The sequence below is a fragment of the Numenius arquata genome, chromosome 8 (genome assembly GCF_964106895.1).
Source record: "Numenius arquata chromosome 8, bNumArq3.hap1.1, whole genome shotgun sequence".
In the NCBI taxonomy this organism is placed as follows: domain Eukaryota; kingdom Metazoa; phylum Chordata; class Aves; order Charadriiformes; family Scolopacidae; genus Numenius; species Numenius arquata.
Window position 1 is genome coordinate 11,846,954 of NC_133583.1, and position 68,260 is coordinate 11,915,213.

General features: G+C 45.8%; 1 protein-coding gene across 3 annotated transcripts; it reads left to right on the top strand.

The window, feature by feature from the left end:
• The first annotated feature begins 34,692 nt into the window (after window positions 1-34,692).
• SLC41A3 (solute carrier family 41 member 3) lies at window positions 34,693-59,560 on the top strand. Of its 3 annotated transcripts, XM_074151662.1 has the most exons (11): window positions 38,977-39,980; window positions 45,534-45,641; window positions 46,480-46,551; window positions 47,355-47,499; window positions 49,612-49,758; window positions 51,160-51,168; window positions 52,393-52,537; window positions 53,265-53,344; window positions 55,157-55,291; window positions 56,094-56,242; window positions 58,643-59,560. In XM_074151662.1, the coding sequence occupies exons 1-11, from the start codon at window positions 39,786-39,788 to the stop codon at window positions 58,826-58,828; spliced, it is 1,371 nt and encodes a 456-aa protein (XP_074007763.1). In that variant the 5' UTR covers window positions 38,977-39,785; the 3' UTR covers window positions 58,829-59,560. The 3 variants fall into 3 exon arrangements, with proteins under 3 accessions (XP_074007761.1, XP_074007764.1, XP_074007763.1); XM_074151660.1 differs by lacking the exons at window positions 38,977-39,980; window positions 51,160-51,168 and adding an exon at window positions 34,693-34,983; XM_074151663.1 differs by lacking the exon at window positions 51,160-51,168 and having other exon boundaries at window positions 38,955-39,980.
• Window positions 59,561-68,260: the final 8,700 nt, after the last annotated feature.

Genomic DNA, 68,260 nt, shown 5'->3' on the forward strand with positions numbered 1-68,260 from the left:
AAATGGGTCTTGAGTAATAAACAATTTTGTGATATTTATTGTTATGGTGTCTCTAGAACACATAGGGACACAGAAAGGGATAGGGAGCTAAATCCAGTAAAAGATGCAAACACCTTTGCATTGTGTAACTGTCCTTGTAGCTATTTAAATCCAGTATTAACAGCTCCCTAAGGAGCAAAAGTTATGTAGTTATGATTTCTTATGAGCTAATGTAGGCAATTCTGCACTGAGCATGGTGGCTTTTATGAATCTCACTCTTGTACATGCATCTATCTAACATGTACCCATCAGGTCCCCAAAGGTAGGAACTACAGTGCTTGACCTTTGATGTTGGTAAACAAAAGGTAAAATCTTCATGTTTAGCAAATGTAAAAATAAGGAGGATAGTAGAACTGCATTCTGGCACTGTGTGTTCTGAAAGGAATCACAAATTGATTAGGGAAGCTGGTTTTTTTTATTGCTCTTCTGGGGATCTGCCTTTAGCAGTACTATGCATTTATTCTTGGAAAGGTTGACCTGTTATGATGTTTCAGGTTAGATGCACCAATATTAAGTCACATTTTCCTCTGCCATATCTTCTGATTTTCAAATGAAATCACAATGTATTTATAGTTGGGGGGAAAAACCCAAACCCAGCAGCAACAAATTGTTCCCTTCGTGATACAACGAAGGATAAACTTTTATTGGTTTATGGGTTTGCTTCCCCCTTGTCACTTGGCTGCATCTGAGTCATAATCAGTACCTTTTAACAGCAGAATGAAGCAGATTTGCTCCATATGTTTCATACTGTATATTGCTACACTATCTGCACTAGCTGTGCCCATAGCCCAGTGACTCCCATGTCAATGCTACAAGAGCCAGTAAATTGCAAGCTTTTGGCAACAGCAGCAACTATTCCCCCTGAAAATATTGCATTATATTCCCTGGCAAAAGAGAACATCTAATGGAGTACAGATGATGTGAATTAATCTTTGAATAAGCTTTTAATTTGTTGGCCAAGATCTGATTGCCCTTTTTTTTTGTAGTATTCTCATAATGAACATAAAAAGATTACAAGATTTGTGAATGTAGTCAGTTCTCTGGAAGCTCTGGCAGCTGGCTCAGCTTTGACTTCATTTTTTTTCCCTTAGTAATTAAAAACACTTCTACAAACTCAGAACACAACCATCATTAAGGGCACTTCCAGAGCAAGATGTAAGATTTAGAACTCCATCACCTCACTTAGCCCCTTCTAGCCAGAGATGCTGAAGAAAAGTATCCTGCTGAGAATTTGTTTGAAAAATGTATTTCTTGCACAGGTCATTAGAATTAAACAGGTTGGCTTGTCTACAAACATATGGATTAAAAGTATTTCTATAGCTAAGATACAGGACACTTAAATTAATCCCTTCTCTTGGATAAACCCTGCTTTCATTAGGCTCAACAAAGAGCACACTGCAATGGGCTATAATAAATCTTACCCCCAAACCATTTCCAGAATGATGTACAGGATGGGAGAGAATAGATGCTGGTAATTACATAAAGCTTTGGTTAAAAATACATGGAATATATTTGAATATTCATAAACTCATTAGCAGAAGATGAGAGGGAAGACCCTGTGGCTTTCCGGACAATGGAAAGGTCTTGCACCAGCAGTGCATTTGCGTCATGACAGAGAGGAACTGGGAATAGAGGGAGTGATGAGAGAGAGGAGTAGAAAATCCAAAAGGATTATTTTGAACTGGATCCCAGAAACAATGGGGTGTAGATAAGATATTGCAGGCAAGGCTTGCCTTGGATCAAAGGTTTAGTGGTGAAATCAGGGGGCTGTGGGTCCTGACCTGGGTCCCACTAGCACTGCATTAGATACCATCCTATGACATGTGGGATCTCACATTCCTGATGCAGGTGAATCGATAAGGCAATGTGTCTGCTCTGATTGGGATGCATCAAGCCCTCATCTCACCCTTCTGCACAGGGTGAGTAGGTGGGAAATTGCACGCTGCACCTGGTTGGTGACATGGGCAACTGGGGAGGGTCCATGAGAGGAGGGGAGTTTGCTGTTCTCCGTGGCCAGCGGTGATTGTGGCCTGAAGAAACGGGGATGCAGTCCAAGCCTTGGTATTTAAAAACGGAGGTGGTGACAGGAAGATTTGCAGGCAACAGATGTGGAAGGAGAAGGAGATTTCAGGGACAAGGAGAATGGTGCAGTGGGTTCAGGTGCAAAAAGGTGGCTGGAGACAGGGTGGCCAGCACTGTGCCATATTTGAAAGTGTGTTTCTCTAATGGTTGTGGCTTTCCCCCCCACACCATTGTTAGCACACGTGGCAGGTTGGCGCAGTTCAGAGCTGTGTTTCCAGCCAGGGGCTCTGGATTGCAGGGGAAGATTCTCTTCTTGAGCATGTTTCTGCAGGGCTTGTGTAAGGAGGTGGAAAAATATGGTCTTGGGCTAAAGCCAAGGAGTGGAGCAAAGATAGCTGGGGTTTTATTTCTGATCCCAACACAGGTGTAGGGTTTGCAGGAGTCGTTTAACCTTCCATTTCCCTTAATGTAAAACAGAATAATAACCTTTTCTTATCTAAAAGGATATTTTAAGGCTTAATTCTTTAGTAAAACACCTTTGAGGTAAAAGCTGCTGGTGAAAGGTAGAAAACGTTAGAAGCAATGTTTACACATCCGGGAGTTCTGTCTTTGACTTTTAACTCTACTCCAAAGGACATCCACGTTTTGACATCTGTACTTCTGTTTTACAATGTTTGTGCAAGTGTTGTGTTTGCTGTTTTCCTGGTCAAACTCGTGTGACAAGGTCAGATGGCTTCTTCTCTGGTCCAGAAATGTCAGACTGAGTTTGACAGCAAACTGCAGTGGGGCTCAACCACAGACATCAGGTGCCTTGTTACAGATTTCCCTGCTTTGTAGCAGAGTGCTCACGGATGACACGGCCAGGTCTGGATTTGGGGCATTTCAGCTGACAGGTAACTGAAAACTTTGAGGAAAACAGCAACATGTTTACCGCAATTAGGGTAACAATTTACCACTTTCCCCTGTGAATCTCTTATGTCAGAAAAATTACCTGAGCAAACACAACGTGATTTTCAAGGACGCTGCGCACTTGTGTTTCCTTTTGTTTCCAATGGAGAATCAAGCCATTAATTTGTTTACTGAGAGAGACTGACTTCTAGAAATTACAAGGAAGAGAAATGTAATGGGACCATGACTTTCACAGATTTACATGATGCATGGCAATCTTAAACCTTTTGAAGACCTCTTTTTCTGTTAAAATTAGCATTTTTTGTGTTCATAAGGGTCCTCTTTATTTTGCAGTATTGAGGGGAGGAAAAAGTAAGGTCAATCCAGTTTACATTATGTACTTTGTGTACCGTGCAATGTCAAGTTCACCCTATACAAGGGCTCTTACCGATGACTATTCTCTCCCAAATATGGTAACAGCTTCAAGTACCAACTAGGCAGTGTTGCGTGTTCAGGAGCGGTCAATGTCCTCCTGGGCTGATAACTTCAATAAATAAGAGAAGCAAACTGAGCCAGAAGGAAGCACTTTTATTCCCATTGTATAAACGGGAGAGAGGCCCCAAAATGGTGTGACTTGCTTGGGATTGTGCTGGATGTATGAGGCAGAGCTGCGCTATAACCTAGACCACTGGGACCTAGCATTTTAACTCAGCCACTGAACTGCACTTGTTCTCCTCTGAGGCTTCAGTAGTGACTGATAGTTTAAAATTATGGCTCAAACAGGTTGATTAAATTCCAGCTATAAGGATCTATTTTTCTACTACTAAAGCTGGTGAGCGTGTCTCTGGGATTCCTCTCCTTTCTCTGCCCCCAGGGGTTTGCTATGTGCAGTTATGTATCCCTTAAGTTTTCCTTGAAAACTCAGATTCATTCAGTTCCATGAATGCACGATTCACAGTGGAGCTGACACATTTCATTAAGCTCAGCACATTGCGTAGAGACTTGGCAAAGGGTCCCTGGGCTTTATTCAACCCAGACACACCGTGTGACCAGCTGTCACAGACTGTGTTGTAAAATTAGAATAAAACCATAAAACACAGTTGAGGGAAGGGAAAAAAATTTCCGTCTCTGGGGACAGCACTTTGAGCTGTGAAAAAAGATTCACAGGGTGCATCAGACACAGACACACACAAAGGCTTTGTGCAAAACTCAGCTGGTTTCATTTTTCATGCTTGAACATTATACCATGGGTAGGTGGCACTGTATAAAGGATTCACCTTGTTCTAGCTTCAGCGTGAAGTTCTGCTTTTAACTTTGCTGTCCAGAGCACATACAGTTTTTGGTGGACCAGTCTATCCTTTTAACCAGGCTATAGGATTAAAAACAGCCTGTAAAAATATTGCATCTTGCTGTTCTACATCAGAGAACAGCATAAGAATGAAGAGCTGTGTATCCCTTTTCCATAAAGGAAATAAAATCTGTTTCTGTTCGTTAGATCTGCCAGAGTCTGTGTGAGGTAGAGACACGTGCTGGTTGTTCCTGTTTTGCAGAGCTCTTCCCCGCCCCCGCATCGCGTGAGGCAGCATGTTGTGGGATTCTTCACCATACAGATGCATCTGGGTATGGTTTTGGGGAGCTCTTTTGGCCTTTAGGGCTCTTACTTGGCCTAACCCCAAGCAATGTAAAACTATGACCTCTGCTCTTGACTCTACGTAAGAAATGTGCCTGGGTGGCTATCTCAGAGCATTTAATGCATGGGAAGCTGGATGTACCTGTTGAATTCTAGGACTGTCTACTGCATTTGAGGGCTCACTTGGAGGCACTGAGGAATTGATTTGTTGGGTATCTGTATTTTCTCTTGATATCAAATGGAGATCTCGACTGTCTGAAACAGGACTCCATTAGTAGATATGAGGAAACCGTGGCCTAAATGAATTGGCCACAAACAGCAAGTGAGTAACAGAGCTGGGACAAAACTCCTATTTCCCAACTTTCACCATTTCAGTTTAACTACCAGGTGTCTTTTTTTTTTTTTTTTTTTGTCACTGTTAGGTAATTGGATGATGTATAAGTAGGTCATAACTTTAGTAGAGAAATAATTGGAGACATCAAGGCTCTGATTGATGACTACTGTAGATGCTAACAAAATTATTTAATCAGCAGTGATGAAATTATATCATCATCCAGTAAGTGAAGCATGCAACACTACAACTGGAATCTGTTCAATGCCTGCTGTTTACCTTGATTCATGCCAGTTTATAAAATGGGTTAAGCTATTTCCATCTCAGCATCATGTTCTCCACATGGGAGAAAGCCTGCCTAATGAAATACTTCCAAGTGAAAAATTCTGTTCTGAAGCTCATTAATCTCTTTCCTCTGTGATAAGGAAGTGCAATTCTATGTCCATGCTGGATCCTCACCCCTTTGGATCAGAGATGGTAGCAAAAGTTTATACAATGTGGAAATTAAATATGTGTTAAGTTCTCCTTTGCTTATGTTTAAGAGCCACACATAACCTCGGATAGGAGAGCAGCTCCTTTACAGTTAATAGGCATCTGTAAGGATTTTTCCATGCGATACTATCATTTGCATTCATCTCTTAAAATCAGGTCAGTATGTTGAAAAGGCAGAAAGATGAGGCTGCTGAGGTGTGTTAGCCCACTTAACTGAGGTTTGGGTTCAGGTCTGTTCTCTGTTGGACTCAAGAGTCACATCAGGTCCCTGTTCTAGACACTGGCACAGCCCTAATACTGGAGATGGAAACCCCCCACATGCTTCACAATAGCACTGGTTCTACTCTGGGGTGGGTGGGTGGGTGGATGGATGGATGATGGATGGATGGGTGGATTTGGGCCTGGAAAAGGCGAGGCAGCTTGGTTTCTGAAGATATCCTGCATTTTACTCTTCCTAAGCAGAGTACAGATGCTTTGAGTCTGATTTACAGCAGATCTTATTAGGCTAATCCTGCATGATTCGCTGCATGGGAACAGATGTGACTTTTTGCAATATATAGACAGAGATCCCACTTGCAGCACTGGTTTGTTCATAAATGCGTTTAAAAAAACTCCACCTCCAATATTGGGAAGCAGTAGGCTGGTAGCTGGATCCAAAGAGAGCATCTTGAATGCAAGTGTGGGGCTGACAATATGAGGAAAACTAAATTATGACCTTGAGGTTTTATCTGCCTTATTCATAAGGAGGTGGCAATGTTCAGCATCTCATAGGATTTAACCCAGAAAGGGATATCTGGCATTTCCCCTTACTTCTACTGTGCTTCTATAAATCCTCCCCAATCCTTTTTTTAGAAAGGCTTTTTTTTAATGACTTTAATAAGAATAAATGTCAGGTACAGCCCGTCTGCAAGTCATGAGGCACATTGAAACGCACACATACAGACACTTTTCCCTGAGGGATTTCACAGCCCTTTTCCCCCCACCCCAACCCCCCTGCCTTATTCCAGCTGGGAATCTGAGGATCAAGACTGTTTGTCAGGCAGCGTTTTTGTCCAACGTGGAATGTGACCGGCCTTCCCAATGAAAGGCTTTCAAATGGGCTGCCTGGGGGATCTTACAGCAAACTCGTCCTCACTGCACTAGTAAAAGTGCGGCTCTGATACAGCCAGCCTGGCAGGGCAGATATGCAGGAGCGAAGGCCTCTCAAGGGAGCGAAGCCAGCTGGAGTGTCCTCTTGACTGAGCAAATCGTAAAGGGAGTCCTTATTCTTCTGGGAAGAAGTTGTGGGATTGGCTTTACTCCCAGCCTCTGGCAAGAGGGAAGTGTCTGTGGCAGGGAGAGGGTTTTGTCCCTAAACACTGTGATATGGCTACGCTCTGTCCTTAGGATAGGGCTTTCTTGGCCCTGAAAGGGAACTGGGGGAGACACAGTTGAAGCGAGAACAGCCCTAAACTTGCTTCAGTGGCAACAGGAGCTCAACCAGGCCCAAATCTGACGAGGATGGATGTACTACTTTCAACTACCTGTATATGTAGTACATACACATAACGTAGTACTTTATACTACTTTTCCTTCTGTCCTTTGCTTGTTCTTTGCTCTCCCAGCATTTGCAGGAAAGCTTTCAGGTTTTGCATCTTACTGTCTATTTGCTGCCCTTTGTTTTTCCAGGCAGGTGTCTGTATTGATTCTGATACAATCAAGTGGTTATTGTTATCCTCAGACCTACTATTAAGCATTTTTAAGTGCATAAAACTGCCTGCCTGATGTGTGCAGTATTGCATCATATGTAGATCCAGGCATTTTGTTTGCAGCTTCCGAAGCACCTTCCCCAAATAGGTAATAGATGCGTTTTACAAATAAAACAATCCCTTTAAACAATTAATAAGGAAAAAAAAGAAAATGCTAGTGCTGCTGTTCCCTTCCGTTTTTATATACTGAAGGGTCCCTCATCAAATAAACTACTATCAGGCTGGGCAGGAGGGTTGGATCTTCAGAAATGCCATGGCTTAGGCCTTTTTAATGCAAATCTGCATTTCTGGGAGCTCATTTAACAGAAGGAGCTTGTGTGAAAGCAGTATCTTTACGTGCATACAGTTTTTAGAATCCGCGAAGTTGAAGGGTAGTCTAACTTTGCCAATTGGCTGTTGATATGACAATTAGTACATTTTCCATGGTAATGGCTATTTTCTACAGACTGAAAAAAAAATAAAAAATCATACTTCTGTTAAGGAGAGATACCACAGACTCTAGTCTAATCTAGTATATGTGAACTTACTGATTTTTAATGGCCTTTAGAAATGGACTGCTTTCTGAGGTGAGAGTTACCACTAGCATTGAAAAATGCTTAAGATGAAATTCTGCTCTCATCAAATTCAAGGTTTGAATATAGAGAATGGCAGATAGCATTTGATTTATCCATTGCTGTCTAGGTAATAATCCCACTGGGCAAAAATCATAGGCACAAAAACATTTGCCCAGTCCTGCTGTGGGAGTAAGGTATCCCTAGATGTGCAAATACCCCTCCAGCCCCCTAAGGCAAGAACACAAATCAAGGTAGGGCAAATGCATGGGAAGCCATGAGCTACATCCGTCATTCAGTTTACTGTTTCTGGACTTCAGTCTTCCCATCTGCAATCTGGGAACAAGTAGCTCTGCACTTCACAAAACTGTTGTGAAACTTCATGGATAAGAATTTATAGAATGATTTGAGGTCCTCTGGCAGTAGGGCAGCATATTTTTTAGTCAGAACTGGGCCAGATATTGAGTTCATGCAGGGACCCTGGGGACCATAGCTTGACTCAGATGCTGTAGGTAAATTTAAATCCATGCCACAGTCACTGTGTCTGTAGAGAATGGCTGTTTTCCTTTTAATCTGCTGTTCTTCAATGGGTTTCCAGCCTTTGCTAGCCTGTCTTTGTGAAATGAATTTTCCCCATTCAAAAGCAGCAGTGTTTTATTTTTGTTTTAGCTGTGCTTGGGAATGCAGAGCAATTCAATCAAGAGGAAAATACACCATGAAAAGCTCTGAAAGCCCTGAGGTCAAGGATCTGAAGTTACCCACAATATTAATGACAAACCAGTGGCTGCACCATGGCAACGGACAGAAGAATATGTGGCGTGGAAACCATAAGTAGTTTGGGGCTTTGAAAGAGCACAACCGGGAGAAAAATGGAAATTACATGATGTTCTCTCTGTTCTGTGCTAGGACAGCCATGTACAGTCTAATCCCTAATGTTGGCAAGTCCAAGACTTTCAAGAGGGCCCCGTAAGAGATGGAGAAAGGAGTTGGAGCTGGAATTAGACTGCTGAAAAGTTTTATTTAAAGGGCGAAAGGTTTGAGTGGGAGTGGGAGCAAGTTAGATGAAGTTACTTTTAAAAAAAAAAGGATGGTGATGCTATGGGATCTCCATGCCATAGCCTGGGGTTCCCTGCTGGGTCCAAGTGAATCACTCAAAAACCAGACGGTGTTGGTGGACTTGATTAGAAATATGAACCTCAGCTCCTTTGCCAGAGCTGGGAATTAGTGGCAATAGGTTGTGCTGTTGACTTCAGAGGGTGTTGAGTTTCCTAATTAAGAAGCGAAGGCATTGTTTCCAAAAACGCCTCTAGATAGCATAGCATGTTATTATTTACTTTTAGTAAAAGGTTATGTTTCTGTGACTATCTCTGCTGGCTTGCGGTACATGAGACAATAAACAGCTGAAGATATGGATGGTTGATCTGTCCAGCTCTTGCGTCACGTGGCAGTGTTGGGGAGCAGGGAATGAGGCAGGGAGAGATGCAGCTTTCTTTTCCTGTGGGGCCCAATGAAAACTGCAGTTCCTATGCTTGTAAGTGTGGGAAATACATGAGAAAAAAAAGAAAAGCCAAATAAGCCCTCTAATGGTGGTCCTGCAGTAGTCCTGGTCCTACTGTTACCTTCTTTCTTACTAGCAAATGAGGCAGTGATGGGAGAGCGCTCTCTCCAACATGGGATGTGTTTTACCTTGCAGAATCCTGCTTCTGCTGATTGAGCAGTGTGCACCTTGGTTAGTTCACACCAATTTGTACAGGTTTAGTTCAGGCTTCATCAAACATTTTTCATTTGGCAGCAATGACCACAGAAAGTAGTTGGCAGTGGTGGAACTGAGCTCTACAAACCAGTGATGATCCATATTACCACGACTTGGCTACCCCAATCTAGAGTAAGTGTGTTTTTGTCATATTGCAATGTGTGCTGAATCTCTGCCTAATCCTCAGGTGGCATACATTAGCTTTATGGCTTGAAATCAGTGCTGGCAGTTGTAACTTTGCATATCATTTTGCACAAATGCCTTTTTTTCTCTTTTGTTTGGCTGTATGAGCACTTCAGCCATGTAATTATGCACAGAGCTTTGTATACACTTGGGCTTTTTCTTTTTTTAAATCAAGCCCCTACTTTTCAGAACACCAATGATATAGATAGCGACTCAAAACCGGGTCATGGTAAACTGGATCACTGAACAGCCCGCCATTCTGTGTTGCTGTAACATCTGTTGCTGTAGCATTTGTTGTGTACACTTGCAACCAGATGACCTAATTCTCTTTGTGTGAACAGGGAGCGCACTTGAGCAGGGAGAGGGCTGAGATTTGAGGAGAGCCCTGTGCGGGAATCTGTCCATTGAATCTAGTTGGCTACAGGAATTTGATTGCAACAACTGAATGGGAAGAGAGAAAAGAAGCGTATAAGGCTAGGGGCAAGAAAGGAGGGTAACTTTCCTTGGAAAAGGAAATGAGCAATAGAGGAGGGCAGCAGGGGACTTTGTGAGACGTTAAACATGAATTGAGGGAGTGGGCAGGGGAAGGAAAACCATCTGACATCACAGTAGAAGGTTTTTAAAATAAAAACCAAACTTCCCTGTGTGAAGGTGAGGACTGGAGAAGCAGTGAACTTGTTGCAGTGAATGCTGCAAAGGATTGCTTAGCACCTGGAAATATGCCTGTAAGACCCTTTCAATGGTATGAAAGGCAGTAGCTCGGAGGTGTTGAATTTGGAACAGGAGGGCTGTGCAGCTTCTGGGCACTCTGGTGAGCAGTATCCTCTGAAGCACTCTGATCACTTGGGAAAAGCTGGGATTAAATGACAGAAGAGAACAGAAAGTTCAGATGGGACATGTGGCTAAGAAATGTGACTGTGTTTTCTTCAGTCAGTTGGCACTTCTTGGATAGCTTTTAATTTCTTGGTCAGCATATTGTTCAGTGGCTACCCAGCTGACCTTGAGTGTTTTACTTCTGAACACGTGAAAGCGGCATCTTTCCACACCTCCTAATGCTTGTGACGCTGTAGCTCCGACCATACAGCAAACAGAAATGAGATTAAACTGGCTATTCGTTAAGACTGTTATTTCCTGAGGGCATTCTGCTTTCCAAAACAATCTTAATTGTACCAATTTATTTAATTTTTAATTGCCTCCTTTGCACGTATCCTTTTCTCATAGCTAGTTTAAATGTCTAACGTGGTTGTGAATAGATAGAAATGGTGATGAAGAGCAAGTGGAAGAGTGACGGTGAAATGTGCATGCATGCAGTGAGGGTGATCCAGACTTCAGTTTCTGTGGAATTGTTTTGTTGACTAGTGCCTCCAGGGCAGCGATGTGCGCTGGGTTCCTTCTCCCTTTCTATGTCTGGCAGTAGAGGGTAGTGCCACGGAAGGTCTGCAGGAATTTGGCATCTGCCTTAGAGCGAATGAGAAGGACAAGACTGATGGCCAGGTTTGAAGCAGAAAAGCATTGTCTCTACTGTCTTCTGACAGAGGAACCTGTGTGGGTTTTGGGCTTTTGTTGCTTCCAAAAACTTTGGTGTCCCTATGCTTTGGACAGCCTTAAGTCTTAAACTCTTTGAGAGGTATTTGGACATTCTTGCAAAGCTGGGAGTTGTACAAGTAGCCAGCTGCATTGAGGGCTAAATGCAATGCTGATGTGATGGAGGGAGGAAGGTTGCAATAGTGGGTGCCTCATTTTGTGTGACTCTGTGGACAACGGTAGCAGACAAAGTGTGGAGTAGGTTTGTGTAGCATCCTTGTCCTCTTGTGCTAGTGCCTTCTTCGAGGGCTATTTTGCTTGTAAAACCAGATGTTGAAAACTCTCAGCTACTCTTCCCTCAAAAATGGCCCAGATGCTGCTTTCGGACTAAGGAACTACAAATCTGCCTCTCTGGCTTTTTTGACTCCCCTCATTAATACCTTGATATTTCTCAAGGAGGTTGTGTGGCTCTGGAGCCACAGCTGCCTCATAAGTACAAGTCCTCACACAGTGACTATGTCACATAACCAGCAGTGGTGGCCTGTGGGACTCTGGAGGCTTCTCTGTGACTACAGATTTATCTGGAACTAAACCAGGAGGGGGCTAAGCCTGCTGTCACTGCAAGCACAGCCTGGTGCCAACACACAGCAGACCAGTAAGACCCCAACGGGGCTGCTGTCCTTGCCTGTGTGACGTATTCCCAGGCTTGCAGAATGATACGGTGTGTCTTGTGGATTTTGGCTGCACAAAACTTTCGGTATGCAAAGGAAGGTTGGCCACTGCTCCTCCAGCTGTTCATAAAGTGATACGTGTCAGTGGTAACCCTGCGTGTAATATCAGAAACAGCAGCTACAGATGGAAAATCACCAAAGTGCAAGTCGTACTGACATGCTCAACGTCTGACATCAGATTCCTCGGAAAAGATCCTCAGGAATCTGGGAACCATGGCACATGATGGATTATTTCTGGTTTGGCCTGTCTCCTCCGTGCAGCTTATTTCTGTCAGTCTCTGCTCCTCTTGACAGCTGGAGGGTTGTGGAAATGCAGCTCATCTCTTGTTGCCTTTACTATTCCTGCTCTGCTAACAGGCTGGCGTAAGTCTGAGTGTGACACACGCGAATGTTGATCATATGTCCTAAGGTGACGAAGTCCTGGAGTACAGTCTGCTCTGTTCTTTCCAGCAAGGATGCAAAAAATAATCGCACATGTTCGCTGGAAGCAAAAGACATGCTAAAACTCCAGCCGTTATGTTCCTTCAGAGTTTGTAAGCAATTGTGCACCAAGAAAAACAGCTTACTGGGGGTTATAGAGAAGAGGGTTTCTCCTGACCCCTGCCAATAAAACCTGCAAAGGCTACTTCTAGCACTTGCTAGCTCATTGAGGGACATATTCCAAGTTCTTCCATCACAGTTTATCCACTGACCCTGTTGTTTCAGAATCAGATGTTAACAGTCTGCCCAGGAAACGTTGGGCAGCACTCGCAAATCATGGAGCACAGTGTCCCCCGGACGCCAAGCCCTTTGCGAGGCTCTCAGTGCTGTGGGAGTGTGGGGTGAGACACAGAGAGAGATGATGTTCTGTGCAATCAAGAACTTAGGGCCCAGCCTGTCAAATGCTCGGTGCTCCTGGCTCCTCGGTGCTGCCAGTGGGATTCAGGATATTCAGTACCCGCTGCACAGAGTGGCTTGCTCAGATCTTTTAAGTGAGGTTTTTACTCCAGGCTTGGGTGATCCTGCTTTAGTGTGGGAGGGATGGATTTAAGCATCTTTTCTTTTAGCCCGTTTCCAAAAGCTCAAAGAACAATACTACCAACTCCATGAAGTTCTTGATGTTTCAGCTTTCTCCCTTTAATGATGTCTAAGAGTGGGAAATAACCTGTCCAAACCTCAACCTGAAGCACAGATTGAAAAAAAAAAAAAAGCAGAGCCCAAGCAAAGCTGCTGGATGATTCCACATCTGTAATGGGTTAAAAACCACGGCTGAAGCCAAGTTTGTAGTGGCATTTCCACTCCAGATCCAAGTTTTCTTTTAGAGTCTTATGTTTATATAACCTGAGCATGCTGATGGATATACTCATAGGCTGTGCAGCAATATGTTACTGAGTAGCTATTTTGTATAGTTAATGCTGGTGTCGATATTAACTGGTCAGTCCTCTTAGTAACATTGAACTCTCATTTTACTCTGCCTAGTAATTTATTTCAGGCTCTGTGGAGTCGTCAATCGCTCTTTAGGCTCATCCTCTACAGGATGGGGCTTTTCTAGTAGAGATCCCAGGGAAATAATGGAAATAATGGCACTTGTGGGACAGGTGATTTCACCCTGAGGATTGTTTGAATCTCACTCTTACAGCTAGAAGGAGCAGAGCAAAAGCTTTGGTGGCTTCCTGCTGCGGAAAAGGAGGAGAACTCACTGCAGAGACTGCTATTTTCTGGGCACCAGGGCCAAATTTGTTCTGTTAGTGAATCTGCTCTCGTAACACGAGACCTTCTAGGTATGCAAAGGGGGCAAGATGAGCCATTATCTCTTGTAACAGTTCCAAAAAAAGAGCAAAAGTCCTGTACTGCTTGTTCACGGCCTTCCTGGTGCTTGCACAGGGGAAGTCTAATGCCATTCCCCTGCCATATTGTTTCTCATGAATATCTGCCAAAGAATGCCTGATGCAAAAAATAAACCGCGGCAAGTGCCGTCTGTTTCCATTACTGTATGGGGAATGACTGGCTTATGTAACGTGCAGCGTGAAACCACTGCAGAGATCAAATATAAATATTACTCTATTGTGGAATGTGCTGGAAGCATAGTTGACATTTTTGTGGCTGATGAAAAATCAAAGCTCATTATCACTCCTGAGGTTTACCCTCTCTGTGCGTGTTTGTGTGTGTGTCTTTCTATTTCTGTATATTAAAGGTTCTGGGTCGAATCCTGATATTCTGAGGCTATTTTTACTCAGTTGCTACTCAGGCAAAACTTTCATTGACACTAATTGGAAAGCTGCCTAAGTAAAGGGTGCTGAGGGAATTGAGGAGCTGGCTGTAACTCAGCTTGATTTTTATTTCTGAAATACCCTTTTTTAAGATTTTTCTTTATATTATATATACTGGCTAATGCAAATCTAAAGCTGGTGCAAATTTACATTGCACCACTGAAGCTGAACATTGATTTTATGCGGCCGAGATCTTTTTTTCTTTGCATTTGGAATAGGTGTCCTGTGGGTCTCTGCTTTGTAGGACTTTTCCCATGGAAGGGAGAGAGGTCTGTGGGTGAAGCCAGCCAGATGGCAGTGGCGTGATGCTGACTTGCACTGGCTATAGATTTGGCATGCAGAATACTTACCTTTTTTTCTTTTCCCTTCTCATCATGGAAGCATTTGGAGTTTCAAGGCATGGATTCAAATGAGTTCCCTCCAATCTCAAAGCTCTCCCTGCTTTTTTCCTTCTAAACTGCTGCTTCCAAGCTTGTTCTCTCTGAACTGCCGCCACTATCTCGCACAAAGGCAGCAGGTTGTCATTTGGCATGGAAGGCCCTGCCTTCCATGGGCACCTGGGGAAGGACTGGCTTGTGGAGGGAAATATGCATCCAGCAGAGGAAACAATCCTCTGGCAGTGTGTTGAAAATGTCTGCCAGGTGGGAACTCTGATCCGGGGGCAGTCAAAAAGGAAGATACATTTCCTTTATCATTAGCTTGTTTTTTTATTTTAGACTCGCTGAAATTTTGCACTTGCTTCTCAGGAAGGATTTGGTTTGAGTCAAAACACAAAGTCCAACCTGGACAGATGGTGCTGCAAAAAAGGGTGGCAGAAGGGTGTCATGAAAGGAAATGGAGGAGTGGGTATGAAGTGAGGATGGGGAGAGGGAGTACAGCTGATACAGGCTGAAGCAAGTCTGGGAGGAATGATGTAAAACAGCCCCTGAAGTGAGCAGGGGAGCTTGTGGTACATGGAAATCGTGTCAACAAAAAGAAACTTGTGTGGGTGCACAGGGACTTTGTTTCCTTCAGCGGCACTGACAGTTGTCAAGTTGCAGTTACCAACACAGTCAAAGGCTTCGTTCTCGTCTTTCTCTCTGCATCCTGAGCTCTGCTTTCCTGGTGCTACCACTCAAACTAATTTGGAGTTTGGGAACTTGGGACCAACCCAACCAATTCCTTTCTTACCACCCTATGATCCAGCCTGTGTTTTAACTAATTTGGCCATTTTCTAGCTGTTCCTGGAGAGTGTGGGTGAGACCATGCTTTGGGCCACAATGCTGGTCATGGAAAATAAACTGTGTTCTGATTAATACTATGTTTTGCTATTAGGAAAACAGTGGTGGGAGAGTTGCCAAGGGCTTATTGCTCTCTCTGCAGAGAAGGGCATTCCCAGATTGCACTGTGACACTTAATGGAACCCACAGTCCTATTTGCTGCCTCTGAATCTCTTCAGAAAAGGAGTATATCCACATTATGCTCCCAGACTCATTAATCATGGGTACAGAGAGATGACATCCTGCCAGTACAACCTTTGAGAGGAAATGGTGAATACGTTATGAAGTAAACAGGTTGGTTGTTCTTAGTGGTATATGAAGCTCTGTGGGGATAGCAGAAGGAGGACTGCTATGCTGAGAGATGCTCCTGATGAACATTAATTAGCACTAACTTAATGTTCTGCAAACTTAATAAATTTTCAATGCGTTTCATATAGTGCTCATTATCTAGCGAGACGGTTTACGCCAAGAAATATGTTGTGTCAACTGTTGTTCATTTTGATCATAATCAAGTTTAATATAAGTTTAAAATACACACCCTGTTTAAACCTCAGCTTATGTTGACAATGTGAATAGAACAAGAAATTTCCTTTTTGTCAGTGAGACTTAAGGTCAGACTTCAGGTTTCCTACCCTCTGATATGATAAGTTATCCCAACTATTTGCCCAGGCAGCTAATTTAACTGAAAAAGATGAACTGTGCTTCAAATGCACCCCTGAACTTCTGGGCAAAACATGCTGCCTTTCTTGGGATATCTGCAGAAGCAGTAAAATGCAGAAATCCCTTGTATTACAAGCCTTTTTCATGAGGTTGCTGATTGATTATTTAGCAGACCAAGAAGACTGAGTAATTTGGTTAGTTTTGGATAAGATAGCTCTCATGTTTCTCAGCTTCATTCATTACTATACTTAATATGTAATTACAGTTAGGTAAAACACCATTAGCCATTAATTCCCTGTTACTGATGAAGATGGAATTCAGTTACCACTTATAAGTGCCTTATTTCATGCTTCTTAGTGCCTGAGCCTCTAGAGGAGTATCTTGGAAATATCTCTGTAGAGCAGCAAGGCAAGACTTTCCTAGAGCTGGGCTGGAGTTGTGACCCAATCTGAACAATCACTGTTTAGGATTTTGGTTCAGTTTCTCATATTTTGCGGCAGTTGAAAATGTTTAGGAGACCTCCAGAAGGCTACCAGGATTTAATGAACTCCCCAGCCAGGTGGTTTTCCTGCTATAGGGATGATCAGCATGACTTTATGTGTAGCTGAGAAGCTCTAGAGACTTTCAGTGGTAAGCGTTTTTGCTCCCTAGTTCGGGGAGGGAAAAATGGGATGATGTGCACAGCTCAAGATCTCTGTTTTAATCCTTGGCCTCCTCCCTTATCTTTCAAGGGCATATCTGTGCAGATGGGAACAGGCAGAGCTAAGCTCTGCTTCCCGATCTCCCAGCCAGACAGACACAAGCTGGTCCTGGTCCAGGTGCCATGTTAGGTACATTAGCAGAGTACAGTGCCAGAACTAATACTCCCTGGCCAGTGGCACAAGGATGGGCAAAGAAAGAGAGTGCGCTTATCTCTGTCCATAGACATGTCCATTCCGGATCATTATGATCTACCTTACAGTAATATCGTGAAGCTCCATTTCTTAATATTTGCTGGTTGGGGCAAGATCCCAAAAGGAAGATGTTAGGAACATCTGTGTGTGACTTCAGCTTCAAATCTGGATTTTCATGTCCCTGAGGAAATCTAAGAGAAGACGTGCTTTGCATTGTGGGGCAATGACCAGATTAATCACCCCTAAGGAGTGATTTTACCTTCTTAAATTACCCTGTTAAATGAGTTTCCTGATAAACTGCCAGGGAGAATCTTACTGACTGGTGCTACAGTAAGAGACTCAATCTATGTGCATACATCCATGATGTACTTTACACATGCAGGTGTAAGAAGCCCCATAGAGCTTCAGTATCCAGCAAGTCTGAGTGCCTCTGAGCTCCTATTCCTTGTGATTTGTCAACAGAACTCATGACTGTGTCCACAGAGAGTTAATTATGATATATTTGACATGCCCTTTTATAAACCACAGCTGCAGGCCTCGATTTATACAGCAGGCTTCCTCCAAGTCTATCATTTAGACAGATCAACCCAGCATTGCTGCAAGGTCACAGCTATTCAGGAAGTTACATTAACTACAAACTGACACTTGAGTTGAATAAATTCACTTCATCCAGTCCCGGAAAAAAAAAAAATCACCGGTTGTCTTTGGATAATGAGGTGTACTTGATAACAGCCTTGTGACTGCCTCTATTTCATGGTCGTCTTGTCTTGATTTTCTGTTCCTTCCATTCTGCAAGAGATAGGGCCCTTGCTTTGTTTTGCAAACAGCGAGTGACATAATGGAGGCCAGATCACAAGGCTAAATGAAATGATTCATAGATTATCAGATGTTAAAGCCAGAAGTGACCTTAACAAAAATATGACCAAATCCTCTGACCTGCATAACATAGGCCAGAGAATCACATCCAGAAATTCCTGGAGCAAGTCCTCTATTTGTAAAGGAGCTATGAGGATATCTTTTAGAAGAAAGGTCTTAATTTAAATTGCCACAAGTGATGGGAAGTCTCCCTGATTATAGTAACTGCCATGAAGCCCTGACATCCCTCTGCCCCCAGCCAAAAAGTGCTCAGGGCTCAATTATAACATGACCATTTTACACTGCATACCCTTTCAGGAGAAGTTCAAACCAGAAAACAACAGCAGTTTCTTAGCTATGAATTGACGATAGCTCAAGAAATCAATGGAAACTGCCTGTTGAAAGGAAGGAAAGGAGATGGATTAAGCTACATTTTACTGAGATTCAGGAGGCTATTGCAAGTCACCTAAACCAGGCTCTGATGTAAGTAGAGTAGTCCTCTGTTGGTCTCGAGCTGCAGATGGTGTGAGGGGCACTTTGAGATTGCCCCAGCCCAGCCCACAGTCTAGTAGGTGATCCACAGGGACGCACTGAAGAAATGCAAAGCATAGCTCTCTGCACTGTGCAGAAAAAGGCCTGGGTGAGCTCGATCCTTTTTCAAACAGATGTGTGACATGTTTAAAAGCAAAGGGAGGACTGGACATCAAATGCTTCAGCACCTGACCCTGCCAGGGGATCTGTTCCTGCAATATACTGGATGTCCTCAAGTCACTGATGAGTGTGAAAGCTGAAGCTTTCCAGCACATAGCAAGATCAGCTCCTTAGTAAGAGTAGTGGTGTGTGTCACACAAATTTCCCCTGCCTGAGCCAAGAAGCAGAGCAAGCATCTTCTCTAGGCATCTCTTGTACTCTGAGACTCATTCTGTATCTCTCTATGCACCTAATTCAGTTCTCTGGACAAGAAGCCTCAGACTTAAAAGAACCAGAGCACAAGCTCCCACAGTGCCTCTTTTCACAGCCTGGTTGGTCTGCAAAGTGCTCATTCCTCTTGCAGGCTGCTCAGAAGCGTGGCTTTTCTGATAGCTCATTTACTGGGAGCGTGCCTGACCTTTAAAGGGTTCACGTTCAATTACCCCTCTGTGCCAGTTTCTGGTCACCAAGCAAATATCGCAAACAGCCAAGAAGGCAGTGCAGTTGATGAGGATGTTTCCAGCCAAATCCCTAAGCACGAAGGAAACAAGAGACGTGGGAGTTGCTCAGAAAGCCATATGCAAAGTAAAAAGTGATCTCTTTAGGAGTATTGATTCACACCTCCTCTCCAGCTTGCCTCTAGGTCGTAACAACACCCCTTTTAAAAAAAACTTTTTATTACCACCACTATTGTGGTTTCGGAATCCAGCAATAATGGAGTCTTTAGGGCAAAATAAATATAAATATACCTATTAGCCCCGTTGACTATCTTCATATGTATCTTGCAAAGATATTGCACGAATAATTGATGGCATGGTTCATACTGTGCCATTGATTAGCTAGCCGCTGACTGAACCATCTGCCCAACCCTTTGAAGATGAAGTGCTGAATATTTATTGTCATCATCGTAATTCTGGCTTTCAGTTCCATGGAGAAGGGCCAGCACTGAAACTTCAGCTCCAGCCACCCCAAACATGGGTGTTGTTTGGAAGCTGATCCATGACTGGGTTCCAAGTTTAGCAAATCTTTATCATGGAATGAATAAAACCCAGGTGTGACCATCTTGGGGTCAATTTCTGCCCTCGCTGGATTCAGTGGGACTTTTGCCAGTGACTAGAGTTGGAGCCAGGAGGGCAGATTTGTGAGGTTTGATATAAGGTTGTATTTACAACTCGATCTTACCTGCTTACTTAAACTTGGTGAGAAGGAGAAAGTGTTCCTCGGTTTCCTACCCTTTCCTAAGGAATGAAGTAAAAGCAGCTCACTAAAACTGTTGTCTTCAGACTGCCTTAGCCTGTGTCTTGTTCTTGGGCAATATGAAAAACTTTATGATCTCCTGCCCCATCTTCTGCCCCTGTGGTGTACACATCCTCTCTATTGGACGTTGTCACTACAAGTAGTTTAGCATGTTAGCTCAGCATTTTTGGAAACTTGTAATGAATTTTATTCTCTGAAGGACATTTGTCCCTGTAGCCAAAAATGTCCCTCAGACAGCAAACTTTCACTCTTTCTGGAAATGCATGAGATCAGATGAGTGTGGGAGTCCTTTATGGGGCTGTGTTACTTTGGGACCTCAGCCAGAACCAGTCTCCTCTCGTGCTGGCTGTAGTCAACCGTACCCAACAGCATTGTCCTGCCTAAGGACAAGTGAGGTTTCTGTCTGAAGAAGAATCCTGTATTAAGGTGGTCCTTTTGTTCTTTGTGTCAATACACAGAGGTTGGAGGTGGAAAGAAAAAAGGCTGCTTCATGCAACCAGCCCTATTTCTTTTGCACCTGCAGTGTGGCCGAACTTGGTGTGCCTGTGAGCTGCACACGCTGCCAAACGCTCTGAGCAGCTGGGAGCGCAGGGAGCTGAGAGCCAGCCCTACGCCAGCTGTGCTCCAGCTGCTGCCCAGAGGCACTGTGCGCTCTGGCTGCCGAGGACCACATCCCATTGTGGTGTGGCGATGCTTGCTGTGACCGCAGCTCTGGGTTCTGACATCCAGCTTGCTCTCTGTAGCACTGAACCACATTAATCTTCTACTTTCTAACTCCATGTTAATCCACTCCTTTCCAACTTTGTACACTATTTCCAATATCTTTAAATTCTGATTAATTTTGAGCTTGAGAATTAGTTTCTGTGGGCATAGGTAAAGAAGAAGTAATACACTGAAAAATGAGCGTGCTAAGAAAGTGTCTCTACTACTTCGGGAGAGGATGGATGGCTACTAGGCAGAGGTAGACAGAGAACCTTCTCCTGCCTGGGACAGGGTAGGAAGTTGGGCAGATAATGGCAAGCAAAACAGCTAGGGGACAAGGAAGAGTAAGTCATCTATATTTTACTTTGGCAAACTCTGCCAAGCTGTATCGTGTGCTTTACTTTTTCCTTGCTTTAAATGGATCTTTGAATTTGACATGGTGAAATGAATGCTTAACACTCAGATTTCAGTGTCTTCTTGCACAGAATCCATTGGCCTGTGCAATAGACAGAGTGAGTCGAGGCACTTAGTGTGTGAACTTTCAGAATTAAGGTTTTAATGTGGGCAAATGCTGAACAGATTTCCTTTGAGCAGCTTTCCCAGCGTGGCTGTGAAATGCAAACTTCCTTGCATAGCTGCAGTGCTGAGATAAGTAGTTATGCCAAAATACTTGTTAACCAGATGAGAAGAAACCCAACTCAGTCCACAGGCTTGAGCTCTGCCAAACCCAGAGGCTATTTGGCTGTTGTGGTCAATGTAGTCTGTGGTAAAAGCCTTCCTTGTATGCGAGCAGAGAGGTAAGCAGTGACACTAGGCTTTGTTTAGTGCTGAAGATTTTTTTCTTAGATTCATATTGTCTGATTACTAGCCTTTAAAATTCAGTATTTAAGGCAGATTCCTTCTGTAGTCAGCAGAGAAAGATAAGCACTTTAACTGGGTCCCATCTGAAGAGAAATGTTTAAGATGGGTTTGATGAATTGCCCCCTGACTCTCTTACCTGTCTGATGTTTAATGGGTTTGATCCAGCCTGTTGCAGTTTTGACATACGCAGTCAGGGGCTTCAGACATTAGTCAAGTTACACTGGGTTAGCAGTGCTCACAGCCCACATTTTCCCTCTTATCTGTGAAAGGCAGAGATTTATGTAGCTCGGCTGATGTGCAGTAGCTCAGTAAACCAGAGCAACTCAATTGAGTGTCTGAGAATGAGAAATGCATTTAACTGCAATTCATAAAATGTCCAAGGATGTATCTCCAAGTGTTGATAGTTTGTTGCTTTCAGGGGGTAACGAGTCAATACTTATCAACTTAGCTAGTTAGCAAATTGTGGAATGGGATGGGAACTCTGAAAGCCATCTCATCCATCCTCTGTGGTAGCTACCCATGTGTACGTATTTATACCTTTAAAGATCCCCATTATTGGAGGCATGCTGGCCTAATGCTTCATTATCTCTGTAGTCTGAAAGCTTTTCCTAAGCTGAAGTGCAATTTCCCATGTCTTTCTGGATGCTTGATAGCATTTGAACATAGATAATTGAACTAGTGTATTTAATGGACAACAAAATAAACAAAAAATTCCCAAAGGATATTTAAGTGGGCAAGAGAGGAGAAGACAGGCTTATAGTTGTCATGGCTTTGGCTGGGATGGAGTTGACTTTCTTACTGTAGTACTATAGATATAGCAGATCGTCTGCAGCCATAGCTAGGTTTTGGCAGTGACAAGATAGTGTCTGGTTGCAATGTTAAAGAAATGTTTTAGGAGGTGTTCTGTTTGTGGAGGTAAGTTTGAAGCATTTACTTCTTTTTAAGCTAGTTTGCTTGAAAAAACTGCAAAGGACTTTTGAAGGGCTCTCCCAGCTCAAATTAATGAAAAATATGTTGTAAAAAGATTTGAAAAGTAAGGAGAACTTCAGCAAGATATTTTTTGCACCTGTATAAGACTCTCTCTGATCCCAGGTCACAAGGCTAAAAAAAAAGTACTTGTTCAATTAGAGTGATAGTCTAGTGTTGTAGATGGGAAGGAAGTTGTTTTAATGCTCATTCACAGCCAGAGTTTTCTGGAAGGGTGCAAATTCTCCAGAAGCTCATTAAATTACTACCTTCATCCCCGACTGCACGCTGCAAAACATTCCCCCCTGGTCTTAATGTCACCGCCCGTTACAGAGCAGATCACAAGATGTAATGTACTACTAACATTGCTGCCGCAGGCTCCAAACAGACTATCACAAATATGGAAAGCTCAGGACCCACATACCTATTATGGCTCTCATTACGCTGAACTGCTTTGCTGCCAGCTCAGAGTTTCCAGGCAGCGCAGGGCAGGGTCCATTCACCAGAGTGTCTCTCTCTTGTGGCATAGGGGAGTATTAAACACCCGGTGCTCAGCTGATTGGTTCTTGTTATTAGCCAGATCTCCAAACAGAGAAACCTCTTTGTCCGTCATTTCAAGGACTCTTGTGTCTTTGCTTAGCACACAGATACATAAATAGATCTCGCCTTAAGATACCAAAGCTGGTTTGGGTCCTATTTGTGGCAGAAGCTAGCTACTAATGGAATAAAAATCCATAAATACAATCTCTCATGTGTCTGCAGCTTTTTTCACCTGAGTGTTTAAGAAAGCTTTACCACAGAACATGCTCAGTTGTTAATTGTAATTATCCTGGTAGCATAAATGAGAAGACTGAGACACAAGAGACTAAAATGCTGCTCAAACTAGCAGCACATGTAAATGTAAGTTTTGCCTTGCCTCCTCCAAGATTTCTTTTTCAACAGCTGGACCGTGCTGCCTCTGAAGTGTGCAGCAGTGCCAATATCCTTTCAGGGTCATATCAAAGCTTTTGGTAAACAGTTTAAATAGCTATTTAGCTATATTTATGATATACCATGTGCTGTGTCTTCTCATTTATTCTGTATCAGAAAGGCTTTGAATCTAATACAGACTGCTCACTGCTAATAGAGGGAAACAATAGTTATGCTTATGGCCAGAGGCACAGAGAGTTTTGGGTAATATTAAGGGTACAGATTCCTGAAAAGCCAGGGCATGTGATGGCTACTCTCATTACATTGGTATGAGACTCAGAGGCAGCATGTGGGCTATATATCCACAGGGAGACTCTTGACCCACACTTGGAAAACTGGCACATGCACTTCTTGCATTTGGGAACCGAGCGTTTCCATGCACAAAGTGAGTGGTGGCATGCAAGCAAGAACTTACTGTCTTTTCCCCTTGTCCAGGCTGCAAATGAAGAAACAGGATTTCCTAGAACAATACTTGTCTCTGGTGTTGTAATATTACATGTATATACTTGCATGTAATCAGATTTCTAAGCTTGTTTGATGGGGTATCTGGATTTGTCATGTCAGGATGAGATCTCCTTGCATGGTGGTGTATATGAACACTCCAAGTTAGAGTCTGAGCCTAGAATGATGTTCTTCATTGTTAAGGAGAAGGGACTGGACAAGAAGAGAGCAGGGAATAATGGAAGGTGATATAATCTAGGGGTTACAGAGTTTAAACGGGGTAAATGTGTTTTCTGCTTGTATGTCTGTAGCTTTGCTTAAGTTAGAACTCCTTGTGTCTTAGTTTTCTTAAATGTACAAGGGGAATGCAACCCAAGTTGTACAGGGAGATCTGTGTATATTTTTTATCCAAGTATCTCCAAAGTCTTTCACAAATAGAAAGTCAAGTTGAAAACAAGCTCAGCTGGTCCGGGTAGAAGGAAATACACAGAAATAGAGTCCACTGCTCCTGGAATGTACCCGTGTCTGGGACTGAATGTTACAGCAGCGCTTTTTGACAGCCTGGCATAGCACTTCACAACAGGGTAGAGAGATCAGGCACTGCATACCTTTGAAGAAGGAATGGAAATGCAAATATGATGAATGTAATTTACCCAGACTGGAGCTGGGACATCATCTGCATAACAAGCTTTATTCCTTCAATCTGCACCCGTGTTTGACAGCCCTTCTCTCACAATGTTTTGTGCCTTTGTGCTATGGTGGCAAAAGACTGATTCCAGAGACACCACATTGCGTTGGCAGGGCAGCTCCAGAAGCAGCTGTGAGCAAAGTGTGTGCCTGCATCCAGCTGTTTTCTGCACATGGGGCATTGCAGCTACTCTATCGCCTGGCTGGATGCATCTAGTGTCTTTCCAGCCATGGGAAATACTTGGGGAAACCTACTTTGAAGTGTGCATCCCCGAAAAGATCTGATGCAATGTTTCTAACCCTGCTGTTCAGATGGGAACATGCCCTTGAATTTGGCCTCAAAAGGCAGAATTGGTCTTGCTGTAGTACCATAGGACAGGGGTTCATGTGGTACCCATGGCTGCAGCACATAGCGTCAAGGGTGTGTTCAAACACTAATTTTCTTTTTCAAAATTAAAGTAAGACTCAGCAAAACCTTGGAAAACTCTCTTGTACTTTCCTCCAGCCTGTACAATTCTAAATCTGGATCTTCTGAGGAGTTGAGAATAAATTAGTGCCTCTCTAAAAAGTAAATAATTGTGCTATCAGACCCTAGATCTGTGGAGGATTAGACATAGGAATATGGTAAATGTAGTACCTAATACTCAAAAAAGAATCCAAGTCCCCAATACTGCCAGGGTTAATCTGCTGGGTGCACTTTCTATTAAATATAGAAACCAGTTTTCCATCTCACAAGCCAGTTATAAATAAATACCTTTTTTTTTTTTTTTTTTTTTTTTTCAGGAGAGCCTGGCATGGCCCCAAATGAACCTGATCAGCCTCTGTTGCAGAGCTGTAACAGGGTAGCTGCAAACCTACTTAACACATGAAAAGACTGACAAGCTGCACCTCAGCTGCAGAGCAGGGACATAAGTTTTTCCCCTCATTTCTCTCTTCCTCTAGGTGAGATGCTCTGAGCAGGGCTGCAGAGGCTAAGGGTGAGCTCTGCCCAGGACTTTAGCTTTTTTCCCCTTCCTCTTGTGGAGGAGAATACACTGATGGGGAAAAACTAGAGGGAACTTGGTGCTTTGCTTGGTGTGTAGGAGAAAAAGTCATGACTGAAATAGAACTGGAAATGCTGGAAAAAGTTGTTGCTGGTGGTTTTCAAGGAGAAGAGTTTGTCAGATTTGGGCTTGCACAAATAAATGATACTGTGAGCAAGAGTTTGCAGGTGTGCAGGCCTACAGCTGGCTGTGCAACTCAAGGAAGGAGCATGTGAGTGATGGTAATTGACGGGGAGAAATAAAAACTCGGTATTTGCACTGTCCTGCAGTTTGAAGGAGACTGAGTCGGGATTCATAACCTGCCTTTTTGGGCCTAATAACAGCAGAATCGGGACATTTATGTAACATTTATCTTCTTTTCATAATACTACTTAACAAATAATCTGCTTCAGGAAGCCTGTAAATTGCTTGAGGATCCTTGGATAGAAGGCATACTAAAGGAGAAAATATGTCTCTATTATTCTCATGCTACTAATAAGTCTTCCTTGCTACACAACTCACAAACAGATTCTGCTCTTAAAGGTGATCTATAACAATTCTGTTGTCTGTCCTACAGCAATGGTAATATGCTGCTCCCCCAGGTGACCAAGGGTTGGCTGAGTAAAGAGGATAATGCTTGAGGGTGTTGTCAGAGTTTTACTGACGTGTGCCTTGATCTTGTTCAGACACAGGAGTGGAGAGGAGAAGGGCCACATGCATAAGGGTGGGAACTGGACAGTGGCTTGTGGCACCAGTTCTATGGGCATAGGCAAATGGCAAAATCCTCCTCGCTCCACTTCCCTCGTTGCAGCGTTCTTGCAGGACGCTAACAAGGAGAGCATGCCTCTTAGCACAGGGGTGTGCTGGGGACAAGTGCTCCCACTAGCCGTAGCAGGAGGCCTCCTCTGGTTAGGAAGGCTTGTAGTTACGTTCTTCTCCAAGATGGCTTCTGCTTGGGTTTTTTCTCTGATCATCTCTGTCTCAGAAGTACAAAGCATACTATTAAGTCAGTCTCAAAATCCATGAAGCTGGGTTGAGCTTGGTGCCTCCCATGGTTTCCAAACCGTCTAAATGTTCTCTTATGGGAGTTTTTGTGTTGGGATATTTAGGGATTAAAATGTATTTGCATAATAACTATGTGCAGTTTGCATATGCATTTGGCAAGTCTTGAGACAGGGTATACAAACTACACCAGCCTTGTTAGACAATGACTTTGAAAAGGTGTCCCTGAAAGTCTATGGCTGTGACTAACCTTTTTAAAAGCTTCTTTTTGGGTAATGAATATAAGCCCTGTGTTTTCTGCTAAGACTTGTAGGCTTGGGCCAAGCTTGAGGCCATTTCTTATGGTGATCTCTGGGACACCTGTCAAGCAGGAGCTGGAATGAGACCAACGACTCATTCCAGATGCCACCAAGCAATCCTTAGCTTCTAATGACTCCTAGCCATTACTGTTCTTGATACAACTATAGTCAGTAACTAGGGAGTGGAGGGATTTCTTCTTCCCTGAGACTAATTTCCTCTGCTATTTAGACCTGTCCAAATCACGTTGCATACCTTGTTTTGCTAAACAATATTGCTTGGACTTCCCAAATCCTTTCTCCAGAAAGATTCAGCTTTTCTGGAAAGAGTTCAGTCAGGAATGTTTGCTGTTATTTGCAGCAGCAAACAGCTAAGAAGTCAAATGCAAAGATTACTAATACAGATCGGCAAAAGGCAAGAACGAAACAGTTGCCTGAGGAAATATCCTAACAAACCAGAAGGACATTTCAAAATGATCATTTGTGAGTCACTTAATAAAATCACTTCAGCACAACTGTGCCCTAAGGAATAACCATCTAGATTTAATTCCTCTTAAGTAAGAGGCATTTATCTGTGGGGAAAGGATACTGGATGAGAGCTTTGTTCCTCTTCCTTGGGGGCAATGGTATGGCTTCGAATGTATTCAATGGTGCCCAACATTCTGCAAAACTGAGTGTTTTTGAAAGATTTTAACAGCTACAAAAAACATGCAGTAAAATGATCACTGCCTTACTTTAAGATATCATTCCCAAGCAGAACTGAATGGCAGAAATGAGGCTCTGTTACCTACTTTTGGAGCTGCTCCATCCCAGCAGAAAGATTTCCTACCGCCATCTCCATCATACTCAAAGCACCTAAAAAAACAGAGATGAGAGTTACCAGTCATAAGGTTGTGTCCTGTATCAAGATACTTCAGATGTAAGATATTCTTGAATGTTTCTGCAAGTTAATTTGAAGTGGTCACTACAAGCTGGGAACCAGAGAAAGACTGAGCACTGCCAGCTTTTATGTCATGTTCTGATGTGCATGCACCACATGGGACTAATTTCAATACTGGGCATAAATACAGCCATCTTGTTTCTTGGCATAGGTGTGATTATGCTAAATTAAACATGCTGAGATGACTAAGAATCATGAATTCTTATTGAATTTTCAGGGGTCAGGAAGATGACTCCCTTTTCAATACTAAAAATTACATTATTTGACGTAGCATATCTGGTGTTGCTAGTAGTAAATTTGGGAGATGAAGCAGACTGAGTAGCTACTTCTTGGTAGCTAGGAAAACTCCGATTATTTTTTTCCTATCACTCTTACTCAGTAGCCTTAGCTGTCAGTGATGGTGAGAAACGGACCCTGCAGGGGCAGCAAATAACAGGGATGTTCCAGAACAGCAAAAAGGCTGTGCTATGTGTCTCCATTTAAGAGAGCTGCTAAAGTGTTATTAGTCAAAATAAAGGAAGAGCTTAGAGGTGACTCATGAATGAAAACACCTGGGCAATTAGCAGCAGTGAACGTTTATTTAAGAAAAACAGGTCCCTTCAAATTAACTTAGTATCCAGTTGGGTTGACAGCTTACAGGCAGTAATCTATTGATTGACAGTCACACTGTAATACACTGACAGTCTCCTGTTGTACATGCAACCACCCGGCATTTTAGTTATGAAAACGCTTTAGAGGTCTGGAAGGGCTAAAATGGTCACTGGATTGACAAACAAGGCCTTCTGCCAGTGCAGACAGAGTCACTTCTCTCTGGGTTCAGCACTACTGCCCAGTACGGGGCCCCATTCAGTAGCACGCTGTTTGGAAAGATGTTAGTTAATTGGGGTGGGTTTTGAGGAGAGCCACATGAGTAAGTGGAAGCTTGTCTGCTTTCCTAAAGGTAAGGGACTTGAGGAGAACCACAAGCAGGGAAAGGGCAGTTTGGAAACAAGCTTATATAGTCATAAAGATGTAACTGCATTCAGGGGCTGGAAGCTGAAACCAGTGAAATTCAGCCTCATAAAAGAAGTGCATACTGGATGCGTTCTTAACCCTTGTGGCTGATTCTCCTCCATCAATGGCTGTTTTTTTGCAGGTCGGGTATTTTTCTAACAGAAATGTTGCAGTTCAACCAGGCACACAGGACAATGATCCTTTCTGGTCTTGCAGGGTATCAACCACAGATGGGCTGAAACCACAGGGTTCCAATGTGGGATCTGAGCCTTGTACTCAGGCTGGTGAGGTTTGGGTTAAATATAAGACAAAATGAATGCATTACAATGTGTTTGTTCCTCTCATTTTGTCTCAGGACACTAACTGTGGGAAAACCACAAAGTGTTTGGCTTCTTCCTGGACTCAGGCAGTAGCCCATGTCTCAGAGATGAGACAGAACATGCAAAATATCCTGTTTGCAAGCATTCACGGTTGGGGTACCAGATGCACATTTTCTGCAGTGTCATATAGAGCTACAGTAGCAGGTAGCAGTCTAGCAGCACAGGGCTTGGTGAGGAAGGACAGATTCCTTAATGCATGTCTGAGTTTCCGCTACTATATTGCTCATGATACCTGAGAAAGCCCAGCAATGTAAACCTGCCTGGAGGTGGAAAACATGCCCTTGGTCTTATTGAAGATTCTGTGATTTGCCATCCTGCTCTGGGAGTGAAGTGTTCCCATTCTGTATTACCAGTTTCTGTGAGAAGGGGGCTGGTTTTGAGTATAATAACCACATATGCAGAGGGCCTGGGTGCACGTCCTTGGAATGAAGCAGCTGGATCCCATCCCTGGCTCACACTGGCATTTTCTGTTGTGTGGAGGCATTGGCACCATGAAATGTCAGGTCTCAAAATGGAAATGGCCCAGCATTGTTTAGGACCGATTCCAGGAAATGCCTCTTGGATAGAAGCACTCTCTCTTGCTGCCCCTTCTCCATGACCGCGTGAGGAGAAGTATCTAAAATAGGTCATTGTTATGCACGGAGAGAACCCTGTTCCCTAAGCTCCCTTGGTTTCTAAGTAAACGAGCTTTGGAGGTAAGTTAGCAAAAGAGGCTGATTCATTAGCAGCAAGGGAAATTTGTGCATTGGAGGGGTGCCCAGCTGCCCAAAGGGATTTACGTAGTGACATGCTCCTCAGATCTTAACAGAACAAGCTGAGTGATACACACACAGGCTTGAACTATATCACAATCACATGCTTGCTAGGCTCATTTCTTATCTCATGGGTTTCTCTGGAGAGTTTCAGTTGCTCCAGTACCTCATAGGGTTTTAAATTTGTAAGGGAAGGAGTCACGGTGAGGTATCTTCTAATGTGAGAAAATTCAGTATCTGTTTTCTTTTCCAAATTAGGTCACCTTGTAAGGCAGTTCTGGATGGAGTTTGTCCCTGCAGTTATAGAGGCTGTAAATAACATGTGTTACAACATGTTTGACGGGATTTCATTGCGCCATCACTAGTCTATCCGAATATCATATCCCAAATTAATAACAAATTAATTTTATCTGCTGAAAGACCCCAACTGTCACCCTCCTGTCCGGAATGAGATCATTTTGGGCAGTTATTTGCTTACAGGAGGAACGGAGCCAACACATTCTTCTGGCTTCATTACTGAGGGCAGGCTTGTGCACAGAGATGAGTGCTCCCCTTTGTCAAATCATCTGGAGTGCAGGGAGGAGAATTCAGTCTTTTTGGAGCATCTTCCACCTCTTTGTTGGTGTGTCAAGTGGGGGTCCCAATTAGTGCCAGTGATGAGATGGGACTCGTCCACAAGATCAGGAATGGAAACCTGCAAATTGCCATCGCACGGGATGCTGAGCAGTTGTCAGATTATAAAGATCTCTGGCCCCTCCTGACCTGGGCCAGATTTGAACCATTGACCTAGAAGTGAAAAGCTTGAAATCCCTTGCACAAGCCACAGGATAAACAGGATTTACAGAGCTGGGTGCCCTCATTCCGCATTCAGTTGCTGCCATCTAATGGCAGATGGGGAGTGGAAAGGCCTCATGCAATATAAATACCTTGTCTTTGGGCGTCTACTGTGTGAGAGAACCTGTGCAAATAGCCCTAAGAACGCTGGGGAAGCAGTGATTTAGGCTGGCTGTGATTGTAACCTGGCTTAACAACTGTCCCAAGGGCAATGGTAACTGAGTGGTGGGTGCCTGTGGCAAGAGGACGTGATGAGGGAAAGCAGGTAGGAGATGGCATTTCTAATTTCCCTGAGTACCGCTGGTGCACACAAAACGTCTGTGCTTTAAAGAACTTTGATACAGGAAGAGAAGGAGGTGGAGACTAGAAAAAAAAAATAACTATATGGAAACTATTGAGTCCGAAGGCTAACAGACAATAAAACTCACTTTCCTTCTAATAATACAGAAAGGAAAAAGCAAAGGAGGAGGAGAGATGTCTCCTTCTCCCCCTTGACCAACTCTAGGAAGTTCCTGCTATATTTCCTGTCTCTAAAACCCCAGATTTATAAGATGGTACGTGTTCATCATCTATCAGTTTTGCACTGCCTGTTTCTGTCTGCACATAGATGTCCAAATGATATTTTTAAGCCACACTAGTTAACACTGTCTTTATGCATCCCTGCACTGCAGCTGTTGGGTGTCCAGAGACATGTCCTGTGGTGGGACTGCAGCCCAATGAGCCAGGGAGCAGTCCCCAGCAGCCTTCATACAGCCCCAGTGGTGACATGGGAGCTTGCCCAGCAGTCAAACTAAGTCTCTCATCGGGGCTAACTGAAGTCATAAGTCAAGCTTTATATTTGAGAAATATCTCCAGTACTCCCCAGTCACCAAAGAAATGCCATTTTATAACAGGAAACTGTGGGAAGAAAAAAAAGTCGTATCTCTGGGCAGAATACTGGAAAAAGCTGTAAAATTCCCCTCTGCTTGGCTGAAGGAATAGTTGTTGGAAAGAAAGTCCAGGAGCAAAGCAACATGGAGGAGAGGAAGGAAATAACAAACTTATTTTCCTACTGGAGGAAACAGCGTTTAAAAGCACTGTGGAGAGAAGCAGGAATGAGTGCAACGAGTCCTCAAATGCCCTTGTAGCTGCTGGTAGTACCTGCAGATCTGTGGGAGAGCAGAGAAAAGCAGCACACGTGAATTCTGGCTTAGCGAGGTGATAAAACATTTTAGCATGAAGTTGCTCAGCTTCGTGCCAACAAGCGCTTCCCAGACTGCAGCGAGCAGCTGAGCTATCCTATCTAAAGAGTTGCAGGAGCTCTGTTTGCAATCAAGGTCCAGCCACCGATCCTTTACGTCAAAGCCAGGATCTATCTAAACACTGCTGCTGCACTTCTGAGAAAGTGCAGCTTTGTGCCGCTGCTGAAAGTCAGCCTTCTCAAATATGTACCCACTGGTGATACACCAGGGATTTCAGACTGGGACATGAGGACATGGTACATAATCCAGACAGTTATGTCTCCTCCTGCACACAAAATGAGATCTGGCAGGGTGCTGGGAGCTCCTGTTGTAGCTGATGGTTGGACCCAGGTGGGAGACCCCTCGTAGAATGGTGACATTCCTGAGCTGGAACCATTACCATAACGCCCTTGTCAATCAAGTTCCACAGGAGACTTTCCGCTTGCTCTGTAGATATTTTTCTTTGAAGCTCAGTGGTAAAGTGATAGCAGAATACATTTAACAGGTCTAAAAATGTCTTGGCAGGGTTGCTATTTTTTTAACCCATGTCCCTTCCCCTCTTATTTCTCTCAGGAAAAGCTGTCTTCTGACCACTCTCAGGGAAGCATCAGTTGCAAAGTGAAGACATAAAATTACACCAAGTGAGCTGAAATTTAAGCCTCGCCATTGCAGCAGTGACATTCAACAGTTAATGCGCACCCTCGACACGCAGCAGCTGCAGGGTTTCGTTACTGTCACTTACAAAAACCTTCAACTCCCTTTGGTGTGCCCTGCTTTGAGCCAGAACTCGCAGGCCCAGAGACACCGTTTTATCAGTAAGAGCCCTTTAGCGTAGCATGACATCTGAGAGACTTCAGCAGGATGTAAGATTGCTCTGGTACTGAGGTATGATTTAATATCCTCAATTGTTCTGGAAATTTGAGCTGCATGATTCAGGAGACTTGCATGAGTACGGTTACTTCAGTGCTTAGTGAGATTTACGTGCTTAAATGTGATGGATGCTTTAATCACATTTCTAACGTGCTGATTCGATAGGGGAGGGGGAATAAAACCAAATCAAGGAGAGTTTTGCTGTGATTGTGGTGGAGGCAGGCTTTTGCACAGGAAGCTTGTGACAAGAGCTCTTGCAAATGCCAAAATAAGAAAAAAAAAACAAACCCAAACAACAGACATGGAGGAAACGTCCTTCCTCAGCTCTTAATTGCAGCCTCCTGTTTGCTCTGCCCACGCTGGAAGTTGTCGCCCTTTCCAGTAGCATCCCCCACGGGCTCTCGGGGCGGCAGGAGCCCCGGAGGCTTGGGCATGTCCCGGCGGGGCAGCAGGAGGTGCTCCCAGCGCCCGGGCACCCCACGAGCATCCTTCCAGGGGGCTATTGCCCAAGCAGGAGCCGTCCTTGGTGGAACATCTCCACCCCCGCCCCTCCGAGCTGTCCCCTCTGGCTGCTGGGGACAGGAAGGGGTATAATAATGATGATGATGATAGCGTGGCGGGCTCGCACCAGCTGCCGGCCTGCAGAGAGGGGCCGGGACGTGCTCCCCGCTGCCAGCACGGCGCCGGGGCCGGCCCGCCGGCTGCCACTCACGGCGCCGCGCCGCCTTCGCCGCCGCGCTGCGGCCGGGGGCCGGGCTCGAACCCGCGGCCACCGCGCAGGGCGGGCTCCCAGCCGCGCCGCCGCGCCCCAGATGTGGCGGGCGCCTCCCGCCTTTGCATCGTCCCGGCCGCGCCCGCGGCCCTGCGGGCAGACCCCCTCGCAGGGCAGAGCCACGGGCAGGGCAAGGAGCCGGTAAGCGCTGGGAAGGATCGGGGGCCGGGTTTCCTTCCCCCACAGAGGGGGGACTTTGTTTTATCCATCCCTCCTCCCCCCTTCCCCCCCCCCCCCCAGCCGTGATTGGGGCCTCCTAGCTGTTTCCTCCGCTCCCCAGATGTTGGGCAAGAAGAGGATCGATCTTACCTGGGGTAGTAGTGTGGGGACTTAAGGTGTTAGGGGCCCATCCCGAAAATGAGAGCATCAGAGAATATCTGCTAGTAGTTAAGCCGGATGAGTGCTCACAGGAGGTGATGGGGAAAGATTTGGGGCACTGCCTGGGCCAGCAGTAGGGCAGGCAGGATGAACAACAGTTATATCGAGAAAAGGGTGGTGGCAGGAAAAGTGTGACTGATAACAATTTTGCATGTTTATTTTTGCTGTGGGGTCATGGCAGCTTCTCTGTACACAGATGAGTCACATAGTGCATGCGTGTCAACTGGGGCACAAAAGGAAGAAAAAGTGTTTAGATTAGAAAGAAGATCAAAGAATTATCTTGTTGACAAGGGGTGGTGGACATCTAGCTGTACCATGCCTGGTGCCAGGTACTATGCGTAGTACATACCTGTGCTCTGCTAGGTATGTTAGTCCTTTGCCAGACTGCAGGATGCTAAGATGTGAACTGCTCCCATTTCATGGCTAGGGGTTAGACCCTAAAATGGATTGGATTCTGCTGGGCTCCTCAGTTCTCCTGACTCCCAGTGTGAGAACTGGTGGGTCCAGAATTCAGGCTGTGTGCAGCATTTTCTGCATCCTTCTAGGCGTTCTCAGGGTGAGAGCCAGGATGCACAGCAAGCACTCCAGCATCAACACAGGCCTAGGAAGAGGTGCAATTACAGAAAGGGAGATTGATTTTGCACTATGCAAAGTTGAAGGTAAGCTAAATTGCTAGTATTTGGGTCAGCAAAGCATCTAGGGTTTTGGGAGTAGGTGATTGCCTTCAGGTTAGTGGAGTGGACAAAATACCAAAGGATTTCCTGTCTCTGACCCTATCTGATACCTCTTTTTGTTATCTCATTGGTTCTGATTTTGCTTTTCAGAAAAACTCTGTGATTCAAGAAAGCCACCATGAAAGGTGAGGAAGTTCGACATAGGAGAAAAGAGGGACGGACTAGGAATGGAGAGCGATCCAGGCACAAAGCAAAGAGCAGGGGTAAACATAAAGAGAGCCGACTTGGCAGCCAGGAGGCAGAGGATGTCTCTCTGCGTGCACAGCAGAAGGTGTTGGCTGAGGAGAAAGTGGCCATGGCAAAGTCACAGGAAGAGTCAGCCATTGCAATTTGCCTGCAAGTGCTCCTTCCGTACCTCCTCGCTGGGCTTGGCATGGTCTTGGCAGGCATGGTTTTGGATTATGTTCAGGTAAGCGAAACAAACTGATCTGATGTACCTGGCATGGGATAGGTGGGGGACTTTTCTTCAGGGGCAGGGGATTTTCTCTGGGGATGGCGAAGTAAAGGAGGATTTGCAGCAGTTTCATATGGTAACATGTCCTTCCAAGACAGCTATTATATACAGCTTTCAGGAGACAGTGTGGTGTTTTTCTGCCCCTTTTATTTGTCTGGAGATAAAAGACAATGTGGTACTAAAGAGCATGTGAAGGATCTGAGGCATCTCTTTAGGAAGGTTCAGTCCTGTGCGAAGATCTTACCTTGGTCCTGGGAAGAGGGTGGCTGAGCTGTGGTGGGATAGCAGTTTCCTGCAGTAGATACAGCTGTATCACTCCTGGATGTAGCTCTGGATAGTCCTGCATCCCCTGCTTCTAAGAAGCCATACAGCCCACAACTGTTAATGCTTCATACAACCGGCCCAGCCCAGCCTGCTCACCACATCCTTTTCTAAGGCCTTGTAGCAGATGACTCCAACCCTTGAGTCTTCTTCCAGTCCAATTTCTGATTCTGTGATGGTCAGGACCAGATCTCTCCTCCGACGGTGTAACAATACAGAGCTTTAAGGTAGGGGTGAGCACCTAATTTTAGTCAGTTTAAAGCTGCAGTTAATTTCCAGATTATAAATTGCTTTGCCTTTGCATTCTAGGTGACTCTTAACTGCTGTGTGCCTTTTTGTTAACCCTTGGTATTTGGACTAGCTAGCTGTTGTGTCAGACTGCCCTGACCGATCTGATACAGTGACACTGACACTACTGTGCTTGCATTGACAGCTTTCACAAATCTGGAGCTGTGTTCTTTTGCTATTAGCCCTGGGGCTGATCTCCTTAAGCTAGAAGAGCTATACAGACTTAAGAGTGACACAGTATCCTTAACTGACCTTAGCATGTACTCAGTACCTAGCAGAATATCTAGTCAGATCAGAAAACACCAAGGAAAATCTAGAACCCAGTGGCAAACTACTTTTTGTCTCCTTAGACGTCATTCTGGGTGTCTTGAGCCTTGAGCAGCCACTTTCATTTTTATTTTTCAGACTGTTCAGACCTGCCCCTTCCTATGGATCTCTGAGTTTATATGCATATTGCTTCCCACTGTGAGGTATTAAAGCATGAAATAGGTTGCAGATGGGTTTATGATGTTGAAGGAGTGTTTTTCTTTCAATGTTCTTCCCTTAGAGTATTTTTTTTTTTAGGAAGGACTGTGCCACTAATGTGAACAGAATGTGAAGCAAACCTCACACTCCTCTGAAACCACAAAAGTCTGGTTTCTGTTTCACGCAAATCAAGAGCTCACAAAGAGCTTTCATGTTAGTGCTTAGAGCCTGGGAAGTCAACCTGTGCAACATCTCCTAGGAAAAGCAGGCCTTTGGCAGTTAGCACAGTGACTTTTTATGCATGATCATGGACTACTTGAGCACATCTCATCATGGACTTGCTGCTGCCAGAAACTGCGCTTCCTTTCTAAGCCAGTCCTGGCCGCTGCTGCTGCTGCTGCTGCTTCTGCGGGGCAGCCGGAGATGCTGCAAGGCTCTGGGCCCCAGGCACTCTCCATCTGCTTGCTCTCAGTCTCTCTACATAAGCTCTGTTCTCTGCCCTTTCCTGAAGTGGGGAAGGGAGGAGCAAGGTAAGAAACAAAAATACGCAGCCTGATCCGACAGAGAGCTAGCAGAGTCAGGAGTGATAGTACTCCAGCAACTGGGATGTATGGTCCCTGAAAAGCTTTGTCCTCCCCCGAGTCTAAGATGTCAGAATAGCACTGTCTGTTGCTAATACTGCCATGTTGTAAGTGCTCTCACTGGTACCCCTGCCCCTTCTTCACAGGGATGATAGGGTATGTCTGAAACTGTGGTCTTTGGCACTTGTCATTTTTCTGTTTTTTTTTTTTATTTTTTTTTTGTACTGTGGCAGTGGATGGAGGCCATAGATCAGGGTCAGGGCCCACCAAAAAGGTTTTGGCTCCTCCAAGGCAATGCTACCTGTTGGGTAGTTTGCAAGAGTAGGAATACAGTGTATTTGTGTGCAGAGAAGGGCAGCAGTTTTGCTGTACCTCCCCGAGTTTTGCCATGATGAGTGATGCAGCCATGAGGTGGTTTGGTTTTTTTCTCAAATAGTTATAGTCTTTTTCCTGTTGTTCAGCAACTCTCTCTTTCTTCTCTAACCTGATGCATCTCTTTGCAGACAAATATGGTATATCTCGTATATCTCTTTGCCAGGAAAATATGATGCATCTCTTTGCTGACAAATATGGTGCACATCTTTATCAGAGGCTCCTTAAATGCATAATAAAATGACCCAGTGTACACATACAGGTCACCTGAACCAATTACCTTCTCCGCATACTGATTCATCGGTTGAAGGCTTTTTATGGTGCTTGCTTAGAAACAGAGAGACCCGAAGCGTGATAAGCTCAGAAACCCTGCCAGGCTGATGCTTTAGTACAGGATGTGTTGCTGCTGTGTTTTTTAATGGCATTTGAGTCATTCAGGCTTATTAATATTTCCTTTACATTAATGTTTCTGCCTGTCAGCAATCCAGTTGGAAGATACAGTGGCATATGGGACTAAGTATGCACATTGTCAGACCTTTGAAAACCTGTGGAAACTGTCCTCTATTTCCTTGAAGCCTCTGTGAATTTCTAACCAGAACTGGGCCTTCACTCTGTCACAGCCAGTTCCTGGCTGGTAAAAAGAGATTGGCTCATGTGTGGTTATTATAGGATTTTTATTAACCTCCCTCTTCCAGCTATTGTGGGCTTTTTTTCCAGTTAGATTAGCCAAAATGTACTCCCTTGTTAGCTTTCAGCCAACCAGACCATTGTTGGGTGGAAGAGACACACATACACACCAAGCCAGCTGGGAGTGGAGAAGGCTTCGGGGGCTGTACCAAAACATCAACCGAGAAAGCAGCAAAGGCCAGAGTCTTCCATCTGCAGCAAGGGCTTGTTCTCCACCCTGCCGTGATTGCAGAGAGATCTGCTGTATCATCGAGCACGTTAGGCTTTGTGCTTTGGTTTGTGTGAATTCAGACCAAAAGAAACACACCGTCCAAATGGCTGAGAGCTTCCTCTGTTCCCTATTTATCTGCAAGGCAAAAGCATGTCTTGGTCTGTCCAACCCTGCCAAGGCATTTAGCTCCAAGCTGGGGACCCTGTCACAAGGACAGAGTCCACAAGCCATTAATCTTTATGTCTCTCTGCAGAGTGTCAGAGAAGGGGCTGATTAGTACAAGAAGTGTTAGTAAGGCAATGCAATTTAAACATTGAATTTGAACTGGACCGAGAAACCTGTATCTTTCATGCCTACTTGAATACTTGCTTTCACGTGTTTGCCTTCACTGGGGCATGGCTGGATTTGAACCTGTGGTTGAATAGTGAAAAAGCTCCGTTGCCACTGTACTAAACCAATCCTGTACCCTTCCATCCTAAGTTGTGCCTTTAAAAGTTTTGGACTCTCTGATTCAATTAGCTTTCCCAAATTAATTATTAGAAAGGAGTCCCAACAGAATACCCTCACTCCCTTTTCTGTATGCATGACTTTGAGGTGAAGTCTTTACTGAGCAGGATACAAATTCTTTGGCTGTACGTGGCCACGATGCAGCTCTGGTTCTTCACCTTTTGTCAGCTGTTTGACCATGGAAACTCTGGGGTGAGACCCCCTCTTTCAAAGACAGTATCCTCCTGGGAGTATGCAGAAGCAGCGTGTTTCACTTCAGGACAGGAAGGGAGACCAGCTTACAGCATGCCATGGAAACCTTCACCCTTTCTCTCCCTTGCCTGCAGTGTAGTGAGATTACGGAGCTACCTTAAATAAGCCCTGGCTATGACTCTTATCTTGGCCTTTGCAAACTAGCAGAAAGTTGAAGTGATGACAGCAGATAAGGGTGTTCGCTTTTGAAGCTTATTGGCTGGTTCCCTGTATTTTTTTTTTCCCCTGAAAGCAAGTCATTCAGAGGTATAGCTGGCATAGACCGATCGTTACATCCTGTAGAGACCATGGAGGGGACAAGAGGGTCTGGGGTCTAGAAGGGCAGATCTTCTCTCACCGGACGGTTCAGCTGTGTTGCTTGCCTGGGGATGAGACCTGCATAATATCGTCAGCTGCGAGAAACGTGGACTCATGTTTTCCTTGACCTTTCTTCACCTTGAAGAAGAGCAAAATGGATCCGGGTTGTTAACTGCCCACCTCCTCAGCTTTGGGACAGTGAGAAAAGTTCAACGTCGCTTATGGTGGGAGTGAGAGAACTGGGGCCGGTTCACAGCAGGCTTACATATTAAACCATCGTATCAAAGGCGAGCTGCAGTCTGACAAGAAATGTAACCTGAGGAGAAAGGACACTAGTGCGTTTGAGCACGCTGAGGGATTCTTGCATGACCTGTCACTCTTTCAGTGCTGTAGCCTGAGCAGGTCTTACTGGTTTTTACCGAGGTGGTGGGAGCTGAATGGGGTGTGGGCTTATTTCTATTCGTCCACAGACATCTCCGCAATCTTCTTTTCTCTTTTTTAATTCCCCTCTGGATATAAATCGGAGAAATAGTGTCCATCAAGTTTGCTGCCACCTGGGCTCAACCCAGCTGAATCAATTTTGGAGGATACCCTTGCTGCAACCCTCTGGATGTGCTCCTTGGAGGAGAAGAAGAAGCTAAAGCAATTTGGCATCGTTGCTGTAGTTTGAGGGAAAACATTTCTTCCGACTTCAAAGAGAGCTACCAGGAGGATCTCTGTGATGTCCTGATCTCTGCCCGTTTGCCTCGCTGAGCATGGGGTAACAGCGTTTGACCATGGTGGTCACCCAGTTACAATTGGAACTGTGCTTCCATGGCAAGAAGCTGAGAGGTTTCACCTGCAAGTTGACCAGGTCAGCCAGTGGATTTCTTCCAGAGACTTCATTCTCCATTGCCTCCCAGATTTTTGTGCCGTTCCTTCTGGCTGGCTTGGGCATGGTAGCTGCTGGCCTCTTGATGGATGTTGTTCAAGTAGGTACATGTGGTTAGGCAACTTTGTGGTGAGAGGGTGGGCTAATTCACTGACCTTGAGTATTTGTGTGGTTTTGTTTTTAATGTGTGTAGTCCTGGCAGCCAGTCAGCAGGATGGCTGTCGGCTTTTCCTGTGCTGGAGAGACACTATCCATCTTCTTTAGATCAGTTCATGGGCTCCTTGTAAAGCGGGGCAGTGACTTTCAGACAGGCTGCCCGACACTGCCCTCGGTGCGTTAGACTGGGTGCTCCCTTTACTGTACCGAGCTAGACACTTCGGTGATGACTGCTATGAAGCGACTGGGATCAGACTGCGGCATATTCCCCTATTGCATGATAGTCTTTCTTTCCTTCAAAAATTGCTGATAAGGAGATCTAGGTCAGGGTAGTTATTTACTACCTGTCTCATTTAGAGGCAAGTTTATGCTTTCGGTTCTTTGCAAACAACCTAATGTAATCTTTGGTCTAGAAGGCATTTAGATACTGTGATGAGAGTCATGCCAGCATAAAAAGATTAGCGTTGCCTACAAACGGAGTGCTTCTTGGCCAGATTCTGAGGTGGGTGTAAATTTGGACTAACTTCCATTGACTTCCAAGGAGTGTTGCTGGATTTACACACCGTGCCCACAACCAGAATATATCCCATCTGTCTTTCCTTTGTACCAGTGGCACAAATAGAAATGCAAAATTTGATCTAGTTTGGGCATCGCATGCCAGTGGATTTACAAATCAAAAGGCTGGCAGAGTTTCCCAAGGATATATCCTACACTCTGAGCTCACTGGAGTACATTGGATTCTCTGGCATTAGTACCACAGCAGGAGCTAAATATGGATACTTGAGTGTTTGGGAAGACAATACGTTGCTGTTTTTTCTTGCATTGGAAGAAAGAAAGACAGCAGAAAAGTTGAACTAAAGGGAATATGCGAAATATCTAAGAAGGGTTAACTGGAGTGGCACACGCTGTTGCTATGCTGTGTTTGTCGTCTCCACCTTGTGCTGTGCTTAGGCACAGACCTGTCTTGCAGCATTACAGAAGTTCTCAAACTACCCAAGATGTTATGTTAATAGTTAGCAGTTATCTCAGAGAAGGAGAAAGACATAGTACATACCCACTCCATACCCTTGGCAGGTGAATAGGGCTTTGTCTAAAAGAAATTGAACACACTTGCTAAAATTGGGCTCTGTTCAAAAATGTAACTATCCAAATTGATGGAAAACATAAACCACGTATACCTACATTACGTGTGTCCTTTAAATACTAGAGTGCAGTCTACTTCGTGTATTTGTTCACTAGACTCTTAGAAATGGGGTCATTCATGAAGCACAATAATAGGAAGTGTATTTTTTGGTGAAGGTGTGTCCAAATATGTTGAAACAGAAGCCATCGGTCAGTGGGTTCAGCTCCCAGAGGAGGGAGCTAGTGCATTGAGAGTCGCAGCTGGCGTAGGAGAGATGTTGGTGAGGTAAGCTGCCATGGTATCAACAACCCCATATTTAAAAACAAACTCAGTAGCTGGGAAAATCCTGATGTCTTAGCCTTTAAAGGTTTCGATTATTCTTCTGTGCCCTTTTGTCTTTGAGCTGCTTATTTACATCTCTTCTTCCTGCAAGTGTGAGAGCTAGAAACTCACTGTCCTGTCCAACTAAAACCTGAGACTAAGTTTGTTTGCTTGAGGTCAGGTACCATAAGACTCCAATTGGTAATCATGAGGGGTCACGCTACTGAAACTACAGGTTTTTCTAGTCCAGGAGTCTGTGATTTGACCATTTTTCAGGGGATGGTCTGGCTGAGGAATGCTTTGCCCTATTGCAGCCACTGCAAAACATTCTAAGTAAACTCTGTGTCTGCCTTTGACAGGTAGATACATGGGCAAGCTCAGGGATGGTATCTAGGGCATACATGTGAGTTTCATGGTGCTGCCCCTGTTTTGTTGCATATGAAGTGTCTTGAAATAAAGTGGTTCTGTGCTGGGAGTCCAGCTGGCACTCTTGTTTCCATGGCTGATGTTTTTTTAAAGAGGAGAACAAAGTGGAAATTGCTTGTTTGTGTCCTATCAAACTTTTCAGGATTTTAGCAGTTTCTGTCCTGGGATGAAACCAAGAACTGTTTGTGTTACTGTTAAAAAAAAAAGAAATTAACGAGAGATTTGTCTAGCTCAGTTGACTGCAAGGCTCAAACCTGGGTCTCTCATACTGTAATAAAAGGATGCCCAAAGAAATAGCCATTTGCCATTTTCTACTCTTGGTTGTGCAGATGACGCGGTCCCTGTGCAGGGCCGGTAGCACAGCCTAGGTCTTTTCTTGCTGGATGTTTCCGCCTCTGCTCCAGTGATCCTTGGCCAGCTGGTTGATCCAGATTCCAGGCTGGCTGGCATTGCTGGAGACCTTGCAGGGCCCTGCCAGTGTTTGGCCCACTCTTTTACAGTAAGGTGAAGAATCATATTGAGGCTGGACAATCAGATTTCAAACCAGAGAATTTTGGAGGAAAGCTTCCCTTTCATTCTTCCTTTCCACACCACTGCGGTGGGACACAGTCCAAATAAAAGTCACAGACATAAGATATCTCTGTCCTTTGTTGATAAAAGCCTATGAGATGATTAGCGATGGAAAGGATTTTGAATTGGCTCGTGTTTTATAGTCCAGGATCTTTTGATCTTTCTGTTGACTTGCTCAGGGCAATGGAAAACCTCTGAGGTTTCTTAGCTGCTGCCATGGGAGGATGGATGCCCTGGAGAGATAACAGGACATGGTTGGGACTGTGAGGACAGTGTAACGGGGGACAGCAGGGCTGGACTGCGGCTGGGGAGACTGTCTCAGTACATCACAGCCTCTCTTCCTCTATGGGACCCCATAAGTAGCTGGCATGGGGACCAGCTGCTGTGGATCATGGGGGAGCCAAGCTTTAGGACTGTAACTCCAACATGGGGTGTGAAGTGGGAAAGAGTCCCTTTCTGTGTGGGTTTGCAGTGCTGCAGGGAATGTTTCAGTTGCTTTTAGGCCAGTTTGCATCTTGAAGGACAGAGATGCTTCCTAGACTTAATTCAGCTGTCTTCATTCAGGCAGCTCCTTGCCTACACAGCTCTAACCTGCCACATTCACCTGCTCCTCCAGCTGACAGTCCTGCAAGGCAGTGCACAGGGATCATCTGTTTATTCTGTATTTCTGCAGTCTCTAACACAATGGAGTCCTGGCTACTGTGGTATAAATCATTATGAATCTCTCCTCAGGCTCTTGGTGAGTCACTAATGAGACTCAAATGGAGGCAATTAAGTCAGTTTTTTTTATTAGTACAGTTGTGTGATTCTTTATTAATTGCTCAAAGCCTTTCAGTGTAATTATATGTAAGGCAGAGTCCCAAAAAGTCATACCTTACCTCCTGAAACTTCTGTTATGATGGCTTGAGACCTGCAAAATTCATCATGAACAAAAAGATTGGAGCTTACATTGATGTAATCAAGTCATCTTTCCCAAAGGTGACCTGCACAGAAAATACACACAGTTAGGTTTTTCTGTTGCTTTTTATTTATCTGTCTTTTTATGTGCAAAATATGCAAGGTCTTAAATACGAATGTCTGCATGCCTGTGTGTTTTAAATGACTGGGTTTTTTTACGTGATGACTACGAAGTCTGTTTTTTCTCCTCTTTCTTTTGACGATGTCAAAGATGTGTTTGGATCTTTATTCTTAATTAAAGAGAGAGGAAAGAGGGGGATTTGAATCTTTAAAAGAGATGTCCGCCCCTGGCTTTTCTCAGGTATTTAAATTCCGTATTAACAAATTCAAACAAAATTGTAATGTGTCAAATAAGGTGACTATTCTCATGTCATCTGTTATTTACTCAACAGTAACTTACTTTTAACATTTTGAAATGTGCCTGTTTCCGGGTCACCACTGCCAGGAAATATGCCTTTTTATATTGATAATAATGTTTTGCCTGTTATCTGCACCTCTAAGGGGCGTCTTGCACCATGTACTCAGGGCTGGCTCAGCCCCACTTTCATTCATCCTGACTCAGAAGGAAGCTGTGAGGTCTTCCCAGCAGACAACCGCCCCACCGGCTTCCCACAGCTTCCCATGGCACAAGAAGAGCAAAACACCGAGCTGTTACACCCTGTATCTATTTCCCAACCGGCTGACAGCTGAATCTGTCAACATTTACTGAGTCTGTCCAACCTCCCGGATTTTCAGGTTTACAGAACCCCAATGGATGTGGAGAAGGGGGGCAGGGATCTGTTGTTCATTTTGTTCTCTAGTGCCAGAATTTGGGATCATCACATGGTACTAGCCAGTGTCTAGTTAGAATTAACAAACAAATTGATCCTTCACATGATGTGTAGCTGAACTATGGAAAATTTTGCCACAGGATGGCACATGGGTTGGAGGGGGGAGATCGGATGAGTACCTGAAAGAGGAATCCTTTGAACACTGGTAAGTGTGCAGAAACACCCCCCAACCCAGCTCAGTACCCTGTGGCAGATACTCGTAGGCTGGAAAATATACCAGAGAATTAACCCGTCTGCTTGTCATATTTGTAGATTCTTGTTTTATACATCTGAATTTGACTGCTGGTGGAGATAAGGACAGGTTAGATGGACTTTAGGTCTGACTCATTGAATCTGCTCTTTTTTTCTTGTGTTCTGCTCTTAGATGTTGGGCTAGTTGGTTTTACTTCATGGTGAGCTGCTCCGTTCTGTGATTTCATCCTGATTTGAGCCTCTCTCGCTACTGTGGGACTTTGCCAGTATCCTTGAATGCACAGGGGGTGAATGAATTGTGTTCCAAGGCACTGTATGGTAGATAATTTAGAAAAGACATGATAATCAACAACGTTTCTTAAGGTTTCAGATAATTTCGAGTGTTGCAGCTGATTTAATAGCTTTGTACAGTTCAGCTTCAGAGGAGCAATGATAATCAAGATATTGGCCCAGCAATTCGAGTTTATGGGATATCTTAATTCAAAATCCTTTTTCCAGCTGTGCAGAGTCTATGCTTGGTAACAGGAAGATTTAGGAACTGCCTGTGGAGAAGAGATAAAAAAATCTCCTTCCCTCCCACCACCAGTCTTAGATGCTTAGTTAGAAGTTTGGTAAAAAAAGACAGACACAACTTTTTGTTGTTAGATCGTTTCCAGATCTTTGTGTTTGTTCTTACGAGTCTGGATAGCAATAGTCGTTCCTGTATCTAGTGTCAGTACAAAGGATGGAGAGCACGCTGTATTTCATTTGGCTTGGGAACCCTAATTATTTTTCATGTTGTTCTTGGCTAATGCTAAAGGCACATTTTAATTTGTGGCTTTCCAAAATCTTCTGCCGCCCTCAGGAAGAAAGTTCCTTCCCTGTGCTTTACTGTGCATGAGATCAGAAAGAATATCGCAAGCTAAAAATTCCTTTCTTTGCTCCCAAAATTCAACCAGCCCAGGGTAACATCTGCCCCCGTGTGCATAGTAGATACCTGTAGAGCAGATGGCGAGATGGGAACCCACTCCCCTTTGAAGCAACAGCATTGGACTCATCAGCATCACAAACTAAAGTTGTTGCCTTTGTTTTCTTCCAGCACTGGGATGTGTTTCGGACAATTACAGAAGTTTTTATCCTGGTTCCTGCCTTGGTTGGCCTGAAGGGTAATCTTGAGATGACGCTGGCATCCAGGCTCTCTACTGCTGTGAGTGTTAACAAAGTGGTTGTGGGGTGTGTGTGTGTGGAGGTCGGGAAATAGCAGGAGACATCAGGAGATTCTGCTTTTATATAACCACACCGTGTGTATAAGACATGCCCTTTTCTGCTAAATAGAAATTAGTGGTGTGTGAGTGTTAAAATAATGTTTGCCCTCATTTTGTAACTGGAACAGAGAATTTCCATCCGAATTTTGAAGGTGAATTAATCCCTTGGTGGCCAGTTGCTGGTATCTGGGGCCCTGTGACACATGAAGGAGACAAAGCCAGGGCTCCACAGCTGTCAGCTTCAGTATTGGACTGCATTTCTGTGGGTATTGATCCTTGAGAGACCCAGGGCTTCCCAGAAATCCTGCCTTGGGGGGAGCAGGCCGAGACCTCTTGGGACCTGCAGTAGCTTTTGCTACTCTGGATTTGATCTCTCCTGTGTCTCTGAGCAGTTCTATTTACTTTGGTCTGTTTGTCTCGCATGTCTTGGGAGAAATTGGTCCTTAACAGAGCGGTTTGGGGGGGATGAAAGAGGAAAAATGGTTTAATTTGTTCAGTTTTTGGTCTGTGCGGGATGTGGTGGATGTGCCCACTCCACCTTTAGATGGGTGTTCTGCAATGCCTCTGTACCTCCATGTGAGCTTCTGATACCCCTGGGGCTCTGGGCAGGAGCATGATGGAGATGTCTCAAGAAGTGCAGGGAGGGCTGGGATATGCTGACCTGCACTCACCTCTCTCTGGCTTTAGCAGCCCCTTTCCCACAGGGACCAGGTGAAATTGCCCTCAGCATCCACCTGTGCCACAGGAACAGGTTTTCAGGGTGTTTCTCTTGGCTCCTAGGCTAACACTGGACAGATGGACGATGCCCAGAAGCAATGGAAAATGGCCACCTGCAATTTAGCCCTTATCCAGGTGAGTCACTTCAGCTGGAAGAGGAAAAAGGCACTTTTCTCTTGCTATGTTGCAGCCCAACAGCATCTGTTCCCAGCAGTGCTGAATCCCGAGCTGTTGATTTGGGGCAAGTATTCTCAACAGAGCCGAGCAGCGCCCAGGACTTGACCTCCAATAAAACTCTGTGTGGCCCCAGAGTTTGTAGTTTAGCTGCAAAACACATGTAGACATTCATTGCTTTTGTGGACAAACTGAAATAATGAAAAAAACTCCTTTTGCAAGGGGAGCTGCAGCACAATCCCTGTTTCACAACAGCCCCTAGATAAAGCCTGTCATTTACTGGCAGTGTTTGGGAATCAGCCTTGGGCAGAAGGGGAGAGATGGGAGAAATGTGACTATTGTAGCTCTTTCTGCTTGTTAAAATCCAGCAACCAGCCTAGAGGTTGCACATGGCAAGGCCACAGGGCTTGCAACATGTGTCTGTGTGCTTTCCCTTATCTCCTTCCACAGCTTTTCAGCTTGCTAGGAGAGCTGTGTTGATGGGGAGCCCATTTTTGTGTTGACCAGGGCTATTCCTTTGCTGATCGACTCGGTATCCTTTGCTGAAATGTTATCTGCCCTTTGCAGGCCTCCAGAGTTTTTCTCCAAACTTTGTCAGGATTTTTTTTTAATGTAGTGGAGCCTTACAGGGATGTTGCTTAAATACATAAGCAATCAGCATCTCTGCAAGGCTTAGCTGCGTGGAAATGCTGTGGTCGTATGGAGCCAAGACCGCCTGGGAGCAGATGTGGATGATTGCTCACCAGCTGTCTTTTGGCCCTCAGGTCCAGGCCACTGTGGTGGGACTTCTGGCTGCTGTTGCTGCTGTGATCCTGGGAGCCATTTCCAAGGGCTCTGTAGAGCTGAGCCAGGCTGCCGTGCTGTGTGCCAGCAGTGTGACCACGGCCTTCATAGCTGCACTTTCTCTCGGTGAGTCATTTTGGTTCCTCAGATCAAATATGCAGCACTCAGGTGCGGAAAAAACTGTCCCTTCTGCTAGGGCAGGCCAGCTGACATCCCTTTGGTCTGGCACAGGGAGGAGGGATGCAAGGAGCATTAGTCCTATGTCTGCTGCTTGCCACCCCTTCTGCATTCTGCCTTTGCTTCTCTTCTCTCAGGATCTGTTGTTCCCTCGGCTCTCGGCATCCACAGCAGCAATCAAAATGTTCCACTTCACCTGACACATGAAAAATGCCAGGGTGTACACACATGTGCACACACTTTCTCTGTGTGTCTTAGGTGACATATTAGCCATCTACACTGGCCCCTTGCTAGGGGAGAAGGAGCTAATGCCTTGCACAAGGCAGGGTCCTGAGAGTCTGTTAGCAGTCAGCTCCAGACCACGCTTGAGATGGACTTGAGTCACCCAGTACCCTGTGGAGGATTGCGGCCAGCCCTGTGGCCTGCCTGCTGTGAGCTCCAAGCCAGGGCAGCCCACTCCCCTGGCTATTCCCTTTGCAAGGGAAACGTGATGGAGCGGTCATAGGAGCTGCTCTGTGCTGCCTGAAGATGATCAGTTTGTAGGTCTGCCATACGAGGGCAGCATGATACCCTGAATAGAGGGAGCTGGCAGAGTTGGATACAGCAAGTTTTCTAAATGAAGGGGACAAGTTAGAGCAAGTGCATATCCTGAAGCTGGAGTCAAAGGGTGATTGTAGATGCCTTTGATGAAAAACATGGGATGAGGCAGTTGTTAAAAGAGAAAAACAGCAGCCCAGCTTTCATTAAACTCTTCCCCTCAATCTCCCTGCTTGGTGTGATACGGAGAGGCTTTGCTGCCGTACCATCACAGACTTTCAGCTAGCATTAGATTCTTCCCTGGACATGGTCACAGACGGCCTGTGTGTGGGTGTGCATGACGGGAAGCTGCTATTTTTATGACCAGGGAAGGAAGCAGCATGAACTGTGCTGTGGGGAGGGGAGTGTGGGTGTCTGGGAGGGCTTTTGTGGAGAATGCCATGTTGTGTGAGGATGTGTTTCTGTACACGGGATGTTGTATCAGGGAAGGTGCACACGTGGCATTTCTTAAGGGGGAGCTGAAGCTCCTGTGCACTCAGCTTTGGTGGGCTTGTGTGAACAGGCACAGAAAGGTTGTGAGCTGGAGGGAACCACTGTTTCTTAGGCTTCCTTTGATGCATCCGGTCAGCCACAGAAGGACTTTGCAGAGATGAAATGTGTCTTGTCTCAAGGCTACCCTTGCTTGTCACACAGCAGTGGAGGCTGGCCAGGCAGGGTTTATTCCAGGTGGCTCTTCCACAGGCCTTTGAGAGATCTGATGGCTCAGAGATTCCCACATGTTCATCAGGGTTTGTGGTTTGTGCTCATTAATTTACCTGCGCAAGCAAAACTGTCCTCTCCAACAATGCTGAAAAGCAGCTGAATTTTCCAGGTGCAGATCAGAGGACAGGGGTGAGAGAAGTGATGTGGGCCACCTCTATAACCCCTTGACTCTGGAGCTGCTCACAGCACCAACATCCACCCAGTGAAAATTAAAGCAGCCCCAGAGACTCTGGGACACAAGGGGTCAGTCTGATGGCTGGGCCAAAAGGCTAATTCAGGCTAGTGCAAGAAAGCTCTTTGCTCCTTGGTGATTCAAACTCAGAGAAAATTTGGTCTAATATGGAAAATATCTTTGTGCTGTGGAATCCAGAGGAGGGGATGGCACCAGGAGGCTGCCGCATGCCTGCTGTGTGCTTATCTTTGAGTGTGCTTCGTGCCTGGTCCTGCTTCAAGGCAGCAAAGATTAGGCTGCTCAGGAGGGGAGCTTCTACATTTGGGCTGCCTGCTGGTATCTCCTTTGATCCCTGGAATTTGCTTGTGTGCCTCTGAGCCTTTGGGCAGAGTCATGCCCTTCAGGTTGGTGAAAGCAAGAGGACAAATTCCAGTGCGGGGGAAGTCCAGTCTCCAGCTGCACGGTACGGCCACAGGCAATCTGCTTCTTGCTTTTCCCAGACCCCGCATCCCTCTGGGAACCAGACCAGCAGCTCTGGGGTGAAACGCAACAGGATGCATTCTCTGATGCCTGCTCTGTGTCTTCTCTAGGTCTGGTGATGATTGGCGTGATCATCGGAGCAAGGAAAGTTGGGATCAATCCAGACAATGTCGCCACACCCATAGCAGCAAGCCTTGGAGACTTGATAACCCTTTCCCTGCTGGCGGGAATCAGCAGTACGCTCTTCAAATACATAGGTACAGTGTTTAGCAGGGGTTTGCAGCTCAGCAAGGGAGGGATGAATTCTTGTGAAATTATTGCAGGGTGCTTACCCATTTCTGGGATGCTTCAGAATGGAGGCTGTCATGCCACTGGGGTAGAAAAATTACTAAAGAGGCTTTTTCCAGGCTCTCAGCAAACTGGAAAGCAGAGTCTAAGAAACACAACTGGGATTTGTCAAAGAAACGACCAACATGTATTGCATAGCCTTGGAACAGAAGGTCGACATATGTGACACTGACTCTGTTCCTGCATCTGTCGCTAGCCAAGCATAACTACTTTCTGTGCATGGGTAATAGCAGGTCCTTCCTCACAAAGCTATTTCAGGGTTTTGGCATTTGTAAAATATTCTTGTATCTTCTCCTGTGGTGAGTCGTGGATGAACAAGGTATTATCATCTTGGAGGGAGGGAGGGAGGCAGTGCTGCATTGTTTCATGCTCACAGGACTCTTGAGTAGGAGTTGTGGCTATGGGGTTAGCTGTGCTGCTGGTTGGCAAAGACTGGCACCTGTTGCCACCGAAAAGCTCAAAACATGTTGCAACTTGGTGATGCATGTCTGATTGTTGCTAGTAAAGTGCTAGGCTATTTACTGTGGGTCTAACCTAGAACAGAAACAGGAAAATAAAAAGATCCAGTAAACTCAATACCATTTGAAACCCAAACTGTTGCTTCAGACTGTGAGCAAAAGCAGCAAGGCAGCTGTTCTCAGTTTGCATAACTCGTTCCGTATGCCAGCAAGTGAGGGAGCGAAGGAGCACATGTTGCAGGGAGAGGCCCACCAATCGCTTATGTCCAGTCCTCCTTGAGCTTCAGAGGTGATTTTTTTTAATAGGCTTTTTCCATGACGCCATCACACCTGCCTCTGTAAAGCTGGTTTGTCTTTCAGTCGCTACACCACTGATAATATCTCCCAGGGAGCACATGGCAGAACAACATGATAACCTCTACAACCAAAGCGCATTTGTGATGTTTTCAGAGTTGTTTAAATAGCCTCTTGAGATGGAAAATGCTCAGCACACAGACACCTAGTCATTGGGAGCATGAAGTGAAGCAGGGAGGGGGAAGGCACTGTTGATGGTGGTTAAATAAATCCATTTCACTCCCCAGTGTGTTATGTAGTAGGGAGCAGGACATACTGTGACAACTTCTGAGTTTTACCAAAATGTATTCTTCAAAAATACTGGTGAGTCTGTAAAGTTTGGAGTACTACGTGCCAGTTGATGCAGCACCATCCCCTTCTGCGGAATACCCTTTTGCCAATGAAGATTTTCAATTTTTAAAATATCACCCTCGTCCTTCCCAGTCCTGCATAGTGGAGATACCAACTGTGCCAAAGGGTTGCACTTGCTTATAAGCTGTATGTGAGAGAACATGGCAGAACTGGAATGTGGAGACTGAAGTCCATTCATCCTACCAGGATTCTTTCTATTAGCTTTGATAAAGTTTAATAGACTCCAGTGCTCTGTGTCTGCATTAATTTAGAAGGAATTAATTGCTGAAAACAGTGAGGAGTTGGAGGTAGGAGATCCAGCAGAGCAGCTAACTCTGTCCTAAGCCCATACAGCCCATCTGTCCTAAGTGACTCCAGGTGGTAAAGTGGACTGTCAAAACAGCAGCTATTTACACCCCAGAAGTGGTTGCATTTCAGGGCTGACTAAAGCCCCATGTAAAGAGTGCACCTCTTTGTACAAGAGCCCTTGATTCATGGAAGATTTCATCACACTGGTGCTATCTCATCCATGTAGCCTGAGGCCCTGGCAATGTCATTTTGAAAAATGCACACTTTTGAATCTGCTTCGTCTCCCAGATTACCTGCAAAATCTGCATTACAACCCGCTGGCTTTGGCCCCAACACAGAGACCAGATGGAGAGCTTTGTTGAAGAAGCATTTTTATATCAAAAGGGTTGGCATCATCCCCATTGCTTGAAGGTGTTTCCCATGCTTCTGAGCCATGTTTATTTTCTTTTAGTGCGGCACATCTACTTATTTTTTTAATTCATTTGCTTCTGAAGGTCACTTCAAGGTTATGCCCCTACCGAATGGCAAAAGCACCTAATGGAAACACATGTAAGCTTGCACAAAAGAAACCGTGGATCTTAACTGACTTATGCATGTAAGAGAGCATTTCTTCCTATAGAGCAGACCAGCTGCTCGGCAATTCTGCTAGCTTGTCATCAGAAGTACTTATTACCTCTTGTTTTAGGTGAAGGCGTGAAGTGTCTGTTGTAAGCGTGATACATCTTGCACACAGGAGTTTCTCCCTTTGCCCTGCTGTTTGATTTGTACCCTGAAGCCAGAAATTTTGTAACTTTTTGTCTTGCTTAGTTGGAGATGGAATTGGAGACTTGCTTATCTTCAAATATAACTTGCTTTGAATCCTGCTGATTTTCAAATAACATCCTCTAGCAGTGAGTTTCAGGGGTTAATTATGGATTTATGTGGTAGTGTGAGGTGGTTGTGTGGGGAGTATCATGGTTCGTGTGACTTTTCTGCTAACATGACTCAGTCTGAGGGAGGGGCCTGCTGCCTTTCTTCCAGACTTTGTGCAATATCATTTTGGAAACCTGTGAAGGCAGGGCCATTTAATTCAAGATTTCTTTTCCTTGCCAGATATTAAATACCTTTCTCCTCTGATCTGTGCTGTCTTCATTGTCATGATCCCTCTCTGGGTTGCTATCGCCAAGCAAAGTCCTTCCCTTGCCGAAGTCCTGAAATCTGGATGGCAGCCGGTCATTGTTGCAATGAGCATCAGCAGGTAAACTGAGGAATTGCTCCCAAGCCGCCCCCCCCCCCCCCCCCATATGCATGCTGCAGAGAGAACCCCACACTTATTTAGAAAGTCATCAAAAGTGAAACTGGAAGGGACAGGAGAAGGGTATTTTTCCAGTGCTTCTCAGCCATTGGTGGCCATCCAACAGGCTGTGAGATAGCAGATAAAGAGCCCCCAAATTACTTGAAAAAGTAAGTCATCATTTGAAGTCTCACTCGCGCATCCACGCACCATACGGGTACAAGCCAGGAAAACAAAAAAGGAGATGATGACCATCACCAATAGTTAGAGTTAACCTCATTTTTATCCAGCTGTAAAGACAGAAGAATGGTGAATGCAGAGCCAGATAGTTCATTCCACCAGTGCTACATCTTTGAGACCCAGCTGAGATCTGGCACAGAATTTAAAAAAACCTGCTAAGACCAGTATAGAAGTGTAGCTAAACTTCTGGGGAGGATGGTAGAGCTTTCCTGGCTACTATCAGTTTTGCTCGGTAAGCAAGGAGGTCTTCCTGATCTCATTATGCCATTAACAAAAACTGTCAGGCTATCTATTCATGAAAACTGACCTGTAAAAGGAGTAAATGGGGAGTAGTCCAGGCCTGGCAATGAGGAAGAAGCAGTAACTCATCTCAGTGTGCTATTTTCACAGCGTAGGAATTGCCCTGGGAAGAGAGATTGATCCACCCTCATTGCCTGTCCTTTTTTAACAGCATTGGTGGGCTCATCTTGGACAAAACTGTAACTGACCCAAACTTTGAAGGCATGGCAGTTTTCACACCTGTGATTAATGGTAGGTTGGGCAGGGGGGTTATATGCATGCTTTTATTTATACCTCTCTCTCCTCCCCAAGGGTTATGGTGTCCACTGTTACCCCTACACAGAGGTCTCTGTTCATGTCCCTACTCCCATCATGAGTGGAAGGGAAGCTACTGGTCCCCATTACATCCCTACTTACGCATATCTTGAAGCATCTCTGGAGCGAAATAGCAGGCAGGGCTGAAAAACACTGGCAGAGCTGTGGGAAAGGTTAACAGCGTGTGATAGTTGTCTGTGAGAGCTACGTTGACACCTTTACTTTCATAACATCAAACCCACTAAAGATGTCACAATAAATCCATTTTCCCTGTCTCTCTCCACTCAGTAATTTGAGCTGTGGTATCATCCTTTATACAGATTGTTGATAAAGATTAATATATTAAGATTACATATGTGTGTTTATATGTATAAAAATGATTATATATATGGATTATATCTAGGGATTTTTAATATATATATATCTCAACATCTTTTATGTGTATATTTATATTTGTTTGAAGCCTCACAGTACTTTTATATACACACATACCAGTACAAACTGCTGGGGATCCTGACATCACTGAGGATCCACTGGGTTATTTTTCTGCTATTGTTATGTTCTTGCAAGCCAGGCCCATTCCAGGGGAAACCCACATTCCTAGGGCAGGCTTGGCCTCAAAGCATGGTGTCCTCTTGCAGTGTCAGAGGGTGTCACCCAGCTGTCACCTTACTGGATCTGCATAAAGACACCCACCTTGCTGACAAACTCTTTCCAGCATGGTTAGCCAAAGAGCCTGGTTAGGAAAGTACGTCAACAGCAATTTAGTGAACAATGATTGACCCAGACATTGCTCTGTGGGGGTGGGCAACCTGTTTGGCAGAGCTGGTGTCAGAGTTACACAGTGCTCCGTGTCTTTACACAGGTACCTCTTCATTGCGTGTGCAGGGGAGTCCTGTGAAGTGTAGCAGTTCATGATTCAGAAAGCTCCCATCTTGAGCAATGTTGAGCTAGTATTAGTATTTTCACTTTGATTCCACTCTGGCAAATCTCACATTTAATGATGGAGCATTTACTTCTTCAAGGAAGGGAAAGCATGAGAAGACTGTAGGATCTGGCTCACCGTTATCTTTTCTGTGGCATTTCTACCCTGCAAATACTCAGGATGGTGGAAGTTTGCTCCATAGATCATCATCCCTCTATTTTCTGCTGGAAAAAGTGGCTGCTTTTTCATGTTTGCTAGAATTAATCAGTCTGGAAGGAATTAATTGCCTTTTAATTACCTAACATATTTGGGCTCTGATTCATTCTCGTATGATTCCTTCTCATTTAGCAAGTGCATTAGATGCCTTCAAACAGACATATTATCACTCTCTGTGATGTTTGTTGTCTTTTAAACAATAATGACTCTCTGGGTGAATAAATCCAAGAAGTGGCCGTGAGCAGCATCTGCCATTGCCTGCGCTGCTTTCCCCAGCAAACCTGTGTCAAACCAGGTGCAATTACATCCTCTTCAGAGGCCACATGGCATTTACAGCTAGTGCTGGGAAGCAAGGGAAAAAGTTTCCAATAAAGCAGTCAGAAGGAGATGATCACTGGAACCTTCCTGGTTTTTAAGAGCTGTTGTTCCTGCCAAGTGAATAACACAGCATTAACATGACGTGGGATCAGGTTTTCTCTTTCTCTGACTGCTGCTCTCAGTGAGCTTGTAAGTGAATGCAGATCTACTCACCTTGGGATGGGTTTTAGACTGATGTTTCCTGCTGCAGCGAAGGTGGTTTACAGGTTTACTGTGTTTTGTCCTCATAGGTGTTGGAGGGAATCTGGTTGCCATCCAGGCCAGCCGTATTTCCACATTCCTGCACTTCTGGAGCATGCCTGGAGTTTTGCCGTACAAGATGAGGCAGAATTGGCCCAACCCATGTACTACGTTCTTCTCATCAGGTAGACCTTGAACCCTAGGTGTCCATGTCTCAAGGCCTGTCATCACACATAGCTCCTTTATCAAGCCTGGTTGGCGAAGGACTAGGTGGGTTTCAAAGGCAGAACCCCTTTTCCCCTTACAGGGAAGATACTCAGATCAGAGAGGAAGCATCTTTGCAGTGGGCAGCTTGAAAGAAATGTTGTGGTATATTTGCTCACTGGCATGCAAAGAAGCTGGCCTTCAGGGAGCCCTAAAAAAAGTAATGGAAAAGGAGTCTTAAATTTGATCTAAGAGAAAGTAATTTTAACCATGGCCAGCCTATAGCCATCACCTGTGGACAGAGGGGTGAATAGATCATAATCTTGCTAAAAATCGGCAATTCCTCCATCTTCAGCAGTGGATAAACCTAAGCATCAGCAGAACTGGATTTGGGTCTGCTGTCCTTTTAGATTGCAGATTCCTCTTAATTTTCCCCGCTAGGTTGGGCGTTACTGCTAAAGCAAACTGAAAACTGGGAAAGGGGTGCAGCAAGGCAGAGCAGAAGAAGTGGGAGGCAGAGAGCAGCTGAGAGGAGTGTTCAGGAGTGGAGTGGATCAGCATGGAGCACGTCTTTGGCACATAGTTTCAGTGCTAGACAAAGCTGCTAGGCTGATACTGCAGATGCTCTGGATTGCTGCGTGATCTAGAAAAGGCATTAGCAATGTGGTTGGTGGGAGGAGACAGCCCCAAGTCTATGTACCAGTATTAAAATATACAGCTGCATCCTGTCCTCCCCCCACCGTCTGCAGCACTGTCATTGCTGTTTTTGTCTCTCCTCTGCAGAGGTGAATTCCAAGTCAGCCCGAGTCCTGTTCCTCCTGGTTATCCCCGGGCACCTTGTGTTCCTGTACACCATCCATCTGCTGCAGGGAGGTCACACGTCTCTGTCCTTCACCTTTGTGATGTTCTATCTGACTGCTGCTTTGCTGCAGGTAAACCCCAACCTCTCATCCAAAAGGAACTTCTCAGATACTGTGAAACCCAAACAGTCTCCAGGCTAAACAGGAGCCACAGTAAAACTTCCAGCAGCGGCGCACATTTCCAATGATTTCAGGAGTGCTTCCTACAAAGCATCATGTATCTTATGTGGATCCAGTAATACCTCACCCAAATTGCCAGGGTCTGGTTTCCCACATGAGCAGTACTCCCCTTAAGGGTGAGTGAGGGGTCAGACATGAGATGAGGAACAAGTTATCATCGTCTGCAGAGATGCAGTAAGTGTGCAAAGACACATTTAGCAAGGAGGTGCCTCTTGCTGTTGGTGGTACCTTGTTTTACCATGTTCACTCCTTGAGTCTCTAAGCTCCAAGTATTTCTAGGCTGCTACTGGTCATCCCAGTAAAGGGCAGGGGAGAGGCTGTGAACCCCAGCCAACAGGTTTCCCCGCTCATTTTGGAAACCAATTTCACATATCATGGTGGGGACCTAGGGATCCTTCTGGGTAGGGCCATATGGATCAAAAGTGAAGGGAAAACCCAGGCCTGAGAAGTTAATCTTTAAAAGTAAAAGTTCTGGGGAGGCAATGGGCAGTTCCTCCAATGTGTTTTCCCTGTTTCCTTTCGCTGTTTTGCCTGCTGTGAACTTTGTCACCTCACTCAGAAATGCATATGGCTGTTGCTTAAACTCACAGAGGCTCTGACTTCACTTGCCCTTTTAAATCAGTGATTCATTAATTTGCAGGGTGAGGTAGCTGACTTCTTGCTTTGCCTTACAAGCAGCCTCATGTCTGTGGGTTAATTCCTTGCATGTGTAAACAATCAGTTTTTCCTTGACCTTTGCACAACCGTAAGCCCAGCCGCACAGCCATAGTTGTAAAGGAAAATATTTATTCTTCCCTTTATGCATAGAGGTAACTCCTCAACCAGAGCCAAGCATGAAAATGCGCAGAATAAATGACAGCATAAGGACCAGAGTCCCAGCAACGCCACTGACCCTGAAAGATTCCCATGGATGCCAGTGGAGGAGAATACGCTCAGCCTGGTTCTTTCTTCCCCTCCATTATACTTTATAAAGAAAGACAGAGTGAAAGAGAGGGGGAAGTTTAGGTCAGCTGGAGGAAGCCCAAAGAGGAAGATCAGAGGCCTAGAAAATACGACCTCAGAGGAACGATTGAATGGACTGGGGTTAGCTAGTCCAAGGAAGAGAGGCTTGAGAAAAATCTGGTTAACAGCCTTTAAGCTACCAAGTTTCTGTAGGGAGGGACAGAATAACATTTTCTCTGTAGTCACTAGGGATGAAACATGAAATCATGGGTGTCAGATGGAAAAAGGCAGATTTATGTTAGACCTTGGGAAAAACAAGAACAGGGGAAAAAAAAGCCATGGGACTGATTGCTTAGAGTGCGGCATCTCCATCTTTGAGGGTTGTTTAGCATAGGTTAAACAAATGACCCTCAGGAAAAGTGTGGGCATATTTGATCCTGTATTGAGGCAGAGGAATGGTCTATATAAAACTCCTGAGTTTCCATCCCGCTTTAGTTTCCATGATTCTGTTCTCTAATTTGCTTCCCCCATCTCTCCTCCTCCCTCTCCCCCCACCCAGCTTGCAGTTTTCACCTTTAGAAATGCCGCCTCTGGCTTTGGTTCCTGTTGTGCTGCGGTCTCCCATGGAGGGACCACAGATGTGGGGTACAAACTCTCTCTCCCTTCTTAATTCAATTAACTAGACAGTCTTTAATCTTTAACCGAAGTATTTTTTTCCTCCATCTGTTTATCAGAATCGGGAAAGAAATAGGAATTAAAAGAAATCACAACAAAGATTTTAAAACTGTTGAGATGAAAAAAAAAATTATTTTCTTTTTTTAACATGTCAGTGCTGCTTGGGATAACTTTGATGTAAAAACTGCCTCAAACTCCAGTTGTCCACTGAGACTTTTAGGAAAAACAAAGTAGACGCGATCTGAATTTCTAATGGAAGAAAGAAGGATGAAGAGAAAAAATCTGGCTACGAAAGTGTCCTTTGGGGCTGCCTGCATATTTGCAGCAGCCCTGTGTCTGGTGGAGTGAATGGGAACATTCCCATTCATGGCGTGGGAAGCGGGAACTGTACCTTTAGGAGACACTTTTGGTGACTCCTTTTCTGGGCCACACGATGCTGGCAAACAGTTCAAGCGTGGTCCCCAGACTTGTGGCTGGCAGCATGGGGCTGTGGCACCCTGGGCAATGCCAAGCAATGCAGTGCCCAAGGGCAGGAGCCAGCTACACCCATCCCAGCACGGAGGTTCTCTGGGGAAGGTGTCAACTCTCCGCAATCCCTGTTAGCCCTGGTACTGAGGGAGGCTGTGCATTACCTTCTTGCTGCCTCACAGCGGGGCCTGTCTTGCTTCTCCTCAGGTGGGAATCCTGCTCTACGTGGCTGACCTGATTGTGCGCCTGATGTGGAGGAAGGCGCTGGATCCAGATAATTTCTCCATCCCCTACCTCACTGCCCTGGGGGATCTCCTGGGCACTGGATTCCTGGCTGTCTGTTTCCGCCTGGTTTGGCTTGTCCATGGTGCAGATATGAACCTGGGGAACTGAGAGACCATGTGCTGCTCCGCATCACTCGTGCGACACGGTGCTTTCCTCTGGGACAACGGGGTACTTGGCGATGAGCGCTGGGTCACCCAGCTGGATTGGACCTCCCCTGCCACCCCCGACGCCCCATCTGCCCTCCCCGTCGTGCCTTACAGCTGGGCTCACCTGCCCCGAGGAATCAGCACCCACAGACTTGCACCCTCACAAGTGAGCAAGCTGGTTTTAAGCAGCACCCGCTGCTCATACCTGCACCCGGCAAACAAGGCGTTAAGGAGCATTTGGGCCATTTGTAATGAATGAGCATTTTGATCGGTTTCTGGCCCGAACACGACACAGCCCATGAGGCCGCTCCAAAGCCTGCCGAGGTCACTGCATCCGATCCTGCAAGTGGATGTCACAACCTCTCTGTCAGACTCTGACTTCCCATCAAGGGAAATTCTTTATTCAACCCTCTTTTCTCTCCTGATGCATCCCTGGAGGAGGAGAGCAACCAGGTCTTTAAACTTGTCTCCTCTCCCTCGCTCAGATGCTCAGGATCTGATGCAGTGAGCTCCTCGCTGGCTCGCGCCCAGCAGGAGGTTATCTAGGGATACCACTTACCTGCCCTGGCAGCGTCACTGTTGTCTGACCAACAAGCTGGATTAATTGCATTTTGGGGGTAGGAAGGTTTGTTTTTACGGTTTATGAAATGTACAGTAGTTAAAATGTTTATAGAAACACACAAATAAAGTGGTTAAAAAAAGGCAATGCTGTGGATTTGGGGGTTGTTTTTTCTCACCATGGCTCTGCCTGTTTCTAGTTCAAACTTGTCAGGTATAACTTCTTGCTGGCTTCTTTCTCATCCATTCATGGTTGGACAGCACAATATTAAATAGGGCTTCAGGAAAATCAGTGTTTCCTAAACAAGAGCAGCCTTTTGCAGCCCACGTGCTTCAGGTTAGAACTAAAGCCCGTTCCCACTCCCACAGTTGCCATCCACTCATTAACAATTGCACTACGACAAGTCTAGAATCCGCATGTGTGTGTAAGGACGCTGTTGGGCAGGGTGAGGGTTTGGCATGAGGATTTGGCAAATGACTCCTTAGGTCCTCGCTCCAGGGTGGCTATCTTGTGCTACCAGGAACACATCAGGAGGCTTGCGGGGCTGAAAGCAGCCAGTGCTCACTGAAATCGAAGAAGTAGGGTCCTCCAGATCATAAGATGCCCAAGAGTCAGGAGCTGAGGACGTGGATCAAACCTTTGAAAAATGCCACTAGATTTCATCTTTAGTAATTAATCTGCCTTTGTATGTGTTGGAGCAGGGAAAGGGTGAGGTCAAGTCCCTCAGCCTGCTGGCAGACAGATGCCTTGTTCAAAGACTTGCCAGCTCTTAAAAACTTAAATTTGAGCCATGGTGGGTGCCTACTGGTCTTAGGTGTTCCTTTGCTCCCGGTGCCGGTGCAAAGCTGAGGCCCCTGTATGGGATCAACATGTGGCTGCAGGTCCCAAACAGCAAAACCTCTCCAGCTTTGGGCTGCCAGGTGGGAAAAGCATTCCCTGAAAAGAAATAAGCTGTTGCCTTCCCCCTCTCCAAGCCTCCTCTTCCTATTTTGTTACGGAGGATAAATTACCCCACGCTGGCTGAGCTGGAGAGTATGTGCACAGCAGCTTCATGGCGGGGGAGATTTCAGCATTCGAGGCACATGCTCCCCCCGTCTCGGGCCTCGCTGCTTTATCTCTCGCCGCAGCCTGTGTGCTGTCAGCTCTGCTGGGCTGAGCCGCCCTCGGCCCCGAGCACGCACGTGGGGTAATGGCAGCAGCAGCAGCTGAGGGGGCTTGCGGGGGAAAGCAATGCAAGCGTCTGATTGCTGGTCCCAGGTTGAGGGGGTTGCATTAGAAGATTCGTAAGTGTGTATTTTTTAATAATCTGAGATTAGGATTTTATTTTGTAAACCTTTATTAGCTCTGATTTGGCACTGGCTGCTGGCAAATAACTTCTCTTGCCTCAACACCAGCTTCTCTGCTCCCCGCCCTACTGCATGTCCCCGGTGCCTTAGAGAAGTCCTCTCCGGCCTTGATCATAGAGTCATGGGATGGTTTGGGTTGGAAGGGACGTTAAAGATCATCTAGTTCCAACCCCCCTGCCATGGGCAGGGACACCACCCACTAGACCGTGCTTTTGCTGGTGTGAATCAGGCAAGGCTGGTCCTAAGGCCAAGCTGCTGAGGACACCCCAGCTCTCTGCAGGGCCACAGACGTGAAACTCTCTCTTTTAATAGCACAGCTTTGTCCCTGCTGCCTCCAGTCCCCCGAAAGACCCAGGCTGGAGCTGAAGGCTGGTGTTGACTGCAAGGGACCCCAGTCACTCTCATCCAGCATTAATTCCCAGTGCCCAACACGCAGCTTCTCCTCTGCCATGCGATTGCAACAAAGCCCTTGCACTGGTGTGTCCCTTCATCAGGGAATTTCTGGGCAGAGCTTGGCTCGCTCTGGCTGTCACTGTTGACAGAGGACATGGATGGGAACATGTAATGGATGCCATGTGTGTCCTACTTGCAGGATCCAGCTGGGCTGGGGTGACCCGTGCTGCACCTTGCCCGCGCTGGGCTTGGGGGTTCCGCCCTTGCAGGAGGTGTTGGGGCTACGAGCCGAGGTGGTGGGACTAAAAGGGCACAGCGAGACGCTCTGTTCTCTGGGGTACCCCTTGGTGAGCAGCCAAGCATCAGCTGTGTGCCCGTGCACTTAGTGCAGGGAACGTACTTAAGACTGAAAATTGCTTCCAGCCTCAAGAGAAATGATATAACCAAAGGAAATGGTTTCAATAAAAGGGGATTTTTTTTCCTTTTCTTTTTTTCAAGGGCAGCGAAAGGCTAGTTATTTGGCTGTTCAGCCTGTTTACTCTTTCTCTTTCCTCCTTTTCTTCCTTTCCCTGTGCAAATGAGAAAGGCCCTTTGCTAACAAAGGTTATATGTAACCCTGGAGCATTGCTTGGATCAGCGTTCATGTACCTCCATCTGAACCTGCTCCTCCCCGAAAGCACCCCCAGCCCCTCCAGTGAGCGGGCAGCACTGTGGGAGCGCTGTTTCCACCACACACACACCCCCCGGCACTGCTGCCTTGGTGGCACTGAGCACAGCCCCCGTCCCAGCAGGACGAGAAGCCACTGAATTGTCATGGCATCGCCCTCCTTCCCTCCCCTTAAAAGCAGAGATTTGGTGCTTAAATGCCTGCAGCGTCCTCGGCTTTTGAGAGGTTTCAGTACATCACAGCAGGCCCTACCTGGTTTTATGCTCCCCGTGGTGTTGTATTGGAGGGATTTTGTTGGGGAGGGTGTTATTGGAGGGATTTTGTTGGGGAGGAGATGTGGGGAGGGTGTTGCTTCCCTCCCTTTTCCTTCACAAAATTCACATGGCTTCAGAGCAAACCTGTGTGGGTAGCAGAGCCCAAAGGGCTGTGGACATTTCGTAGTGATTTCTGTCTTTAATCTAACTCGGCAGGAAAGTCCCTGCCAGCGGTGGGCCTGGCTTCTCTACTGCTGTGTCTGTGTCATTACTGTGCCCAGCTTTTCACTGGGTTGTAGCCACCCCGACACAGTCACCAGCACCTCCATTTGAGCTGACAGTGACTTTTATTTATATTTATTTCTCACAGCTCCCAAATAAGCAAATTCCTTAAAAAGGAGGAGGTGAGAGGAGAGAGCTCCTTTCTTGCTGCTCTACAGTCCTCGGCTGCTGACCTGACCATTAGGGCTCAGCACTTGACCTGGACTGAGAAACCCATCAAATGCTACGAGATCCCAGTTGAAGGCTTCCCTTGGTTTAATCTCGGGGGTGGGGAATAAGGCAAATATGGAGCGTCAGCAGGAGAATGAGACTGGCTAGTTTTGAATAAAACAGAAATTTAAAAAAACCAAAAAGTTCCTTTGGGCTGGATGCTCCAAGCCCTGTGGAGCCGTCAGCCAGCTGATCCAGGCTGTAGTAGGAGGCAGTGAAAAAATGTAAAATTTATTTTTTTTAATATCTTCTTTGTTTTTCTTTCATACTGTATTAGCAGCAAGGCTTAGACTCAGTCCTGTGATCAGCCACTAAATCTCCGGTTCACGTCAGTGCTGTGGAATGGGGGGGCGAGGAAGGACATGGGAGTTTGGGAGGGGGAGGGTGGGGGCTGCCTCCCCGGCAGCACCGCAAGGCCGGTGTGTTGGGGTGCTGGGGTGGCAGCTGGGACCTCGGGGAGATCCCAGCCACATCGGGGAGGGAGGTCAGTCAGGAGCTCCCTCATTCCTGAGTGCAGAAGGGTTTCTCTTCGCAAGCAAAGAAGGGGCTGTCACCAACCATAGCGAGAGACATGGGAGCAGGGATTTGTTTTCAGGAATAGTCAAAGCATTTATTTCCCTCCCCTCCCAGCTTCCACTCACTGCCTCCATCCTAACACAGTATTTTTCCAGAAACTCTACTTTGTGCGAGATGCAACATCCTTACCAGGGACAAGTGAAGTGCCAGCCAGCAAACACAAGCAAGTCTGAAAAGCCTCCTTCAAGCACGACACTGCTTCCAAGGCATACTTGAAAACACTTTTTTTTTTTTTTTTCCCTTCAATGGAAGTCTATTTAATCCTCCAGCTGGTAAAAAACCCAATCTGTGGTGCACAGCAAGCTCTGGAAGAAAACCTCCCTATCACTGAAGCTCTGTTTTGTTCCACTGGAAGGAGAAACTCAACAGCTTCACGTGGGCCACCAGGGATGGGGCCAGTGGCTCAGGAGCATGAAATACCCACAGCAGAGGCAACGTGCCCGCCACGCGCCAAAGGCCAACAGCAAGCAGAGCTGGTGGTGGCACTCGGAGGAAGGGGCCGGCTCGCCGTTAGCTGTCAAGCCACGTTGGACTGTGTCAACGCTCAGCATTGCAGGAAGAGGTATGTGTGTGTTTATATAATAAATAAGATGTACACACACGTGTATGTAGACATACATAAACCAAATGGCTATTAAGTATTACAATTATACACAAATATAATCACTCAACACATAATATGTAAGTATAATCATAAGTGCTGTTTAATTATTCTTGTAGCACATACTTTATACACATATACATATTACATATAATGCATGTACTATCACCTATAAATATTTCAATTATTTGCAATAATTCTATTATAAATTGTAATATAAACATTATTTACATTGTATATGTGTGCATACATGGACATATCAAAGTGAGGCTGGTCTTCCTTGCTTTTTGGATCTCTGGTGCTCTGACAGCTCCCCAGCAGCTCCCAAGCCTCGCACCGAACCCCAGGGCCAGCCTGGCAGGGTGGGCACTTGCCCCCCGAGGCCCTTGCTGAGCGCGCCTGTGGTGCGCTCACCCCGTGTTGGCTGCGTGACACAGGCTCTCTGTGACTCAGAGTCTGAATGCTGCTTCAGATGGCAACAGCCATGTTTTGTTTCTTTATTTTTAATAGGCACTTTGATGGGGGGGTTGGAGGAGGGAGAGTTTAAGTAGAGTTTGCAAGGTTATTCCTTGCCTGAGGCTGAGCTGTGCGCAATCGTCGCGTCTAACTGGGATTTTTCCGTTTCTCTTTCGGCTCCTCTTGCTGAGCTGGGGTGACCTTGGCAGCATTGGCTGCGGCAGCTCTTCCTTGGCTACCCCAGTTCTCCTGCCCCAACCCATCGCTGCCAAAGTGCCACCGAGGACTCCAGCCTGGGCAGAAACCAGTGCTGCCCGGCCAGCAGGTCCCATGTGCCCCACACACCCCAGCAGACGAGCTGCTTGGTTATGAGGTAGGTGTCTAATTGCAGCCACACTCTAATTGCAGCTCTGCCTCTGCTCCTTTTGGCAGGGTCGGTGCATTTAGTGCAGCAGGGACACCCCAGTGCTGCTTTGGCAGCCACCTTGTCCCCCAGCCCAGCTGCTCCCCACGCTCCCTGGGTATGGGGCCATGGGGGTAATGGCCACACACTCCTGGGCAGGGAAGGTTCATTGCCCTGCAGAAATACCAACCTGGGGTTTTTTGGTAGTGTAAGGCTTGTAGTTAAGGGCACAAAAAGAAGTCCATGCACAGGTAGAAATGTTCCCTTTGCTCTTTCTCCAGGTGACAGCAGCTGAGCTCCTTCCTGGTGGGATGGTTGGTCCTGTCTTCACCTCAGTGGTCACATGGCTACTCGAGGAGAGTCTTCACCTCTGCTGGTCATCCAACCTTGGTCAAAACGCAGCGCAGCACACGGTATGTGGCCCCACAGGGCAGCTGCACCAAAGCCTCATCGCCATTAAGAAACAGGGTTGTGTTTTGGTCCTGTTCTGGACCCTGGTGGTGCATTCATGCCCTTCATTACAGGACCACCATCTTCCTTCTGGAAACACTCCCTGCTCAGAGCAGGGCAGAGGGAATGACACCCAGCTCCATCCTCCTGGGGGGCAGCCCCCAGGTATCTCCTTGTTGCACATCAGGTGCCACCACATTCCCGGTCTCAAGTAGAGGAGAAAACCAAATCCAATACACTTTAGAGGTGGCCTAGATAACCTCGATATTTTTGTCATCTGGCAAGAAAAAGGGATGCAGTGAAACAGTTAAACACCCCCCTCCCCCCCAAACAACTAGGAGCCGCTCAGAGCATGGTTTCCAGCACCCGAAGGAAGTTAAAATGCTTGCAGTTGGGATCACCCGTCACACGGTGTCCTCGTAACTCCGTTTCGCTGCACTCCTGCTCCGTTTTTCGGTGCGATCCGGGTAGGGATCTGGCCGGGGCTGCCCAGCGTCCCCCAGCACTGGCACCGGCACCCTCACCGCCACCGGCATCAGCATCCTCACCGCAACCGGCATCAGCATCCTCACTGCCACTGCCACTGGCATCAGCATCCTCACTGTAGCCGGCATCAGCATCCTCACCACCACCGGCACCCTCACCGCCACCGACTGCTCCTCGGCTTTGGCACAGGCAAAGCATTTCCAGGCCTGGAAAGCTCCAGCCCGGGCTGAAGGCAGTTGCTTCAGAAATACAAAGTGGCCATTTTCTGTTTGCATGGGCAGGTTTTGCTTTGGAAAGCGGTGTTTAGGCAGGGGGAAAGCCAAGGGTATGACCTAAATGGGTTGGATTGTGGCTGTTGGTTGGTTGGTTTTTTTAGAAAAAAAGCCCAAAGGTGGGTATTTCCAAAGGTTCTACGTGACCCAGATGCCCTGTTACAGACCAAATCTCAGCAGGATATTGCCCATAGCAGGCCACGGCTGAGGCAGAAGGGCTGCATTCACTCCATACTCGTGTGGCTTTGCTGTTGTTTGGGGCACTGGGTCGGCTCTGATGGGGATGCTGGGGGACAGGATGCCGATCAAATAGCCATGACAACCAGGACCGTCTCCAAATAGCCACCACTGCAGGAAAGGTTAGAAACCAGCTGGCTAAAAGACAAAGCCCAGAGCGTGCTGGTCCCTTTTTTCACTCCGTAGAGAGCCCAAAGGGGCTCCCAGCCAGCCACATACTGCCTGAACACCCACAGAGAGCACAATGAGGAGAGAGTCTGTGTATCTGTCCATGCCACTCACTGTGCCATCAGCTTTTAAGAGCTACCTGCAGGGAACGGTATTTAGGAAAAGAAAATAAGAAAAAAATGAGAAAAAAAAAAAAGAAATCCATCCAAAAATCCATCCTGTTCTGACTCTGACCCCAAATTATGATTCATGACCAAATGCGATGAAAAGAGCTTGTGGTGACTTGAACAATGATTTTTCCAAGCAGAGGCAGTGGTAAGTGGGGAACGCGAGACTCCTGAGAAAACAGGAGGAATGCACTCCAAGCCTGAATGCTGCAGATTAAATTTGTTGCATCATATAATCTGATTTTGTGCTTTGAGTTTCAACTAGATGGGGAGATTCTAAGATAGCACAAGAAAGGCCATTTCCGCGAGATCTCCAGTCCAGATGGGGGGAATCAGTCAAGCTGCCAGGATCACCAGCAATTTTATTTACTTTTCTCTTTCATTGCTCTGCTAAACCCAGCCTCCAAACAGAGCAACCAAGGAGGGGAGTGTCAGTATAGGCGCCGATCAGAGACAGGGAGGAAAAAGGTTAACATATAACAGCAGAAAGTTGTTAGATGGAAACATTATTTTTTAAAAGAGCCTGAGAGCACTGGGGTTTTATAAAACCTCCCATTGTATTGCACTAATAAGTCAAGTGTTCGCAGCCGAGCCAGCAGACACACTCTACAGCATCTATTACCGGCGTGTTTATTTACAAAGGCAGCCACTGAGCCAAAGCCGAACAGAAAAGAGGAAAGACTGAAATATGGTTTTAAAGGAATACAGCTCCTTGGACTGGTTTTAATTTGAAATCCTAGGGCTGGGTTTGTCATTTTCTTTTGTGTTTCGCCCTCTCCTTCCCATTTCTTCTTCAAGGAATGAATTGCCCAAAGCCAGCCAGGCAAAGGGGAATTTTCCTCTAGGTGTCTCTGTCCCCATTTTTATTCTCAGTTTTTCTCATACACATACACACACACCCCCACAAGCACACACAGACACACACACTTTTCTTCTCTGGCCTTCCCAGTCCAGCATCACCTTTTCATTACCACAGCGATGTCCCAGCACAGCGCTCCCCAAAGCATTTTATAATTCAAACCTGCCCCAGGTTTGAATTATGTCCCCTGCGCTATTTAGTCACCCCATGAGGGAGACACCGGCTGCGCACGGGAGCAGCACATGGTGGCAGGGGACCAGGAGCCAGTGCTGCCAGCTGGGTCCTGCCAGCCCAGCGGGGCCGTGGGCAGGACACCATGGAGGACATGATTTCATCTGAGCAGACACCCGCACCCATGCTGTACATACGGCTTTGCAAAACAGTTATCACCTGCTCTTAAAAACCAGGCAGTGTGGGGCCTGGATTTACTAGATTTGACCAGAAATCCAGAGACAGGCACACACAGAGGCACTGACTGCTCTGCTGTTGTAGTTCAGGAGAAAGCACTGTGTCTCTACCAGCCCATACCTGCTGCAAACCTGCTCCTCTCTCTCTCTCTTTGGAGTATTTTGCATCCCAAGCAAGAGCACGTGGAAGGAGAGGAACAAAAAAGCCCTCCAGGCTTTGTCAGGGAGAAATGCGTGGTCACAGTAACACACCACTGCCTTCCCCAGCACTGGGGGACGGCATGGGAAGCTGGAGGAGGAGGGAGGAGAACAAGGCAAAAAGAAACGGTGGGAGCAATTTTAAATGAAAGGAAAAACTTACATTAAATTATTGCTTTATTTCTGGTTCTATGCAAGTCTCTGACATGCCCCACCCCTCCCCCCAAGATGCCATGTCCACCCCCAAACAGCCCAGTAAGGAGGAGAAAGACCTGAAGGGATCCTGCCCAAAAAAGGAGCCTTCCCAAGACTTGGATCTACAGAGGCGTCTCTTAGTTAAAAGAAAGTCCCCAGCCAAGGCAAGCCCTCCTACCCAGCAGTGTCCAGTCCCACTACCATCCCT

Coding starts and splice junctions, on each gene's coding strand:
- SLC41A3 (XM_074151660.1), top strand. CDS start 34,693: ATGAAAGGTGAGGAAGTTCGACATAGGAGAAAAGAGGGACGGACTAGG. Junction 47,500..49,611: donor CATAGCTGCACTTTCTCTCG/GTGAGTCATTTT, acceptor TGTCTTCTCTAG/GTCTGGTGATGATTGGCGTG. Junction 56,243..58,642: donor TGACTGCTGCTTTGCTGCAG/GTAAACCCCAAC, acceptor GCTTCTCCTCAG/GTGGGAATCCTGCTCTACGT.